The sequence below is a fragment of the Manihot esculenta genome, chromosome 2, assembly GCF_001659605.2.
Source record: "Manihot esculenta cultivar AM560-2 chromosome 2, M.esculenta_v8, whole genome shotgun sequence".
NCBI classification, from domain to species: Eukaryota; Viridiplantae; Streptophyta; class Magnoliopsida; order Malpighiales; family Euphorbiaceae; genus Manihot; species Manihot esculenta.
Genome location: NC_035162.2, coordinates 12726784 through 12783495, shown reverse-complemented (window position 1 = coordinate 12783495; position 56712 = coordinate 12726784). Strand labels below are relative to the sequence as shown.

Genomic DNA, 56712 nt, shown 5'->3' with positions numbered 1-56712 from the left:
TGTGGCATAGTGGTAGCTTGATGTTTAAGACCCTTTAAGGATTTGTGTTCAATCTTTACATTTTTATTTCTTCTCTACCCTTTTTTTTTAAATTGTAAATTTAATGCAATTAAATTTCAGCCTTCTACTTTAGTTGAAAGAATCTAAGCCATTCAAAATAATACTATAAATCCATAACATAAAGTCTGAAATCCTAGCTTTCTTTTCTTCCTTGTCTTTTATTCAGCTCATTGCCCTTCCCCTTTCTTCTCCTTTGATATTTCTGATCCCATAGTGATTCCTTTTCTTTCCGCCTTTCGCTCTCGCCTTTGACTGCTCACTCTCACTCGTGCTTGTAATCGTTGTCGCTCTCTCACTCGCGCTCCTAGTTGCTCTTGCTCTCTCACTTGCAATCACCCTTGGCGTTGCTCTGCTCTCACTGGTCTCATCTTTTGTGGAGGTTTCACTGCTCTCTGTTTTATGGTCTCGCAAGTATGGTCATGGTCTGATGGTGCTTTGAGTTGATTCTCCATTTTATACTTGAAAGATTCAAATAATCAAAGTTCTTGAGTTGTGATTTGTAATTTATGAATAAGAGTTGTCAATGGGTTTGTAATTTCTTCATCTGTGAGTGTAATGTAATTTTGTGTGTGATTTGTAGTTGAGTTAATTTCTGAATTTTTATGAGATTGTAATAAAGATATTAGATTTGCGTTCTGTTTTGTAAGTTTTGCAATTCTTGATTTACTTCGTTGTTTGTTACTAATGATATGATATTTAAAATATTCTGGAATAATTTCTTGGTACCTGAAAGCATTTGTTCCTTTTTTTTGTCCGATTGGATATATCTGCTCAACAAGTGAAAATAACAAAATTAAATAATGAAACTGAATCAAATCGAAATTATATGCTTTCAATTTCATGGTTAAATTTGATTCGATTATCACTTAGAGTTTTATAATCTTAATAAATTCGATTTTTGATTTTAAATAGAATCGACATAATGTTTATCCTAAATCTGACTACTGTATGCCTTACTATAATTTGGTCCCTTTCCAATGGATTCAAGAGTCTCTTTGATTGCTTCAAAAGCCAAGAAGAAAAGAAACAAAGGATATCCATAAACATGTGATTTAGAAAACTATGATATCAAATAACTCAAATCCATTTGCAAATGTAGCTGGACTTTCACTACTCGAAGGGTGATACCTGCTGTACTTTGAGAATCTTTCACTTGGGTTGAGCTTGTCTAAGAATTCATCCGGATATTTACATCGATACTGTTACTGCCGCCGAACCCTGCAGAAAAGAATTCAAATCGCACGCAAACCAGATTTTACCAGCATTCTAATGGCTAATATTCTTTTTCTGCTTTTTCATCCCTAAATTAAAAAGGGTTTCAATTAACAGGAAAAAGAAAATTAGCAAGAATTGGTAGATTGCTCCTCAAATTAAAACAAAAAAAGGAATTCAATTAGAGCTTGGAGGCTCACAGTTGAACAGCCATTTTCTCCGTACTGATACAATCTTCGCAATGAAATTAGTAGCCAAATATAAAGCACAATAAGGCATAATCAGAGCTATTACACGAGGAAGTCTTTTTGGGGCGAGCGAGTCCGCGAAGTTCGAGTGCCGATTTCATGGACGAACTGCAATGAAGACTCGCTCCGTGGACTGAAAACCCTATGTGTGCGCTAGAGCGAGTTGCGAGAATAAGGGGTTTCTTGATTCTTGGTTATTGGCATTTCAAGGCAACACCAAACCTGTTTGTACAAGAGAAACAGAGGAGCATTAAGACACAAGAATGGATGATCTCCCGCCTTTGGCCCGCGATCCGCGCTTTTAAATCCCACCGGGTGATCGAATCCAAATGGCGGTGAGTTCTCTATTCTTGGCGAAATGGAGCGACATCGTTTTCTTTTGAGAGACGAGCAGCAGTAAGCATTTACTATATACATCAAAAGCTAAAAATTTTATATAAAAATCACACTATTGTATTCTCTAGAAAACTAATAATTATAAAGCTATATAATTATTAATCAATAAATATTAATTAGAAAATAGTCGATTATTATGTGAAAAAAAATTATCATAATACTCTATCGTTGATATCTTTCAGGTCGTTTTGAAGGAGATTGCAACCGTTTTCAAGTGGCGAAATATCTTGCACAACAAGGTGGCTGTAGTGCCGTAGTATATTTTCTTCCTAAGGTTTTTTGGTTTCTAGGCCTCGGACTCTGGTATTAGATTATTCCTTGAATAGTCTAAATTTAACCTATATAATCATTGTAATATAGGACTAGAGCCCTTTTATATGCATTTTGCTCCAATTAGAGCTTAAATTCAAAACCTCACATAATTTGAAACCACTCAATGTCAATATTCTAGAATTCACAGGTATTATCAATAAATTTTTATCATTGTATTCTATATAATATAATCAATTGGTATAAATAGTAGAATACTCTTAATAATTTAATTGAAGTGGTTTTTGAGCGGAAATACTTGTTAGATAAGTTTTGGTTTAAGGTAGATATGGCAATTAGAGCTTGTTTTGGCATTAAGAATGAAAATAAAAGAAAAAAAATCACTCTCAGAAAATGATATTTTAGATATTCTTGAAAAAAGCATTTTAAAGTAAGTTGTTAGGTGATGATATGAGGTTTGGTAGATTCAATAAGAGGTGTACGTATGGATGGAAAAATAAATAGATCTGGATGGGTAGTTGGAAGTTAATAAGTTTGATTTGCAGTTCGTGAAAATTAAGATTTGGAGAGGGATCTATATATAATGTCTCAATGAAACTGAAAATCTATCTTTTAATGTGATTGGTTTAAAGGTATTTATACTCCGATTATCCTTGTATGCTTTGATTCACGTCTCCTCAATTTAGATAATAATATATTGTAACAGATGTATCATACGATTTATTAATGATGTACAATGGCTAATAAATATTGAGTCAGTTAGTCTATACCTTATTTATAAGGTATATCATGTCTGTCGGGTAATCATAATAATAACAAGGTCCCGCATATTTTGAACAGGTTTACTCGTTGATTCCAAACTATGAAATGATTGTCTCGTAAATTGATAAGGTCAATGATGCTAGAGGTTCGATCTCCATATCTTGTAGGTCAGACTTTTTCACTGGTTGAAGCGATTATCATAATTTATAGAATCTTTCTATATCAAGTATGCACTTATCATGATCTCAATTAGTCTTGTTATTTTTATCATTATGTTATTTATTTTTATAATTAAATTATGTCAAAATTTTTAAATTAATTTAATATTTTTTAATCTAATATATATTTTTTTTAAAAAAATTATCAATCCTAACTCCAATGGTAATATCAAATATACTCTTACTATTTTCTTCCGCTAAAATTTTCAAAATTCATTGTGTGATATGAAGAACATTTTAAAGGTTACATTTAAGTGTGGTGTTTTAATTTGTAAAAGAATAAGGTATTCAAAATTATATCATTATTAGACATAATTAAAATTAATTTAATATAATTGTATTGAAATTAAATTTATTAAATATATATTTTGCTTTTATTAATTATGAATATTGTATTAATGAATACTTTAACTTTACAAATATAAATGTTTCAGACACGTTAATAAAAAAAAACATCAACCATGTCTAAATCTTATATCCATAAAGTTAGTACGAACTATCAAACAAACAATAGAAGGCCAATGAAAGCTTTGTTTCATCTTCCCATCAGAAGTTGTCTTCACATTATTACAGCTCAAGGAATTACTTTCTACTTTTGCCATTATTTTCTTTGTTTCTTGGACTGTCACCTAACAATGTATGGAAACTGGTTTTCTTTATATAGAGAGATAGAGATAGAGATAATAGTGCAAATAAGAATCATTTGTATATGATAATAGAGTTCGATCGAAAGAAAGGCTCTTCTCTCAGTTACGATACAGGTTGGATTATAAATTAAATTAAAAATGATTCGAATAAATTTAAAATTTTATTGATTAAATGATTGTATTTAATAAATTAGACCGTAATGGTTTAGTATAAAACAATAATTTCTGATTTCAAGAGTAAAATTTGATTAAATCGATAATCTCTATTCGAAACTAAATTGGAAATGGATTCTAAAATTATTGTATGTGATATTTTAGAATATTAAACAAAGAATAATTTAAAATCAATGGTGTCTTTTAAAAAAAAATGGAGTAAGTGAAGAAAAGGTAGGGACTTTGCTTATTTAAGAAAAGTCTTAAGTTAATCTTTAAGTATTGTTTAAATTTCACCGAAGTGCCTTGGTTTATGGCTTTTAAACGTTGCCTTGTTCTTCAAAACTCTAATATCAGTCATGATCATGAAACAAAGACAGAACTGACCACAGAAAATGAACCATATTGTCTTCTTTATTGATTTCTAGAATTTTGGTTATATTCCACTTCTTAATTATTTTATTTTTTTATTAAATCAATAATGAAAGGCTTACTTTATAATTACATCCATAAATTTAAATATTTGAAATTACATCCTCTCTAAAAAAATTCATACTTATGATTTAATTTCTTAACTCTCATGAAGATACCTTATTAACAATACATCACCTATTTTCCAACTGCTGAAATGAATACCCTACCTCTTCTTACCTTGCACAATTGATGATAAATTCTCCAAATTTAGCATTTTAGCCTTATGAAAATGAAGATTTGCCATGAACTTAATTGGCAATTCATAGGAAGTTAGGTACACTTGTATTTTTCAATGGCCTAAAGATATGAAAGCCATGTGATGTATTTGTCCCAAGTTGGCTGATAATGGCTTCTTCACTACTTTTCCACCAATATTGCATGTTCACCGAAAAGGAAGAAAGAAAAAAAGTTCCCATTTGTTTTTGCTTCAATTTCCAAGCTACCCACTTTGTACTAGAAAATATTTTCCTATACTTTTTTTATTAATGAAAATTGTATTTATTGTAATATTAAACCATATTATGTAAGTTAATGTTAAATCCAAATAATGTTTTAAATTTAATATAAGTATATTAAATTAATTTTAATTTTTTTAAATTTAAAAGAGTTAAAATTTTAAGCAACAGTAACCCCTGCCAGTCTATTAGATCCGCCACTGGGCATCGTACATTTTCCTTGGAAGTCTCCTAAACTGCAAATTGTAAATTTGTAGGGGCCATTCAATCAAAATCTTATAACGTTTAGGGGTTTGTTTAGAAAAAGGAAAGAAAAGAAGGATTAAATGAGAAATGAAAAGGGCAAAAATTAGAAAAAAAATTGGATTAATTAGCATTGGATTTAGAAATGAAATCCCCATGGCAGCATCCATAAGTAAGAGAAATAGGGAGAGAGACGTTTCAAATTGAATACAAAAACAGTAGAAACAGGAAGACAGGGGCAAATCACATGGAAGAAGAGCTGCCTGCTCCGTTACGCCCTCCCTCACATTGTTTTTCTTATTAGGGATTCCCTAATTTTATTTGTTTTCCTTTCTTTTTTATTTATGTTTTGCTTCCCTCTTTCTCCGTCTCTCTTTGTAGACCCAGTTGGCTTCAACTCTCTTTATCTACTTGCCTTGTTTTGAATTGGGTGCTTAAAAGAGAGTCAATTTAAGGTGAATTGCAGGGTTTTGGATCTGTTCCTTTTTATTTTTGGGGTGAATTTGAGAGGAAGAGTTAGAGAACTGTAGAGAGATGGAGGAGAGTATGCTGTTTCAGTGGACCGCGTTCAGATCTCTGCTCGCTATTCTTCAGTGGTGGGGATTCAATGTTACAGTTATTATCATGAACAAGTGGATCTTCCAGGTCTATTTTCTGTTTCTTTGATTGTTGAAAAAGCTCCTTTTTCTTTCATTTCTATAACTTTGCATGAGGACTTGGTTGTCTTTTTGTGCTTCTATTGATTTTTCTTTTTGATTTTGTTAAAGGGTTAGCTTAATTTCGTTATAGCTATGAATATTTGTCGATTTCGTTTTATGGGTATGCTGAATTATGCAATAATGCTAATCTTGTAGGTCTCTTGTTTTGTGGGTATCTTAATTTTGATGTTCATTTTCCTGGTGTGCGTTAATGCTTGAATCTGGAATAACTTTTTTCTATGATTTGGTTATTCTTAATTTTGAAATTTTAGTTAATCGATGTTATTGATTTCTGGAGAAAATTACTTCCTTCTCTTTTATTTTCAGTTGAGACGTTTCATTTTTTGGCTATACTTTGATTCAAAGAAGTTCATTTTAACTTTTTAAGGCTTTTATATTTTCAGCTATTTGTATATTTTAAGGATTCCAATTGCCATGTGCATATCAGCTGAGCTAAATAATTTATAGAAAACTTGATGTAGATGGACATAAATATTTGCCATACAGCCTTGACATTTTTTAGTATTATAAGCAGACAAAATGCCAGATGTGGTGGTTGTGGTTGAGCTGGTCATGAGGTTTTCAATCTTTTTACTTTAAATTGTTTTGGAGCCCCTTAGCTTTTTTGCATCTTTGTCAAGCGGTTCTTATTGCAGAAGAATTTTGCATTCATTATATCTAGAATGACTAACAGCAAGGCTGTCATTTTCGTATGCACCTTGTCATGATTGGTTTCAATGTTCCTATCTATTTAGCCAACTAAAAAATAGATCTAGAAACATGTACATCACTTGGTTAATACTGATAAATGGAAACTTGTAACTTTTGCTGCCAATTTATATGAAATGAATTCATTTGGGTGGTATATGTTGACACGAGGAGGAAAGAGTGGATCCACATCTGTTCTTTTCTTATTGGCTTTATTTTCCCTTTGGGGTAGCCAGCGAGTTGGTGGGAGAGGGGTATATGGCGAAATTAGAGCAGAAAATATTTTAGATGTCTATATCCTTGATCCAGATCCCCTGTTTGCTTCCATTGCTTTTTGTTGATTTATTACATCAGGAAGTTGCCCATTAAAAATTTTTGATACTTTGCAATCTTGTCTTCTTTATATTTGCTTGAGATTCTGCACTGCCAAACTAGTTGTAAGGTCTAATTTTGAAGGGCTTTTAAGCTAGATGTGGTTTGGGTTGGCAGGATTATGGGTTTTAAAATATTTATAGTGGAGTTGGGAACTGACATCAATCTTAGTTTTGTGCTGCTGTTTATATCATAATTGATGCTTCATTGTCTATTATTTTTATTTTTGTTTTGATTTATTTTATTTTATTTTTGTGAATCCAACTGTTCTGCTATTTGGGCTTTGGCTAATTCCATATTCCTACCTGGAAAAGCATCTGGTTAACCTATGATCAATCACTTTGTTTTTTTGTTTTTTCCTTTAAGTCAGAAAGTGACTGTTGACAAGGATATGGGCAAAAAATATTACAGCCTACTGTTTTTAACTTCTTGTCTAGTTTGCCTGAAAGTTTGTATATTCTTGAGGACTAGCTTGGTTGATGTTTATAGGCATTATTGGAGTTATATAAATTTGATATGGCTTATTTCTACAGAAATTGGATTTCAAGTTTCCACTCTCAGTATCTTGTGTTCACTTCATATGCTCATCTATTGGAGCATATATAGTAATCAAGGTGCTGAAGCTCAAACCGCTAATAGTGGTTGACCCTGAAGATCGCTGGCGAAGGATATTTCCTATGTCATTTGTCTTCTGCATCAACATAGTTTTGGGGAATATAAGCTTACGTTACATTCCTGTTTCATTTATGCAAACGATCAAGTCATTTACTCCTGCAACCACAGGTCAGCCTCATAAATCATCAGCAAAAGCTATTACATTTGTTTCCTGCTTTGTACTATTCATGTTGTCATATCAACCTCTATGGATTGGGACAGTTGTTTTGCAGTGGTTGGTTTGGAGAAAATACTTTGATTGGAGAATTTGGGCGTCTTTAGTACCTATTGTTGGAGGAATACTCCTCACTTCTGTTACTGAGCTTAGCTTCAACATGTTTGGATTTTTTGCTGCCTTATTTGGATGTTTGGCCACTTCAACAAAGACAATCCTTGCAGAATCTCTGCTGCATGGATATAAATTTGACAGGTAGAGCGGCAGTTGAGATATATATATATGTATATAGTCTTTTGAATCTTTGATATGTACCTCAAGCAATATGTGGTGTCAAAATCTTATTAGAGTAACATTCTTGGATCTATACTACTAGAAGTTAACTGTGTATTTGAATATAATTTGTAGTATTAAAATCATAACATGCTACTCTGATACTGAGAATGGATATATGAATGTCACCATGCATAGCAAACACTCTGTAAATGCAATGGCTATGACCAGAAATAGTACAGGTTGTGATCACTTGTTAAACTATTCAAAATCATTACAGAAACCTTTCTTTTTGTGGAGTTGCTTTGGAGGTGCAACATGCCATTAAAACAGCTTTTGTGAATGAATACAGGAATTAATTATATGAATTAGCAGAGAAGTCAGGAATTGGAAAATAGAATTGAAGTCTCTGAAACCTACTGGATTAGATTTGGGTGCTTCAAGAGCAATCTTAGGAAAACATTCTGGGATTTTTCTTTTGACAATGAGGTGTGTTAATGATAATGCTGATAGGCCTCTCATTTGGCTTGTTAAATTGAATCATATAAAGTCAATGAAGTAAAGATGAAAATTTTGAAAAGCTCTCATTTACTAGTGTATGAGTTTGTACTTCTGCTGCTTTTTTTTCTTTTCCGTTTTTTGGGTTGAGTGAGATACTAGAATTTGCAGTTTGAACTCTTTGGCCAGATTTTAGTGCCACACTATTCAATATGATTTCTTTTTCTTTTCATGATTTTTTGGTTGTACTTTTTAGCATAAACACAGTGTACTACATGGCACCGTTCGCAACCATGATCCTGGGAGTACCGGCAATGCTACTTGAAGGTAATGGGGTTGTAGACTGGTTTTACACTCACCAATCTGTCTGGTCTGCCCTTATCATCATTTTCAGCTCTGGAGTGCTCGCCTTCTGTCTTAACTTCTCCATCTTTTATGTGATTCATTCCACAACTGCAGTCACATTCAATGTTGCTGGAAACCTTAAGGTAAGACCAATTAAGAAAAGTTGATATCTATTGGCAATTCTAGATTACATGAACAGTTTCAAGATTTAAAATTACTGCATTAAATTTGTTTTCATTTTTATTGTGGTCCTGCAAATAATCCTCACATGCTTGTCATATCTTTATTTTGTATGTTCTTTTAAACATCCTCTCTGAGATGTTGCATGTATTTCTGAGTTATCTGCAATTTCTTTTGCTTTGTGTGCTATCATCAATTGTCTTGCTTTCATACTGCTGCTGTTTTTATTTTTCCAATAAACCATGTTTCTGAATATTTATAAGGGTAAATTACTATCAAGTCCCTGATTTTTTATGAAATTAACCAGTTCATCCTTATTTTAAAATTACTCAATTAAAACGTCTTTAAATTTTGTAAAATACAACTTTTTAGTCCTTCTATTAAAAAATCTATTAGTTGCCTTAAATTATTTATGCTATTTGGTCCCCTTTAATTTTAATTACATATATTATTTAGTTTCTACAATTTTAAATATTCATATTATTTAGCCCCTCTGACCAAAACTAGAATAGGTTGATTAACGGTGTATTTGACAAAATGACTAAAGAGTTTAATTTCACAATAAGAGCGTTTTAGTTGAGTGATTTTGAAATAGTGAAAAACTAGTGAATTTTCGAAAAATCCAGGGATCTCATAGTAATTCTCCCATATTATAATGCAGAAACCAATTAGTTCTATGACACAGGAACTGATTATGTCACTGTCCCTACGCTTCATAGTTCTGCATTGATTCTTTACAGGTTGCAGTTGCTGTCATGGTTTCATGGCTTATTTTCCGGAATCCAATTTCAGCTTTAAATGCCGTTGGATGTGGTATTACACTAGTGGGATGTACATTCTACGGGTATGTGAGGCACATGCTTTCCCAGCAGCCACCACCACCAGGAACTCCAAGAACTCCCCGGACTCCGAGGAATCGGATGGAATTGCTTCCCCTTGTAACTGATAAACTAGATGATAAAGTCTGATAACGAGATCATGTATGAGGTTCTTAGCTGTTGGCATAGGGGTAATACAAATATTAAAGAGGGGAAATTGGAAAACAGAAGTTCACTTTGTTGTGTGCACATCCATCATAAATTTTTAATATATTATTTTCTTTTCTTGGTTAGAAATAGAAACACTATTTCAATTATTTTTCTCAGTTATCTTCATAATTTTAGAAGTCATTTAACGTGCAAGGCTTTCATCATTCAAGTTTGCACGCTTGTGACCAAAACTCTGAAAAAGTTGCACATTACAGCAGCTTCCTACCAAAAGATGCATATGCTTTATGACCCATATTTCCTCTTCCCAAAATAATCATTCTCCTAATCAAAATTTTGCTAATTGATTTCAATTACTTATTTGTATTGAGCTCTTCTAATCGCATGTAGGGTTCTCTTTCACAGCCCAGAAGGAAAATCCCATGAAACATTCTCAAGATTAAATAGTAATTTTCTCAAAAACTAACTCAGAGAATGTATCTGCCATCACCTGATGCTCAGTGACTATTGGCTACAAAACTTAAAAAGAGAGAAATTGCCATGATATTTAATTGGTACGAAGGACGATATAGTTAGCATTAAGTAAGCTCACATTTTACAGAGACTGAGATTAGAATCTAATAATTATAATAACTCTTTTTATCTAAGTAAACGTGATGTTCGAACTAAGCCAAGAGCCAGAAGTTCTTCTTCCATCTGGTGCTGATAAGATAACCACCCACATTTTTGCTTTGCTTGCTCACTCCAATAGTCAGGCACTCTGCATTGTTAATACACTGCTCCACAAAATCCTCACTGCTGCTGCTTCCACAGAGGCTGCAGAAAAAATTCACCATTTATCCATTATCAATATCAGAGCAGTGAGAGATCAAAAGATTGGCAATAATTTATGTGGGATGCCTTGATTTGGAGTATTGGACTCACCAACTGGTAAGGGGAGAGGGTCTTTTGTGGCCTACTACTAGAACAGAAACATCTAGCTTCTTCACTTGGTTCATCACTGTGGCCAGCCTTGGCCCATGGATTACTAGTGCTTCCACTTCCACCTGAATTGTAAACCCATTAGATTCATGAATGCAAGTGACAAAGCTTTGACATGTTTCTTAGATATAATGATAATAACGGTAAACAGAGATGTATTTGGAAACAAGAAGTGAAAAATGAAAGACAAACTGATGAGTGCTGAAAATTGTTCCCCCTTCCCCTCATTGCAGAACAGAAATGATTTAAAAGTACAAAGGTAACAAAGAAAAAGCGGAACCAAGGATGACTGAAAATAACCTTGCATAAAAACAAATTAAAATTCCCTCTCAAAGCAAGCACTAACAGGGAAAGAAGAAAACTGAGGAAGACCAAGAAGGATCCAGCAAATAATACTACGAGAAAATACAGAGTCAAGAGACATGGGATCCATAACATATATTAAGAAAAATCACTGCTAATGCAGAAGGGGTGGCTCAGGATCCATCAATGGACTGTGGTAGCTCTCTGTTTCTTGATCTATAGAACCCAAGACTAGAAATGGCAAAGAAAGTGTATATATATACATATACCTGAGGTTTACAAGCTTTGCAAAGAGAGCCAAGAGAATTAGCAAGATGAGGAGAAGAAGAATCAGCACCAGAAGGGATAATGTGAAGCAGAGTGAGCAAATCACCCTTGTTAGCTGCATGAGTGAGTGCCCATATCATTGCATGCCTGGAGTGAGACGTGTAATCCACCACCACCATCACTCTCTTTCTCATACCCAACCCACCATTGTTAAGCTCCTCCATTTGCTGAAAACTCGTCTCGCAACCCCAGTTGAAACCAGTTTCAGCAGTGCTGTGCTTGGATTGGTTATTGCAACCCCACCTCTTAGATGTTGATATCCAATCTTCCCTGCCACTTAGCTGCCTGGAGAATGAGCCTGAGCTTGCCATTTTCTTTCACTAATGTGTCTTTATAGAGAGAAAGCTGCCAGTATAATAACAATACAATAGCAGAAATGGACAAGCATAGCAAGAATTACTCTATATATATCTTAACAAAAATAATTATTTTGTCCTTAATTTGTCAAATAAATTTATATATTTATATATTTTTCTCTTTCCGTATAAAAAAGTTAATCACTTGTTTTAGTTTTGAATTTTTATCTGTAATTTTAATTATTTATATTATTTAATATCTCTAAACAACATTAAAACAAATTAATTAACTTTTTTTTAATTAAAAGAGTAAAGCATTTTATTTTATAAAAATATAAAAAATATTTTAAATATATTTTGAAAGATAAATATTAAATAATATTAATCAAAACATTCGAAATTACTTGTTAAAGAAAAAATATTTTAAATATAAAATAGAAAGAAAATTACTAGTTAATCTTATACTTTAATGAAACTAATTATTTTGATTCTCTATTGTCAAGAATATATTAATCAGTTAGTTTCTATCTTTTTAAAATTTTAATTAATCGTCATTCCTATGAACTGAATAAAATAAAATTATAATTTTAAAATTATAAGATCTAAAAAGTTATGATTAGTTTTTGAAGAAATATATTTTGAAGAAAAAATAAAATTATTAAATCTGGCTATAAAATAATATATTTTATTGTATTTTTTTTAGTTTTAAAGTAATATATTTTGAAAAAATATTTTGAAGAAAAAATAAAATTATTAGTTTTAATGACATGAAAAAATATTAAATCTGGCTATAAAATAAGAAAGGGTGATGATGTAATTTTTTTAATGTTTTGGGCAGGTTAAAGTCACGGGTTTCCCTGGTTAAGTGTGGGAGTGGCTTCATATGGCACAGTGAGTGAGAGAGAGCTATTTCCTAGTCAGTTTCTGAATGAATTATGATGATGAAACAAAGGATTCTTTGTACTACAAATTGTCAGATTCTTATGTACAATTTTTTTCTTAAAAAAAAAAAAAATCATCATCCATAGAGATAATGTATCATGTGTTTCGTGGGTTGTCGGTTATGAATAAAAAAAAATTATTATTAATTTTTCAATTTTAAAAATATTTTTTATATTTTAAAAATTCAATATCTGCAATAATTTGGAGGTACAACCTCATGACACAGTTAACCAGAAAATTACCAATATACCCATTCTTTATATTAAATTAACAATTTAATAATGTGCTTAGTGCTAAATAAATCTTAATTTGATATAGAATGGTGATAGTCATATGGTCATCATAATTTTTTAAAAACTGTGTTGTTGTCCTTTTGGTGATGATTACTATGCAACTGTATTCACCATCCCCATAGAAAATAAATTGGAAGAGTTCCTTGTGCAACAACTGAAGATGGTAAACTAAGAGATGAGATGACATATAATAGAGACGAATTAGCATTCAGCACCTGCTTTCTTTCATCTCGTGGACACAGGAATTTTCTACTTTTTTCACATAATTTTGGTATATTATATTTGTGCCAAATCTTTCTTAAATGTATACTTTATTCCCAAAATTCTTATTTAAGTTCATGTTGATAGAGAGGACAGTGAGTCTCTCTTGCCCATAATAGCGCCTTTCCATTTGTAGTTTCTCTATGAGGTAATCCGCTTAGATGGAAGGTGGCTTCATCTGTTGAGGATCAAAAGTGAAATAATTTAAAATTCAGTTCAGTTTAATTTTAATTTTTATATCATATCAGTTTGATTTAGAATAAAATATTTAGTAAAACCTACTCAAATTGTATTAATATAATATCAAGGAATATAATAACACATATCCTATTTAGGTCAGTGGTAATTATTGTTTAAGAGAAAAATTGAGTTCTGAATTGAACTTTACATTTCTTATTTTATTATTTTTTAACTTTAATCTTATGAATCTCAGCCGTCAATTTTCAAACTATATATTCATTTTTTCTAATTATAAACTCTAACTCGTGCTTTACTCATTCAGTTGTCCTCTCTTCTTCCCTCTTCTCTTCATCACGACTTGCACAGCAACAACAATAAATATGCACCGCCGCACCATCGCACAGCAACATCATCCCACCATCTCGCATCAACAATTCCCTCCCATCCCGCAGCATCATATTTTATGTTACTTTGTTATTTAAAATTGAATTTTTTTTTTCAATTTATAATATAAATTTAGATTGAAATTATATATATTGAAGAAAAAAAAAACTAAAATAAAACAATTTATTTCGATGCTGTTGAATTTAACTGCATATCAAAGTCCAGTTCGGTTTTTATCATTAATTAAAATTCAATTTTCAATTTTTCCAAAACCGGACAGTGAAGCATCCCCAGGTTGAAAAGAGCTACTAGCTTCTTTACTTAAAAATCTCCCCTGGCCTGGTTTATTCTCTTGAATGAACACCTACTTTTTTTTCTTTTTGAAAATTAAAAGTATTCATTTACATTGATTTGAAAGAAATGCATCATATTGGCTCTAAAAATAGAATATGAGAATCCATCATCCTTGGAGAGCCATCATGAAATGACATGTAGAAAGCATTTCCAGTAACCTTCTTCACTATATAATTTGTAATTACATGCCCCTTATTTAAATAATACCAAGCAATCAATATCTACTATACAATGACTACAGGGATGAAATCATGAATTCCAGATACCTACCACTATGATCTGTGTTTTGCTTCAAGCTTTCGTTTTGGCATGACCAAAGGTTGGGCCATGTCCAGCAACGCAAATGAAAATTACTAGAAACTATGCTTCCTTTCCTACAAGCCTATGACTAAAATCTAGTTAGCTAAAATGTTAATATGTTTACCCTGTCAGTTATCTTTCATGGAAAGTTCATATCCTTCTATCTAATATTTGGTTTCTAATGACTGGGGCGAAATCTTCCCATGCATGCTAGATTGGCCCAACAATGAAATTTCTTCAGGTGATAGCATTAGTGAGCCAGTACTCAAGTAATTCCGAGCAGCTCGTCCCCTGCAAAAGGAATGCCACATCTCGATTAACTGGGAGCATTTGCCAAGATTAAATCTAGAAGGTTCCACGTTACAGTAATTATAGCACTAGCATACATCACCTACTACTTACCTCCGTCTTCTAGTTTTACTGTCGCCTTCAGATAAACGAGAAGATTCTGATCTTGAAATGCAGGCCAGAGAAGAACGATATTCGTACAGTGCATCACCTTTCATTGTCATATATGCTCGGGAAGGAACTACTGACTGGATTATGTTGATAGACTGCGACTTCTGCTCACTACATGCATATAACCAAAAAAGAGCTTAGAATGGTAGTCAATTTAGATGTGCCTCAAAAAATAGGAAGGTCAATGGCCAATTTGGAACTGCCTTTAAAACTGTTCTCCAAAAATGCACCCTTCTGGATCCTTTTCAAGGAGCAGTTAGAAATGGCTTTTAATTTGTTTGAGTTTATGTGCAAAACTTCAAATTGCATATGATACAAATAGTTACTCCCCCATCCCATAATTTTTCAACACTTTGTTTTTTCACACATACTAAGAAAAACAATCCTTTTTTTATTAATTTTCCAATTATACCCATTTTAAATATTAACTTTTATTAAATACTAAGAGATATTTTGAATATTCAATTGGAAAAATAAATAACATTTAATGAGATGTTTGGAAATAGTATAAAATTAAATAGGGTTATAATAATTAATTTATACGTTACTATAATGTAAGAAAGAAAAGTAAACAATGATTTTGAAACAATAAAAAAAAATGAAAAATAGACAAAAATTATGAGACGGAGAGAGTAATGTGTTTCTCAACAACAACAACTCCAGAAAGAAAGTTGATTTTCCATTTAAAACTGAAAAGTTTCTGCTTCAGAATGTCGCATTGTCCACGTAATTACCTCATGAACCCCCATCAATAAACACACTCCGGCTGTTTGAAATCAAAGATTTTGCAAGAATTCAACCTTATTGATTTCATTTTTACTAATTCTCTTGTTTAGAATGGAAAAGAATTCAACTTTTTTTAATTTAAAAAAATTAAAAGGAATTAAAAATCACACATAATTTCGTAAGAATTCATTTGAATTATTTTTCTTAAAAATGAATAGTTCCAAATGAAGTGAATAAGAAATACTTTGTGATGTAGATTTATGCAAGTAGAAACTAACTTTGCATGCTGCAATATCAGTATAAAGATGATGTCAAGTGTGAGCATGACCAGAAGCAAGAGGATAATCCTTGTACCTATTTGATGAACCATTCTCAAGCAAGGTCATCTCCGCACCCAGCCCAACATGTAAGTTCTTAGCATTAACATTTTGTCCAAGTGAGTTGCTGACTTTCATCTTTGTAGTGGCAGACAGCACCTCCCATGTCAAACCTCCATTGTTTCTGTAGCCCATATTTAACCCTGCAGCAACAATGTCTTTGGCATATGTACAAAATCCATGCTGCACAATTGTTGATGCCATCTGCAACTGCTCATTGCCCCAGCTAAATGCTTCTGATTCCTCGGAAAAAACCATTGGCAATCCCAAGGAGTCCTGCAAAAATTGATTGATATGTACTAAACATGTAGAAAAGAATAAACAGTTCAATAGTCAAGCTAATACTTACAAGTGATTGGCACTTAGTCTGCAATACTTCGGCTTCTGAAATTAGATTGCTCATCCCACAAGCAAGTTTCATGATTCCAGAACAATATTTGTGTTCTGCAGCTGCTAAATGTCTCAGGTCTGCACGACGATCACGAAGTTTTCTCCATGACTCTTGTACTGTATCAATCACATCAGAGGACCCACGTTTCTGGTGCTGATTGAATTTCCTACTGAAGTCCATACAGCTACACTCGTCCATCAGCTGATGTTCTCTTGTGATGGATTCCGTGAGATCATTTTGAGAATCTTCCACCTCTTCATGTGATGATACTGCAGTCATATCACAAGTACCTCCTAACACGTCAGAATCTTTACACAATTTGGGCATAGGTTCATCAAAATTCTTGGCATCCACTGACAATATGTTTTGTCTGAATTCGTTGCTTACTGAAGTTTCTTCTATAATTTCTGCCTGGCCCATTTGTCCACAAGACACCCTACCAAATATTCTTGTTCCATCATCAATTTCAGTTTCAGGAACATAAGATGATTCCGGCACACAAGATACATCAACCGATATGCATGTGTCTTTTACATCTAAGTGAACTGCTGTTTCTGAACATAGATAAAGGTTTTCTTCCAGCTTTTCTGACTCAGAATAAAATTGCAGGTCAGTTGATGGGCTGAAGCCTATTTGGAAGTTTGGATGATGAGGGGCAAATCCACCATTTTCAAGGAAAAACCCATTACTAATATCCTTTTCAAGACTTGTTGGCACTCTATCATCTTCAGAGTCAGAAGACATCGCCACAAGTTTTCTTTTACTGTTTTTCCGAGAGGATGGAAATGGGCTGTTTGAGGAATCCAAAAAATCACATGCAAGATTGAAAGGAGGGATGAAGTCAATGGGATCATGATCAAAGCTATTATTGCTTAACATTACTTTCTTCTTGGCCTTGATACTATCTGTTTCACAAATATGCTTCTCCATATGGTTATGCATATCTTTATCATCTGTAATAACTACTGTGGAGACACCATTTTCTTCCATCATGCATAATGACATTGTGATCTCCTTCTCAACTAGCTCAGACAACTGAGAAGGGAAATCCCAGGGGATCATCTTTGGCAATATTTGATAGACATCTTCAAGATCAAATGGCAGTCGACTGAAAAGTCTCCTCACTTCATTACCTGTGCAGAAAAAGAAAAGATTTTGGGAATTCTTTCTCTTGCTTTGATACAAGGTACAGTGTTGAATGGGACTAGAGGCACAAATCAATCAAAGCTTCAGAATAAAAGAATGCATGTCACAGAGATTCTGAATCTATACATAAGAAACAGTCAATTCTCGGAAATTTACATAAACCACCAAATGCTGCATCATGGTATGGAAATAGTGTCCTTTCTCCATGGTTTCTACAATTTTCTAGGCAGAAATTTAATAACAGATTCCTTCAAGTAAAGTTTCAGATTTAAATAACCTTACTCTGCTGAAAACAACCAACTCCCTTTAACTGTTTCTTCAACCATATTCCGCATATTAGATCATCTTTTGACCATCAGTGATAGGATGAGTGAATTTGGCAACCAAAGTGCATTCATAATGTAGTCCTTATCATGATTTTCAACTGCCCAACCAAGTAAAAACAATTGGCTTTTGCTCAAAATTATTTGCACAACTGTAAATTGGCTTGTAAAAATTCCAAGAGAAATGGTAATGCCATTAGGTTTTCTTCCCTTCTAAACTTTATACAAGTTTTAGACCGCCACAGTAAGAGAACAATTTAGAGGACATCAAAAGATCCACATATCCAAACAACAAGCACTTATATAGCGCATGTAAGTTAGCAGGATTAACCTTTAATGAATTGTTCACCCTGACACCAGAACTGTAGATGCATAATGATTTTCCTGATATCTCGCTGACAAAATTTAATTAATTGCTCTACTTGGTGAGGTTGAACATCAGCATTCTCTGCAGAACAAACCTTGCCAAAAATAAAAGAATAAATTTAAGGCAATACAACATCTAATTATGAATAGCAGAATGAACTGGAAGCACATACCATGCACAGATGCTGAAAAAGCTCCTTCTCTAATGGCATTTTAAAACACAATTCTAGCCTATCCAAACTGTCAGGGAGAACAGTTTTGTCACCTGCTAGTTAGCAAACAGTTAGCAACAAGAAATGAGATAAGTCAGTGCATACAAAATGTCAAGTGGCAATGAAACAATTCAACCAGTAAACCCTCTTACTATTTGTGGTCAGTATCACAGGCCACTTTACTTTATCAGAAATTTGTTGTATTGCAGTAAGAAAACCACGATCTTCAGCAAAGATAACATCCACATCCTCAAACAGAATCAAGAGTTTAAGTGGACCTTGACTACAGGGAACTGAACTGTCCTTGTAAACAAACTGCTCAGATGTTTCAGTAGCTTCATGAGAAATATCCTCATCTGCTATTGGTATCACTTCAATCACTTTGCCATCAATCTCTTGCACTACTGCAGGGGGCTTTATAGTGTCCATGGTCTGAAATTCTAAAGGACTTTCCTGTGACCTGGAAGAAATGCTCCCTGTATATTAGATAGATGAATATACTCGAAATGATTGTTCATTTTATAAGCTTTACTGGTTACATAACCGTGAGCTAAAAAAAAAGAGAGAAAATTCCATGCATTGCGGCTGAAAAAGTGAATTTAAATTAACAAACCATTGAAGGAGTTGAGAGTCTAAAGTGGATTGCGAATCTAACACACCAAATCTTTCCTTCACAGCAGCTCCATTTCGACACTCTGAGGTATTGAACTGGGGTAGGACAAAAATGGTGAAACATTTAGCTTTTCATAGGCCATTGTGACAGTATTATAATCTATAACTCCAAAATGAAAATTTAAATGCATAAACATAACAGTCAAAAGATGATATTTACTGGGAACCAATCCAGTAGCATACAGAAAAAACAAAACGATGATATACTGGAAAACTGTAAAATATAATTGAGCTACAGTATTATAATTTTAAGTAGCACCTCCAGAACTCTGAACCCTTGTTCCTTAGCGCAAGCATAGATAGCTGCTGACTTCCCACTCTGCAGTAAGAGAAATAAATTTTCGCTACTATTAATTTATAACCCAGATATGCAGAACTAAAAATAAACAATTTCTGCAAAACTAGAAAAAGTATGATAAATACCAATAACAATGGATCTTGATGAGAATTCACAGAAAAAAAAAAACAAGAAGCAAACACATAATGCAGTAAACAAGTATAGCTATTGTTACCCCGACTGGTCCGGTAATTAAGAGAACATTCTTAAAGTTGGCATCTTCACCAGCGTTTCCAGAATCAGAATCACTTTGGGAACAGTTATAATCAGGATCTTGCATATAACATTCATCAGCAACAGAGGATGCTTTGCTAGCTTCATAACCTCTTTGATGCCAAGTGCAAAGCCATTCGTTCAAAAATTTTACTGAATCATGATTACCACATATCTGCAGGAAAATTTTGGAACATAGGGTTTCAGGAAGGAAAAGATAATATCAAAGACAAACGATAACATGCTAAAGAGGTGTGTATGAAAATCCTCTGACCTCCATGGCCTTCTTGGGCTGGTACTTAAATGTCCACAATCTGTTATCAAGCTGATTAGCACAACCAGGGTGAGATGATACCCTATAACAAAGCAATGCTTTTATTTTAGATGCATCACACACTTTCAACAGAAAGTACCAATAGTTCTAGCAAAAGAAAGAGATAAGCTGCAATAAAATAATGAGCAAGAGGTCATGCATAAAAGATAAAATCTAGGCAATATGCTGGGCGCTGGTTTGTGGTGATATGAAACAGATATTTAACAATTCACATTAGCAAGAAGATTACTTAACAGAACAAAGCTACCATATTTTATTTAAACCTGAAGTACGGCTGGAGATTCATGTCTCTTTATAGAACTTAGGTTCTCATGCTGATACAGTCCAAGTTGATGCAGTATAAGGTAACAAGTGTGTGAGTTCAAATCCTTTGAGTAACCTTGAAAAGTTCAAGAATATGAATTTTCATTTACAGCAAAAAAGCACTGTTTCATCAATTACGATGAAGTGATAAAAGGATTATATTATAAAAGCAGTATACTTGTTGATATGATATGACAAACCCTAAGCATTAGTTATGTAGTTATACATTCACATACAGAACACTCATGTAAAATGAAATTGGAGTACAAGAACATGTATGGTTGCCAAAAGAAATTCAATACAAAACCCCACCTTTCTTCCAGATTTTTGGTTTGGTGCTCAGCATCTGATTTTCTTGCACAACCAGAAAGCAGACCAACTTCATTGACCTGATGGTTCTGCCAAAAAATACATTTATAATCTAAAAAATCAGCATGTGCAGTGTTGTGTTGCACAACAGCAATCCAAAAGGCAGTATAATTGTTAAGAGTTACAATCGAAGTTGAAAGGAAAAAGAACCAATCATCAGGACTAAGCATTGCATACATACTATTTCAGTATCCTTAATCTGCTGATAGCATTCCACCCATGCACCACATGACATGGCTGTTGCTGATGCTTCATACAAAACTTCTTGCTGAGGAAGACATTCATCCGGAGGTTTATTATCTTGAAAATGTGAACCAGTGAGATGCAACACACTTGGAAACTCATCAAATGATAATGACTTGACAGTACATTCAAAAATTGAAGAGAATGAGCCTTCGGGAGTAAAACTGCTATTGGTAAAGAATTTCTCACAAAATTTCCAATCTCTCCAATCAAGAGACACAGCATCATCCTACATAGCAGGAGTTAATTTCACCATATGAGAGTTAAAAGAGAACATAAACGGCAATATCTAACATAACCGATTTGGGAGTGACTGCATTAATCTTTCACCAACGCAGGGGCAGGCATATAATCATTGCTGGAACACTGAATTTTTTTTTTAAATTGAACTGATGATGCATACCTGTTCTCTTTCAAATACATGAATAGGACCAACAGTAATGCTTTTAGATTTTATCTGGATATCTGTCTTCTGGCCTATCTTACTCGTGTTCCGAGACAAGAAAAAAGGGTGTATTTGTTTTCCACCAAACACTCTTGAATTTTCCTAATAAAAATATTAAAATAAAGATGAATGCTGCGACAGAACAAATCTTATTAAATGTTATGGAAGCATAATAACTTAAAGGCTTAATGGCTCCACAGCAACTTTCATGCAATTGAAATTCCAAAAATATCAAATGCCCCAATATGAAGGGGAGATAAGTTAGTGGTGAAATGAGTGAGAATAGAAAGTAGGAGACCTAAACTGACATGGAGGAAAGCAGTATCAAAATATCTACAATTTTTTGACATTGATGCAAATTTTTTTCTAACAAGATTTGATAGGCAAAAATTAATTCATAAGCCTACCCCCAGCTAGTTTGAGATTAAGGCTTAGTTATTATTGAAATTCCAAAAGCAAAGAAGCTTCATGTAGTGGATCATTTTCACCACCACTCAGCATAGAGTACTGCTACATGCTTATTCATTGGACAAATATTCAGGAAAGAATAATTAAAAATAACAACAATGCAAAAATGAGAGCAGCATATTGTTAAAAAGAAATATACAAAAGCAAATTCACTAACCTCAGCCACCATTTTTGCCTCTAATCTCAGATTAGGGATTTGTAGCAATGCGTCACTGTTCTCTGTCAAATAATCTGCAATTTTCCCAACACTTGTCCCATTCTTTTTAGGTGTGGCACTCTTTCTACCTGCAGCATTTATGGATGAACGCTTTGACTTTTTAGGTGTAGCATCCTTTTCTGGCGTTGCTTCTGCAGATGACACCGCCTTTGCCTGTTCCATAAAGCGCAGATAAACAATGCAACCAACATTGACCGAAAAACCAAGATTGAGACCAGTGGGCTATTTTTCTAAATTTAGCAAAAAACAAATTAAAAAAATTACAGGAGACTTTTCTTCACTGCATCGCGAATTGTGTTATGCACCGTGCATTTAAATCAAAACGAATTGAGTCATGCTAATTGAGATAAGTTATGGTAATAATTCTCCCTAGCTTCCCAAAATTTTAAACTTTCTCAATTTACAAAGAGAATACTCGGTCAAAAACAAACAAAAGTTCTACTACACTACAACATGCCACATGCATTGCAATTATTCTCGCGCTGATCAATCAAAAATCAACAATTTGAGTATCTTCAGGGAATAAGCCAAAGCAATTTTACCTTCCTTGAAACTTTAGGAGTTTTAGTTTTGGGACTCTCTTTTCGCTTCCGCGTTCTTTTCTTCTTGCCTCGACTCCCACTGCACTCCTCGTCATCACCATCCTTAACCTCGTCATTGCATTCTTTATCGTCCTTTTGGTCACCTGGAGTTTCCACTGCTGGAGATTTATGCCGTAACAGAGTGGACTGAACCAGACGGCGGCGAACTCTACTGCTCTCCTGCTGCTGAATCTCTTCCGCAGCAGTGGCTACCGCCGTCGGCGCTTCTCCGTCAGCCGATTTATCCATAAAATTATGTTAATTTAGTAAATTAGGGTAGAAAATTAGGGTGCTGATGAATTGGGGATTTTTAAAGTGAGAGAGCTAGGGTGCAAAAGGAACGTGGACAGGAGATAGAATGTTGGAGGGAATGGAATTCTTTTCCCGCCTTAAAAGAGGACGTCCCTAGATCCGCGATCGTTACTAAGCTGTTTCTTTTTCAAATTTACTTTTTCAAGTTGATAAAATTAATTAATGAATTTTAATTAATATATCATTTATACAATAAAAAATATTTTTTTTAAATTTCTTTCTATTGTAAAATAAGTAAAAATCTTTACTCTTTTTTTTTTTCAACAAAACTTGTATACAAACAACTACTAACATATATTGAGAATGAGTAATTTCTGTGGGCAATAAGTTTCTTTTATTTAATTAATTTTATAATATATGGGACTCCATTAATTTTTTATATAAAAATACAAAAAAAATATAATTTTTTTATCCAAATTGATCACAACCCACAAAAAAATTTGAATTCAAAACTATAATTATTTGAGATATGATTTAAATATCTTAAATTAAATCTCATTTAATTGAAATTTTTTTAATCATGTTTAATTGGTAATTTAAATTTATGATTTTTAATAATTTTTTTAGGTATTGATGTTGTTTTTGTGTTTACAAGTTGTTGGAGTGCCTAGAGCTCATAGTTGGGTCTAGGTTGATTACTATTTGATTTTGATTAAAAAAATATGGATTGAATCAATTTAATTTAGTAATTAAATTTATTATGAAATTAAGTTAATTTGGTTTTATTTGTTAACAAATTTCAATATAATCAATTTGGTATAATCTTGAAAGAAAAATTTTAACTGAAATTAAACTGAATTAAATGGCAGTTTTTTAATGATTATCTTAATTAACAATTATTTTACAGGTCTCATGAAAAATATATACAATTTTAAAAATATTTAATATATTTAAAGTAATAAATTTACTTAATTTTATTTTTTTATTTTTTGAATAAAAACGTAAATTTCATTAAGATTCAATAACGATAAATTTATAAATACAATTAGGATATGAGAAAAAAATCTCAATTAAGTCCGAAATATCATGGTTAGCTCGAACAAGCGCATGAGATACACCATTAGCAGACCTACAAACAAAGTTAATAAAAATATAAATCATCTCCGAAATAATAGAGTTACAATAAAAAATAAGACTATCAAATAATGACAAATCCTGATAATTAGGATCAGCTATAACTCAAATAAAAAGTTGAGCTTCTAACTCTACAATAACTGTGAACCAACCACTATCCTTGAATCCGTTTAAAACTTCCCTAAAAGTCATGCTCTCAGCCATAAAAGTATCAAAATTACCAAAAATTCATTGTTGACGTGCTGCAATAAACTCATCATTTCATCCCCTTAAAACACAATCCATTCCCATAGCCTAATGTAGAAATAATGCATTATCAACATTTAGCTTAAAACTTTCAATAGGTGGCTTTTTCCATTGGACACAAACCGAAGTATTAACAACCAACTCCCTGTAACTTCTAGCCGCTTCCCAATCTTAAATAAGAGACTTTGCACGCCTAATCACAATATGAAGTGGACACCTTTTATGCTTCCATACCACAACATTTATGTTCTCCCATAAAATCCAAACTACCATAACCACCATGTGTAAAGTAGAAACATAAACTGAATTGCATACCCGAACAAACCAATCACTAAACGACTGCATGTGGGGGAAAAGCCAATCAGATTCAGTCATCATCCAACAATTACGAGTAAAAAGACAAGTAACTAGAGTATATATTATCGTCTCACTTTGACTAGAGCAAACAGGATAAGACTCATTGACTTTAACATTCCTACGAATTAAATTAACTAAGCATGGAATAACATTAAGGCAAGCTCGCCATACTAGATTCAAAACCTTCGGTGGAGCCCGAATACGCCTGAGTTTTTTTCACATTAATCTAACTGCAACTGAGCAACTCAAGTGAATAGTCTATTTCAAGAATCTATAAGTGTAACGACCCGGAAATCCGACCCGTTACCGGCGCTAGGATCCAGATCGGCTTAAGGCCGCCGGGACCCGTAGCAAGCCTACATACCTCCTGCAAACCTGTGGAATCCCATACATAACAACATATACATGATCTGTAAAAAATTTTCTTTTCTCTTATCCAAGCAAAACCTGTGCATGCACAAAATCATACATAAACCCCACACTGGAGTCCTCATCAAATACTCCAATGGGGTATCATCATCATACATATCAGCTTGGATAATCATGGTCATTAACATCATTACTCATTAAACACTCTGTACATAATGGGGATTCACACACCTCTAGGTCAAGCACTACTATAATCCTCAATACATCATCAAATCATTCATTACATTACATGGTCATAAATACTTATTACATCATGTTCATGTCCACTACTATCTATTACAACATACATGACTGAACTTCACTCTAGCCGACTTCCTGATCTATCCTGTACCTGCAACTCTGGGGATAAAGGGAGTGGGGTGAGCTACTAGAGCCCAGTGAGCAGAATAATAAAACATCAATTTAAATCATGCTTTCATGTATGCGCCATAACACAAACATTTCACAACAAGGATGAACTTGTCACCATTTAGCCCCTATCTTTCTTACTTCAACATGCCGGGGGCGTAGAGCCGTAGCAGGCACACCCGGACTTCCATAATCTGTCATAGTGCCAGGGGCGTAGAGCCGTAGCAGGCACACCTGGACTCACATAGGCTATCATGACATACAAGGGCTAATGGATCATTCAACATTCATCCACATCAACAACAAAGTATGCAATGCAACATATTCGTGAATTCTAATGCAAACAACCTAATATATCTCATGGCATTCATGATGCGTGAATCATGCTAAAACATTTCATTAATTTGCTTTAAACTTAAAGTTTATTCCACTCACCTCTGGCTAGCTCTGAAGAGACTCTGAAGCAGCTGGCTCACTGCTGGGGGTCTCGGTTCCTCGGGTCCGAACCTACACAGGTGGACTCAAATGAGGGACCAAACATACATGAACATGACTCCAAAATACTCCCCAAAAACCCCCTAAAACATCCTGAAAACATCACATGAAAACATGCAAGAAATGGCTGAACAGGGCACTTTCGGCGGCAGGTTCGGCGGCCGAAAGTCCCTCCAGAGACGAAAGTCAGGCAGGTTCGGCGGCACCTTCGGCGGCCGAAAGTGCCAGACAGAGACGAAAGTCTCTTTTCGGGGGCACCTTCGGCAGCCGAATGCTGCCTCCACAAGAGGGGTTCGGCGGCCGAAACTTCCTTCGGCTGCCGAACCTGGTTTCTGCCAAACGGGCAGAAACTTGGTTCAAATGAACCTCCTGCCTCCCAAAACCATAAATCATGCATAAACTTGATCTACAACATGCATACCTCACATACATCACACCTAGGGGTCTCAAACTATCAAATACCCCATCTACAACACTTCCAACAACACATAAACAAGCTACATTGTTCATCAAAGCATCAAAACACATAAACTCAACATATACCCTAACATGCACTTCTACCCATAGATCTTGCATAAAACTTAGTTAAAACACATAAGGAGCTTAAGATCGGCTCTTACCTCTTGAAGATCGAGAGAGAGACGACCCAAACTTGGAGATTCACGAAAATGAGCTCCTGAGTTTCCAAAGCTCCAAAACTTGGTTTAAATGTTCAAAACTTGCAAGGTGAGTTTAAAACTCAAGAAAAATGGAAGAGATTTGGAGGAAGAACACAAGATTTGCTAAGGGAAGGTCGGAAGCTTGCTGTGGCCGAAAATGGGAGAAAACCTCGCCCATTTCGGCTAAGGGTCCCTTTTATAGTGGCTGGCCAGGCCACGTTCGGGGGCCGAAAGTGCCTCCGCATGCATGCAAGGTTCGGCGGCCGAACTTGACTTTCGGCGGCCGAACCTGGACTTCCCTCACTCATGCTTTCGGGGGCCTAACGTGCCTCCAAAACGCATGCATGTTCGGCGGCCGAACTTGACTTTCGGCGGCCGAACCTGGGTTTCCCTCCAAAGACTTTTCATGCAAAAACTCATTTAATTTCTTACTTAAAAACATGAAATACATGAAAACATTTCATAAAATCATAGTTTTACCCTTCTAGAGGTTTCCGACATCCGAGGTCCCACCGGACGGTAGGGATTCCGACACCGGAGTCTAGCCGGGTATTACATTCTCCCCCCCTTAAGAACATTCGTCCCCGAATGTTCCTCAACAACATACAAAGCATGGCATCAATCATAACATACAACATAGCATATAATATATCATACATGCAACACATAGAACAACTAACACTCACCTCAAAACAGATGGGGGTATTGCTGGAGCATAGACTCCCGTGTCTCCCAGGTACATTCTTCAATATTGTGGTGGTTCCAAAAGACTTTCACCATCGGGATTTCCTTGTTCCTCAGCTTTCTGATCTGAGTGTCTAGGATCCGCACTGGCTGTTCTACATAGGTGAGATCCTCTTGGATCTCTACATCAGGCTCACTGAGAACCTTGCTCGGATCTGACACGTACTTCCGTAACAGAGAAACATGGAAAACCGGATGGATTCTCTCCATCGAAGCGGGCAAATCTAGCTTGTACGACACATTACCGACCCTCTGAAGCACCTCAAAAGGACCGATGTACCGTGGAGCTAACTTACCCTTCTTCCCGAACCGAACCACTCCTTTCATAGGAGACACCTTGAGCAAAACCAAATCCCCCTCCTGGAACTCTAGCTGTCTTCTGCGGACATCTGCATAACTCTTCTGCCGACTAGCAGCAGTCTTGATCCTCTCTCTGATTATGGGTACCACCCTGCTGGTAAGCTCTACTAACTCCGGACCCGCAAGAGTCCTCTCTCCTACTTCCTCCCAGCAGATAGGTGATCTGCACTTCCTCCCATATAAAGCTTCATATGGAGCCATCCCTATGCTAGCATGATAGCTGTTATTGTAGGCAAACTCCACCAAAGGTAGATGCTGCCTCCAAGAACCGCTAAAATCTAGCACACACATTCTGAGCATATCCTCTATTGTCTGGATGGTCCTCTCAGACTGTCCATCTGTCTGTGGGTGGAAGGCAGTACTGAAGTCTAATCTGGTACCCATAGCGTTCTGCAGACTCCGCCAAAACCTGGAGGTGAACTGGGGCCCTCTATCTGACACTATAGATACCGGGACCCCATGCAGTCTGACAATCTCATCTACGTACACCTGCGCCAACTTGTCCACAGAGTAACCACTCCTGACAGGGATGAAGTGAGCAGATTTGGTTAGTCTGTCCACAATCACCCATATGGAGTCCAATCTGTTGGACGTCGCCGGTAACCCCACTACGAAGTCCATAGCTATATTCTCCCATTTCCACTCTGGAATCGGTAGTGGATTCAACATTCCAGCCGGCTTCTGATGCTCTAGTTTCACCCTCTGACACACATCGCAGGCTGACACGAACAGTGCCACGTCCTTCTTCATAGCTGGCCACCAATACACTCTCTTCAGATCCTGATACATCTTGGTGGCTCCAGGGTGAACACTATATCTGGTATTATGGGCTTCCCCCATAATATCTCCCTTCAGACCAATGTCATCTGGCACACATAATCTGTTCCCGTAGCGGAGGATCCCCTTATCATCAAACTTGAACTCATTACTCTGGCCTGACTGAACCGTTCTGGCTATCCTGACCAACTCTGGGTCCTCATGCTGTTTCTGAGCTACCTGCTCCAGAAACACGGGTGTCACTCTCATCTGAGCCACTAAGGCACCTGTGCCAGACAACTCCAACTGTAATCCCTCACTCATAAGTCTGTGGAACTCCTTCACCACCGGCCTCCTCTCTGCTGAAATGTGGGATAGACTGCCGAGTGATTTCCGGCTTAGGGCGTCTGCCACAACATTCGCCTTACCCGGATGGTACTGAATCTTGCAATCATAGTCACTCAACAGCTCTACCCATCTCCTCTGCCTCAAATTCAAATCGCTCTGACTCAAGATGTGCTGCAGGCTCTTATGATCTGTGAAGATCTCACATTTTACCCCATAGAGGTAATGCCTCCACATCTTGAGTGCAAAGATGACTGCTGCCATCTCAAGATCGTGTGTGGGGTAATTCAGCTCATGCTTCTTCAGCTGCCTAGAAGCATAAGCGATCACCCTCTCATTCTGCATTAGCACACAACCCAGTCCCACACGGGACGCATCACAATATACTGAGAAGTCATCATCACTTCTTGGCAGAGCTAACACCGGTGCCGAAGTCAACCTCCTCTTAAGCTCCTCAAAGCTTTCCTCACACTGATCGGTCCATATGAACTTCTGATTCTTCTTTGTCAATTTGGTCATAGGAGCAGCAATCTTTGAGAAGTCCTGAACGAACCTCCTGTAGTAACCTGCTAAACCCAGAAAACTCTTGATCTCGGTCACTGTGGTGGGTCTAGGCCAGTTAGCTACAGCCTCTACCTTCTTGGGGTCTACTTCAATACCCTGTTCTGACACAATGTGCCCCAAGAATGAAATGCTCCTAAGCCAAAACTCACACTTGGAGAACTTGGCATACAAGCCATGCTCTCTCAAGGTCTGCAAAACTGTCCTCAGGTGATGGGCATGCTCCTCTGCATCTCTGGAATACACTAAGATATCATCTATGAAGACAATAACGAAGTGATCCAGATACTGACTGAATACTCTGTTCATGAGGTCCATGAATGCTGCAGGGGCGTTGGTCAACCCAAACGGCATCACAAGGAACTCATAGTGCCCATACCTGGTCCTGAAAGCTGTCTTCGGTACATCTTCATTCCTTATCCTCAACTGATGGTACCCTGATCTCAGATCTATTTTGGAGAAACAACCTGCTCCTGCTAGCTGGTCGAATAGATCGTCGATCCTCGGCAAAGGGTACTTGTTCTTGGTAGTGACCTTGTTCAACTGTCTGTAGTCGATACAAAGTCTGAGGGATCCATCCTTCTTCCTCACAAACAAAACCGGAGCACCCCAAGGTGAAGTACTCGGTCGGATGAAACCCTTATCTACCAACTCTTGCAACTGTTCCTTCAGTTCTTTCAATTCAGCTGGTGCCATCCTGTAGGGAGGGATAGAGATCGGTCTGGTACCAGGCATTAACTCAATCTCGAACTCTATCTCCCTAGCAGGTGGTAACCCTGGCAGCTCGTCTGGGAAAACATCTAAGAACTCACTCACCACAGGCACTGAGGCGGGCTCTCTGACATGACTATCTAACTCCCTCACATGAGCTAGAAACCCCTGACATCCCCTCCTAAGCAACCTACGAGCCTGAAGAGCTGAGATCAGGCCTCTAGGTGTACCCCTCTTGTCTCCTCTGAAGACGACCTCTGACCCATCCTGATCTCTGAATCTGACTACCTTGTCTCTACAGTCCAAGGTAGCACCATGGGTCGATAACCAATCCATCCCTAGAATGACGTCAAAATCTGTCAAATCTAGAACCACGAGGTCGGCGGAAAGGCATCTTCCCTCTATGAAAACTGGACTACATTGGCAGACTGCCTCTGCCACTGACGGGTCACACTTGGGTCCACTGACCCATAGGGGACACTCTAACCCAGAGACCATCAATCCTACCCTCTCCACGACTCTCGGAGCAACAAAAGAATGAGATGCACCCGGGTCCATTAAGGCATACACATCAGAACAACCAATGATGAGATTACCTGCCACCACAGTGTTGGATGTGTTGGCCTCCTGCTGAGTCATAGTGAAGATCCGTGCCGGAGCTGATGGACCTTCACCTCTGTATCCTGCTGATGAAGAGGCTGACCCTCTCCCTCTGCCTCTGCCACTGGCCTGTGTTGCGGCTGGAGCTACTGGCTGCACCACACTGCCGGAGGCTGTCTGCTGAGACGGTGCTGCAAAGACTGCTCTAGGACAATCTCGAGCCAAATGACCCGCCTGTCCGCACCTGAAACATGTGTTTGTCCCTGCCAGACATACTCCCTTGTGTGGTCTCCCACATCTCATACATGCTGTAACCTCTGCGCCAGAGCTTGAGCCACTGCCTAAACCCAGACCTGACTTGATCTTGTTCCAGAACTTATTCTTCTTAGATTTTCTGTGGCCTCTGTCCCACTTCTTACTGCCTGCAACTGCTGCACTCAGAGAAGAAGAGTCTAACCTTCCCCCACCTGGGGTCTTGGAACCAGAAGACTGTGCCACTGACTGTTTTACCTTCCCCTCAACGATGGCACAAGCCTCCATTCTCCTAGCCATATCCACTATGGCATGGAAACTCTCCCTCTCTGCTGATTGTATCAAAGAGGAATACCTGGAGTGTAGCCTCATAATATATCTACTTGACTTCTTTTGATCTGTGTCCAAATTCTGCCCAGCATATGGCAACAACTCCAGGAACCTGTCTGTGTACTCCTCCACACTCATCTGTTCAGTCTGCCTCAACTGTTCGAATTCTATTATCTTCTGCTCTCTAGAGCTCTCAGGGAAAGCCCATCCTGCAAACTCATTTGCGAACTCCTCCCAGGACATACTGTCCGCTCTCGGGTTCACATAGTTCTTAAACCAATATCGTGCCTTCTTGCATTCCAGTGTGAACCCAGCCATCTGAATGGCTCTACTGTCATCAGCCCCTATCTCATCTGTAATAGTCTTGACCCTGTTTAGATACTCAAATGGGTCATCGCCTGCTCTGTACTGAGGAGCACCCAACTTCATGTAATCGGTCATCTTGACCTTGCTCCCTCCAGATGAGGTAGGTTTGGGTACTTGTGTTTCCGGGACAGTAGGTACTGGTGGTGGTGGAGGTGCAACATCCCCTGGGGTAGGGTTTGCTGTACTGGTATAGGGAGGTGGAGGTGGGTACGTGGGGTACTGAGAGTATGGTAGTAAGGTGGGTATGGCATATGTGGAGGATAAGGGCTAAAACTGGGGTAATCCGATGTACCTCCCATCGAATACCCTGGATGGTGTGAATAGGGTGGGTAATGATGTGGCTGGACATAACTCGAGGCCTGAGTGCCTCCTTCTGATTCTCCCATGCCCTCTTCCGGCATGCTCACACCGAGACTGCCATCCCTCCTCTGATCTACTTCCATATCCTCAGACATTCCTCCCTGCACTGTCCCCCTTACTGATCTGCTTCTACCCAGATCCAAAGACCTTCTAGGGTCTCTAGCTACTCTGTCTCTGTTGGACCTACTGGACATTGCCCTAGGCAAAGCTGAAGGACGGGCATCAGTGCCCTCGTCCTGAGGTGGCACTCCAGTCAATCGTGCAGATCGACGAGTTCCTCTCATTCTATCTTCTGAAAAATAGCACACAGTATAAACAATCATTAGCATCATATGGTTCATGTGGAAACACATGAACCCTCATCACATACATAGCATCACATCATAGCATTTATGCACATGCATATCATCATGGCATATCATATCATCATATAGACAGGACTCTACATCCTATCCTAGTGGACATGATTTTCCTAGTGTGCTTGACCTTCTAGAACATCTATGAGCCCGACACACTAGGTCCGACCATATGAACCTAGGGCTCTGATACCACTCTGTAACGACCCGGAAATCCGACCCGTTACCGGCGCTAGGATCCAGATCGGCTTAAGGCCGCCGGGACCCGTAGCAAGCCTACATACCTCCTGCAAACCTGTGGAATCCCATACATAACAACATATACATGATCTGTAAAAATTTTTCTTTTCTCTTATCCAAGCAAAACCTGTGCATGCACAAAATCATACATAAACCCCACACTGGAGTCCTCATCAAATACTCCAATGGGGTATCATCATCATACATATCAGCTTGGATAATCATGGTCATTAACATCATTACTCATTAAACACTCTGTACATAATGGGGATTCACACACCTCTAGGTCAAGCACTACTATAATCCTCAATACATCATCAAATCATTCATTACATTACATGGTCATAAATACTTATTACATCATGTTCATGTCCACTACTATCTATTACAACATACATGACTGAACTTCACTCTAGCCGACTTCCTGATCTATCCTGTACCTGCAACTCTGGGGATAAAGGGAGTGGGGTGAGCTACTAGAGCCCAGTGAGCAGAATAATAAAACATCAATTTAAATCATGCTTTCATGTATGCGCCATAACACAAACATTTCACAACAAGGATGAACTTGTCACCATTTAGCCCCTATCTTTCTTACTTCAACATGCCGGGGGCGTAGAGCCGTAGCAGGCACACCCGGACTTTCATAATCTGTCATAGTGCCAGGGGCGTAGAGCCGTAGCAGGCACACCTGGACTCACATAGGCTATCATGACATACAAGGGCTAATGGATCATTCAACATTCATCCACATCAACAACAAAGTATGCAATGCAACATATTCGTGAATTCTAATGCAAACAACCTAATATATCTCATGGCATTCATGATGCGTGAATCATGCTAAAACATTTCATTAATTTGCTTTAAACTTAAAGTTTATTCCACTCACCTCTGGCTAGCTCTGAAGAGACTCTGAAGCAGCTGGCTCACTGCTGGGGGTCTCGGTTCCTCGGGTCCGAACCTACACAGGTGGACTCAAATGAGGGACCAAACATACATGAACATGACTCCAAAATACTCCCCAAAAACCCCCTAAAACATCCTGAAAACATCACATGAAAACATGCAAGAAATGGCTGAACAGGGCACTTTCGGCGGCAGGTTCGGCGGCCGAAAGTCCCTCCAGAGACGAAAGTCAGGCAGGTTCGGCGGCACCTTCGGCGGCCGAAAGTGCCAGACAGAGACGAAAGTCTCTTTTCGGGGGCACCTTCGGCAGCCGAATGCTGCCTCCACAAGAGGGGTTCGGCGGCCGAAACTTCCTTCGGCTGCCGAACCTGGTTTCTGCCAAACGGGCAGAAACTTGGTTCAAATGAACCTCCTGCCTCCCAAAACCATAAATCATGCATAAACTTGATCTACAACATGCATACCTCACATACATCACACCTAGGGGTCTCAAACTATCAAATACCCCATCTACAACACTTCCAACAACACATAAACAAGCTACATTGTTCATCAAAGCATCAAAACACATAAACTCAACATATACCCTAACATGCACTTCTACCCATAGATCTTGCATAAAACTTAGTTAAAACACATAAGGAGCTTAAGATCGGCTCTTACCTCTTGAAGATCGAGAGAGAGACGACCCAAACTTGGAGATTCACGAAAATGAGCTCCTGAGTTTCCAAAGCTCCAAAACTTGGTTTAAATGTTCAAAACTTGCAAGGTGAGTTTAAAACTCAAGAAAAATGGAAGAGATTTGGAGGAAGAACACAAGATTTGCTAAGGGAAGGTCGGAAGCTTGCTGTGGCCGAAAATGGGAGAAAACCTCGCCCATTTCGGCTAAGGGTCCCTTTTATAGTGGCTGGCCAGGCCACGTTCGGGGGCCGAAAGTGCCTCCGCATGCATGCAAGGTTCGGCGGCCGAACTTGACTTTCGGCGGCCGAACCTGGACTTCCCTCACTCATGCTTTCGGGGGCCTAACGTGCCTCCAAAACGCATGCATGTTCGGCGGCCGAACTTGACTTTCGGCGGCCGAACCTGGGTTTCCCTCCAAAGACTTTTCATGCAAAAACTCATTTAATTTCTTACTTAAAAACATGAAATACATGAAAACATTTCATAAAATCATAGTTTTACCCTTCTAGAGGTTTCCGACATCCGAGGTCCCACCGGACGGTAGGGATTCCGACACCGGAGTCTAGCCGGGTATTACATAGCACTTTGAACCGAATAGAATCCACGTTTCTCAAATTTCCATACCTAATTATCTGTTTGTCCAGTGATACTCATAAGGATAGACAATATATTATGAGCATTAACCTGATTAAATATAGATAGAATCAAATCCCTTTTCCAGCATCCCTGTTGAATGAGATCACGAACCAAAAACAAATCACAATCTGTCTGTTGAGGAGTAGAAACCTTATCATTCAAATTTAATGGCACCTATGGATCCTCCCAAATCGAAATGCTTCTACCATGTCCAACTATTTTGAGAGAACATGACGTAATCAACTTCTTACTCTCTCACAAACTTCTCCACAAGTATTTTGGATTACTCTCAATCTCCGAATCTAAAAAAGAGTCAAACGGAAAATATTTGGCCTTGAGAGTTATTGCCACCAATGAATTATCTACAGTGAAAATTGCCCGTGCATGCTTCCCTAACATAGATAAATTGAACTCATACAATTTCTTAAATTTCAACCCATCATCAAATTTCGATTTCGCCATCCGTTCTCAGCTTACCCAATACATACTTCATTCGTTAGAGCTCCGGATAACTCCACCAAAATCAAGCTATAAGTCGCTGCAATTCATAATAAATTATTTGCGGCACCAAAAATAAATTTATAGCATACGTTAGAAGTGTCTGGAGAACAATTTTTAATATCACTTCTTTTCCGCCCTAAATAAACATCTCCGCTTCCAAGAGTTAAATTTTTACCACATTCTATTATTTATAAATTGAAACAACTCACGCTTATTAATTCTTATTTGTATTGGCAAACCCAAATATGTCCCAAAGTCTTTTTGCTCCATCATATCAATATAGAACATACGTTCTATCGCACATCAAAAGGTGTGTTACATGAGAAGCACAAAGTTTTGTATACATAATTAATATATCAAAATGTGTATTACTTAATCTTATTTTAGTGAGAAAAGCTTTGAAAGTTTCAAATTCATATTAAATATTCATATACATATTAATATATTTATTTATACATAATTTAATTAATTATACATAAATTTTATATACATAATTAATATATTAGTCATTAAACTCACTATTATATGAAGTTGATTTTATATTAATCGTATTATTTCGTAATATTTTATGCACTATTTATTTCTTAATATTTTACGCACCGTAACGATTGACGTTAACTATATTCTATATGATCATTGCATTGAATGTATATAATTTCTTTGAGCAAGGCTGAAAATTGGAATTGGCTCAACAGACCTTGACCGCGTGCATGTCAGGCAACCCAAATTTTTCAAAACCAAGCGAGGGTGTGCACACCACGCGCAACGGTTCACGTGGGCAACATTACTAATATACTATGCCCAGAGAAGCAAAGTAAATACTAGAAATTCTTTCCGCCACGCTTAAAAAGAAACGGAAAGTTACAGTGTAAGTGGGCCTCACCAGGACGCCCCCAATCTAATAAGCTTAATCCTCAATTACAAAAACACCCTCCAAGGGGACGTCACTTTCGGCATTCAAGAAGTTTAGAAGTGGTAATTATGGTTCCTGATGAGAATAAATTAGTCCAATGAAAAAGTTTTGTCTGAAACTCAGGGATCGAGAGTCTGACCAGTGTCTGCTCACTGTGAGCAATACCTTTGTCTCCTCCCACAGCTCCCTTCTTTCAAATACACTTTCTTTTCATCTTCTTTACTCTCTCTCTTCTTTCAAATACACTTTCTTTTCATCTTCTTTACTCTCTCTCTCTCTCTCTCTCGCTGGAGAGCATTACTAGAGGAAGAAGCACAAACCCTAAAATCCCTCGGCATCTGTCACATTCTCTTCCATTACCAATTCAAAGCTAAAAAAATCTTTACCCCAAAACCCTGAAATTCTCATATCATCCCCTGCCTGAACAGCCTTTTCTTTGGCCGTAAAACATATTCCACGGAGCTCTTAAAGATGCAAAAACCCAAAACCATCATTCTCTTCTTGATTTTAGTCAATGTAGTGGGTTTTGTTAACTCCAAATCCACAATCGAACCATGCTCTAACAACGACTCCTGTAATGCTCTTCTTGGCTACACTCTATATACTGACCTCAAAGTGTCAGAAGTAGCCTCTCTCTTCCAAATTGATCCCGTAGCTCTCCTCACAGCTAATTCCATCGACATCTCTTACCCAGATGTCGAAAACCACATCCTTCCGTCTCAGCTTTTCCTCAAGATCCCAATAGTATGTTCCTGTGTAGATGGAATCCGCAAATCCGTTTCTACTCACTACAAGACTCGGCCTTCGGATACTTTGTCTTCCATTGCGGATTCGATTTATTCGGGTTTGGTGTCTGCGGACCAGTTAAAAGAGGCTAATTCTATACAGGATCCTTCAGCACTGGATGTGGGGCAGAGCCTCGTGGTGCCATTGCCCTGTACTTGTTTTAATGGGACGGATAATTCGTTGCCGGCAATTTATCTGTCTTACGTGGTGAAGGAGGTGGATACTTTGGCGGGGATTGCTTCGAGATATTCCACTACTATTACTGATTTGATGAATGTTAATGCTATGGGGAACCCAGCCATCAAGGCTGGTGATATACTTGCTGTGCCATTGCCAGGTAATTAGGGTTTAATTTAAAGAGTTACCTCAGTTTCACTTTCTCTGTTTGTTCTTGGAATCGTTTATTTCTTTTAATAAGTTAATGTTAATATTCTATATTTCTGCAGTTAGTATTGATCATTGGATTGCTGGTTTTAATTTATTATAGGTTTTGTTTTACGCTTGTTGTTTGTAAGATTTATGCAATATCTCCAGTAGTTACCAGATTTTTTATATTATCTGTCAATACATGTGAATTTCATTCATTCTTTTTGTAAGATCTAACTCATGTCAACACATGCTGAATGAAGTAAGCAATGACGTTGCTTGTTCCCAGTTTGATTTGGTTAATGTTGTCAACTAGAAGCCATATAACAAGCTTATGGAAAGCATGAAAACTGAGTTTTTTACTTTACAAATTGTGTTGCAGCATGTGCTTCTAGATTTCCAAGATACGCCCTTGATTATGGCCTGATTGTGCCAAATGGAAGCTATGCAATCTCTGCCAGTCACTGTGTGCAATGCAGCTGTGGGCCAGGAAATCTCGAGTAAGTGAATGCCTCTACTTGCCTTTATGTTTATGATCATGTCCTGTTTTACCTTTTTTTGAAAAAATATTATTGAAGGCAAAATGGGTCTTTTTCTGCATATACAGTAAGTTGTTAATCTGCTCTGTGGTGCATATCTTGCAGTTTGTACTGCATGCCTGCTTCGTTGGCAGTTTCTTGTTCAAGCATGCAGTGCAGAAATAGCAACCTCATGCTCGGGAATGTCACATGGAAGCAGAGTAGTGCTGGTTGTAATGTTACTTCATGTAGTTATGGTGGATATGTCAATGGCAGCATTGTGACCTTGTATGTTATGTCTTCAGTAGTTGATTTAATATAAAAACTTATGTACTATAGTTATTTACTTGTGGTTCAATCCTTTTACTTCTGTTTAATTGCTGTGCAGGTTGTCTACATCTCTTCAGCCTCGATGTCCAGGTAAAAATCCAATGAATGCTTTTCGTTTAAGCATACAACAAAAGAAATGAATGGGTGAATCCGAGGTGTTTGAGTCTTATTGAGTTTTACGCTGACAATTTTGTTATCATTTGCATGGTATTGCAATTGCCCAATACTGCCTATTAAACTTATCAAGTATCAACAAAGCTAGATTCTGAATGCGACTATTGTTCTGTTTTGCATTTTGCTAAATAAAAAAAATGATGCAGGGCCACAGCAATTTCCTCCCTTGCTAGCCCCTCCTACTTCAGTGACTAGAGATTCAGTGTTTGGTTCAGCTCCAGCACCTGCACCTCAGTCAGATGGTTCTGGTGCAACAATGCCCAGGAGTACAGTTGTACCGACAACTGGGACACTTCCTGGACTACCCCCTGTAGGTGGTCCTATTGGAGGTGCATCTGATGCTTGCCCCTTGGTGAATCCATTAGCCACGTCGGTAATTGCACTTATGCTATACAAGCTGGGCACCTTCATGATCTCCCTTCTATTGTAATATTGTCATGAATTGTCAGTATAGATGGTGGTGGGATTGTGGTTGGCTGGGTCACTTTATTTTTGACAGGTCCCACTTACCTGTTGTATGTAACCTTCTTGATATATTTCGACCTGTGAACTGATTTGTGGATGAGGGAATTAGAGGCTATCATTGTGCCTGCCAATATTTTGTTGTGCTTGCTGTAGTGTGTACTTAAAGGCATGGGCGGTTCTACTTTTGGCTGTTCATTCTTGTTTTCATTATCCAGAGTTCTAGGTAATTGCTTGGCTCATGCATTGCTTTGGCAGGGAGGGGCCTATTTCATTTTTGGTTGCAGCACTTTGGATTCAATTGACATAGTTGTTTCTGTTCATATGAGTTGAACTTTTTTTAAAGTTGTATTTAAAGGGGAGTGTTCTGGATTTGAAATCTTGACTCTCTTCAGCTATTTTTTTTCGGAGTTTCTCCAGACACGGCCTCGAAAAGCCTGATTTTGTAAATAGACGCCTGCTGTGGCCTTGTCATGTGCAACGAAGAAAATATGCTATGGACAATGTTTGAAGCGGATCATGGGTTCTGCCATTGCATTTCCATTGTTGCTGTCTGCATACGAATTATTTTCTGTTGGTTATGTGATTTGGTTAGTGTGAATGTGAATTACAGTATTATCAGAATTACATGGAACAGTTTCTTGTGCTTGTTAACATCTTAGCATTGTTAAATACTTTAGTTTATTGGCTAATTTTTCGCTTGCAGTTCCTCAATTTTAGGTGTGTCAACTTCAATTGCTTTCTTAAACTCAACTACAATTTGATAGTTGAAGTATCACGAAAGTCTTTACTACCTATAATTGCAGGTTTTTAGATAAATGGAATTTAAAGAAAATGACCTCTTTCTCCCTTTTTATGAGAATTATTATAATAATTATGTCGATGTAATCTACAATTATTATTTTGTTTCTAGAATAAAATAAATAGTTTATACATAAATTCTCATATTTAATTCTTATAATCTCTTGTGTTTACTTGTGAGTTTTCTATAGAACGTTGCCTGATGGATTCGTTATTCGCTCATATGACCTTAACTAATTAGGATATTTATCTTCAAAGGTATTGGATGATTTTTAAGATTGATTTATCTTGAAAGTATTCAAATTAAGGTGCGGGAAGGTTTTAAATGTGTATTTCTTAATTTTTTTGTAATTATTGTATATATTTTTTTATAAATTAAATATTATTTTGCTATGTTTTGTCATAATTATTTTAATATTAAAATAACATTTTTAATAAAATATAATCAAATAGTATTAATAATGATTTTAAAAAATAAATAATGAAATGAACTTGGATAACAAATGCTCTTTCTTATTTAAATTTGTAAACTTTGTATAAGAGAGAATGAAATTGAGTGCGATATGAGATAATTAATTTTATTTTAATTGTGTTAACATGTAAATTTGTCATATCAACTTTAATAATTATTTAATTGAAATTACCAGGGGTTTTAATAAATAAAGGAGTGATCAAAGTGAAATATATTTAAAATTAACTAAGTTTGGAGAAATAATTTATCAGAATAATAGTTGAAAGCCTGAAGAGTAGCAATCCCAGAAATTTTCGGGTGGAATGGAAACTTGTTTTGCCTAATCTACAATTATACAGATCAAATGAACTGCATTGCGCCTTTGCACTGCAATGTTGTCGCATATGCGATGAACAGATTACAACAGAAGGCAGAAGCTGCCAAGATCTTAATCTTCTGTTCATGATACAGGCAGACAGCAACTAGCTAGGAACTTTCTGAAAACAACCCAATCGTCCTCGAAACCATAATTGGTAAATTGCTGCTCTAGGAGGGTTCGATTCGATTTCTCCATTTGTTTCAGTCCTGTGGGCTTCGAATATGCAGGCCCAACAAACAAAGTATAAATAAAAAAACCACAACTTCAAAGTTCAATCTATCAGTCCTTGTGCAGCAACTGTCGTGAGTTCTCCTCTCTCTTTCCCTCCAATTTTTCCGTGACAAGTACTTCCAAAACTTTTGCCCATTAGAAGAGAAGGGGAAAAGAAATCCTTATGGCTTCGGTCCCTTCAAAACTCTACTCTGGTTGCTCTCCGTTACTCCCCCTCTCTTTACAATCTATATACTTGTATACAGTTGTTTGTGTGTATGCATTGTATGTTTATTAACCTCTGATCTAATCTGCTTGATTGATTTATTTATTGAAACGCAGATGATGTTAGCCTTGTGATGGTGTTGTTAGATACAAATCCATTCTTCTGGACCACTTCGTCCCTCCCATTTTCCCAATTTCTCGCTCAGGTATTCTCTTTTTCTGCCAATCCCTAACTCTCTGTTCATTTCATTGCTAAATCAAATAGTATATATATATTTTCTCCACTTTATAGAAGGAAAGTGAACTTTTTTTTTCTGGGTTGCAGGTGCTTGCGTTTTTGAACTCCATGTTGCTTCTCAATCAACTGAACCAAGTGGTAGTGATTGCTACTGGGTATAATTCTTGCGACTATATTTATGATTCGTCTTCGGCTCCAAATCACAGCTCTGAGGATGCCAGATTGCCTGCTTTGTACTCCAATTTGTTGCAGAAATTGGAGGAGTTTATGATCAGAGATGAAAAATTGGGGAAGGAGGAGCCTCGAGGAAAGCTTGCGTCGTCGTTGCTCTCTGGGTCATTGTCCATGGCGCTTTGTTGTATCCTTCATGAAAGTTAATTTTGTGTTTATTGGTACAAAGTTTACTCCCGGTATTACTGGCCATTTGAAGGGTTTATTACGTTGTCTATATGAGTTTGAATGTGGGAAAAAAGCAGCCATTTTAAGCAAATTGGACGTATTTACGGGGAAGATAAACACCAGGAGTTAATAAAGGTGCCTGCCCTTGCTTCCAAGGGCCGATATTCCTGATTCTAACATTACCCCTGATTTTATTCTGGATTGTTTGATTTTACTTGAAGAAAGATATACAACGGGTTTTTCGCTCGGGACCACTACATCCTCAGCCTCGAGTGAGTATTTACGTATTCATTTAACAGTTCATTTCTATTTGTCTGGAGTCTGCATAGTGTCCAGACTGAATTGATATTCTTTATATTTGATTGAGCATTTAATCAACCGTTAATGTTTTTTTTTTTAAATTTTTTATTTATTTATGTATAGTAACATCTGATTCTTAATTGATTGACTGTCTATTGTACCATTAGGGTTGCATTTCAAACGTGATAATGAACTTCATTGGTGCCTCAAAGATATTTTTGTTTAGTTTTCTCACAGTATCTTCTTTATCATTGTTGTGGCAGACAGACTACCCCTAAATGTTTTCCATGCAAAGTTACTAGTTGATATTCAACCAGTTCTATTTGTGTTTAAACAGGCTTTCATTACTTATTGTTTAGATTAACGAAATTGATTTATGTAGTTAATCTTGTGAAGTCGGTTGAGATGTTACGGAGTTGTATAATGACATGCATGCATTGCTTTTTGTTCCAAGAATTTAGCATAGCCCACTAGCCATTTACTACTTCATTATTCTTCTTACCACATTACTGACATAGAAGGGCAGATTTTGTGTTTGCAGGGATCTCCAGATGGACCTGAACAGTATGTCCTATGAGAATTTTGCTTTATTTATTTTTATTGCAGATTATTTTGACCTTTTCTCTTTTGGGGGGAATGTGATATCCCAGGTATGTTGCAGTAATGAATGCAATATTCTCTGCTCAACGCTCTATGGTAAGAGAAAATTTTTATTTTATTTTCTTGTGCTATATATTGGTGATCCTATTCCATATGCTGCAATATCGATTGGATGCTTATTGGTGCTTCCTCACTAGTTTGATATTCTGTGAAGTCATTAGGCAATCATTATGCGGTAACTGATCTGACATTAGCTAATTACTATAGTCTTAGGTGAACGCCTTTGAATGTAATTACAGAAATTTCATATGAAATTGTTTTTATTTTTATTTAATCACCAATTTCTAGAATATTTATTTGCAAATTGCAAACAGCACAAAGTCCTTATTTGACTCACAACAGGTAGAACGAACTTATGCTATTGAACAACTTATTGGTTTATCGACTTGTTTATTTACATTTCTTTTCCTTATTTGAAAGTTAGAAAATAAAATTTCCAAGTTTTATATGTTTTGATGATAATAATGATCACAGACTGTCATGTTCATTTAAGTATTTTGATATGTGAGAAAGGCTAACCCTTTCTACTATGTAAGAGGCATGTATTACCTTTGCTTTCTTTTGCAGTTAAGTTACCATCTACATATCACCTATGCATGGATTTATAACTTGTAGGAATATAACCTAAAAAAGATAGCTAAATTAGGCTGGTATTTGATATATTTCATTTGAAAGGGGAAAGAAAAGAATTAGAACACCTTACGTTGCCTTTTTCTCCTCCTGTGTACATTTGGTTGAGATTGCTTTTGGCTTCTATGGAACTTTTCAATCACTGCTAATTTTTTTTAATCATTGTCTTTTCAAAATTATGACATATTTGTTGATATGATCTGGCTGCAGGTGCCTATAGACTCTTGCTATGTTGGTGCTCATAATTCAGCCTTTCTGCAGCAGGTAGCATATTGTTATAGATGAGCGTTCTTTGCTTACTTTGTGCAGCCTGTTCGCTTTCCTGATTTCATGTGATGCTTATCTAACAGGCTTCTTATATAACTGGAGGTGTGTATGTAAAACCTCAACATTTGGATGGGCTGTTTCAATATCTAGTGGTAAGATTTATTTTGGCAGCAGTACATTTTGTTTTATGAGTAATCTACCATTAGGTTGCGGTTAAAATCTGAATAATCTTTTTGGTTTTAGTATTACAATCTCCATTATTGTGCATATATGAATATGTTCTATTTGTTGATGAATCTCTAGTTTTTGCTTATCCTTTGTTTGGCATCTTGAACTAATATGGCATTCTTGTTTCATGCAGACTGTGTTTGCGACTGACTTGCATTCTCGTAGCTTCTTACAACTTCCTAGGCCTGCGGGTGTGGATTTTCGAGCATCGTGAGTTAAAACCATCTTAAGTCAACCTTATGTGCACCTTTTTTTATAATGCTTTTAATGACCATGTTTCATGTTGCATTGAGCTTCTTTAACATGTTCGATTGTTTGTATATCTTTTTTTTTCATTTTTTTACCTTATCTGAATTCAAATGTTAAGCACTCAAGTGCATGTTAGCTTAGGAAGACCATTACTCGGTTATGGTTCCATCAAGGTGGGATCTTTCATTTTAAAATTGTGGATAGTTCTATGCTTCAACATTTTGGCACAAGGTAGAGTGGTTGCTATTAGGAAACATGCACTTATGGATTGCAAGCCTATGAAATTTTCCATTGTTCATAATTTGTTTGTTTTGGGTAATTTACCTATTAATTGGGTAAATTTTCTGTTGTGCATCAACTTTGGATATGTTTCACTTTTATGAAATACTTGTGTTTGAAAAAGAAGATGAGAAGAGAGAGTGAAGTGAGAAAGTGAGTATTTTAGATCGTACATGACCTTTTTAATTCTTTTTATTTATTTATGTTTTATAGTGTGGTATTGCCACTTAAGAAAGTCACCATAAAGCTGACTAAGTTTTGGAGCGAGAGATTTTGTTGTACCTTTTTAGACTTTTAGAGAATTTTCTATAAAAAAATAAAGATGAGGGACAAAAGTGAAACACCTTTCAAATTGAGGGATAGCTGGTAAAAATTCCTCATATTAATTAATTTATTTATTGCCGCATTTTCAGTATTTCAAATTGTTGGCAATTTCAATGTAATATTTTCACACTACTTCCATTCCAGTCAGCTATCTTTTCATGATACCATATGAGTGGTAGCCAGTGGTGGACCTAGCTATCTTTTCATGATACCATATGAGTGGTAGCCAGTGGGGCAAGATCCCTTTTATGGGGCAAACTTAAAACTCAGTGGAGATTATTTTGGAGATAACTTTAAAAATTCAGTGGGGACAAAATTTTCTTAATCTACTCCTGGTGCTAGCTGGTGCTCTATTTTTCTTTTTCCAACAATTTTATGATATATGAAACTGCTGATCATTTTGAGCAAAAGGAAACTTTATTTTCATTCGCATATTTGTGTGTTGTTTGCTTGTAATCCAGCTTCATTAGGTTTTTATGATACTATAAGACTGCTAGCATATGCTTTTAAGTGGATTTGTGCAATTTTATGATACTATACAATTGCTAGCTATAGTTCTGAGCAGAGAGGCAATGCTTTTACCATTGTCTGATTTTATATGATTTGCTTTATTGGTTTGCATTCTCATGTGAACAATAATCCACTTTGGAAAAAGCTCTTTGCTTGCGTGCTTCTACTATGGGAAGATTTTTCTGTACTTGTTCCAAATTAACATTAGTTTATTTCTTTTGTTTTTAATAATTTTGATTGCAATTTACCAAATTCTGCATTTTGCAGGTGTTTTTGCCATAAAATGACGATTGACATGGGCTACATATGTTCTGTATGTTTGTCCATATTTTGTAAACATCATAAAAAATGTTCAACCTGCGGGTGCGTATATATCTTTTTTTTCCAAGAATACAACAAAAATTTTACATTCTCTTACATCAGTGCCTGTATGATTTCCATGTTAAAAAATAAATTCAACTAAAATCTCAAGTTCAAATCTACCTTGAATTTCAAATTTCCCATCCAAATGCAACCTATTATTATTTTGCAATTTAGAAATTCTGTTCTTTCCCAAATAAAGACTGTGTACATTGTAAACTAGTTGCTTTCATGTACCCCAAGATTGATCAGAATGTGGAAACTGAATTCTGCAGCTAGATAAGCAACTCTCCATTATTGAAAATGCACTAGAGTGATTTGACTTCAACTTTTGTTTGGTACTCTTGCACTTGTGCAATACCTCCCCCTTCTGTATGTGCTTGGGGTTTGGGCTGAGGCGATGGGGCGTATGAACAAAATGAAGGGATTTAAGATAGTTGGCTGTTAAATACTTTTGGACCAGTATATTTGGAGAAATTGAAAATGAACACTCTAGGTACTAGTTTATGAGCAGTTCAAATCAGACAAGTATCTTTTGCTGTACTTTGTTTTATTTATTATCCCTAACATTGGACACAGCTCATTTTTACAAATAAAGAGTATTTTATTTATTTTACTTAAATGCTTCTTTGGTTCTTCCATATCTTGATCTCTCTTTTGAGTTTTGGTTGTGGCTTGGGGTATGATGCAGGTCCGTATTTGGTCAAGCCCAATCAGATAATACCTCAGCATCAGATCGCAAGAGAAAAGCGCCAGAAACATAACGTCTCTTCTAGAAGCATTATTTTAGGTATATCTTAGTCAAATGTCAATATGCAATTACATGGGAAGTTCGATTCTTATCTTTGGTAATTGCTTATTCAAGTATCACTTTTCATGCCATGCATTTGAAACTGAAAGTTCTGTCATGAAAACATTGTAAGTACCTCATAACAATTTTGTCATATGGTAGCTACAGCATTTAAGCAGTCTCAAGTTAGCATTTTTCTTGAGGGCATAAAGAACTGATACGCTTCCCATTAAGTTGAAGACAATGAGATTTTGATTGTTGGCCAGTTACTCTTTCTTGACCTCAGGATTTCTCTTTTACAGCTATGATGCTTGCTGCATGCAAGAAACTTGTTGAAATTGAAAGACATTGAGCTGAATGGAATCCTCTGATTTTGAATACAAGTTTTGGTAACATTTGGAGTGATTTTTACGGTCTGCCGCTCAGTGTTTAATCTCATTTCCAGTGACAGTACAATTTTTTTTTAAACGATGAAAGTTGTATATTTTTTTTAATCCAACAGAAACATGAGGATGTTAATATTATGTAGCATTTGGGATTCTAATAATTTATAGCACAGATTTATTTCATGTTCACTATAGATCATTGTTGGTAATCCTGTTTCATCGCTTTGTGGTGATTGTTTATGTCTATTGTTGCAAATATGCTCCTCATAGTTCTTATCCTATGTGACATTAGAATAATCTTTGGTGAAAGGGAGCGTTCAAATCAATTTCAATAATTTTAATTTTATCACATTCTCTAGGGAGAATAGTTAATAAACAAAGGAAAAGCAAAAAAAGTAATTACATCCTAATCAACGAGGAAGCGTAATTCAAATCAATCAATTCAATTGAGTAGCAGTTGAAACCAATACTATTTACATTGCCAGAGAAGTGGAGGAATTAAATGGAATTTGCACACAGGATGACACTAGAAGGTCCCACATAATACGCAGTACAATTACATATTTACAATTTATTTTGCTCATTGCAGTGGAGCGGCTTTCTTCAGAGTGCCTTTAAAATGACTTTGCCAGTTGCGTGAACACCCTTTGCAGCAACTCTTAGTACAGCTCGACTCCGATACAACCTGTGGCCAAAACATGGGTCACAATAATAATTCATTAACCTAAGTATGCTTCAATTTTGATCATAGCAAGTCATATAGGAAGCTGCCCATAATGCCACTTGGTATTGAGCTCCAAAAAGACATTTCAAGGTTCGAAAAATTTACTCACAAAATGTCCACAGTAAACTCACCTAAAAAATATCCTTATTTTACAATAGGGAAATACCAAAAGAACTTTGGAAATGCACAAATAGTTAACCAAACAAATTCTCTTTGAAGAAAAGCATTTCCATGATAACATTTGATACTCTTCGAAGAGAAAAGCATATACTCACCCCCACAGTGCAAGTCCCCAGGTAGCCAAGGTATAAAACAGCTGTCCCGCATGCCAAATATCTAATATCTTCTCAAATTTGCTCACACCCTCCAATGCTTTTGCCACAGCTGAAAATTGGCAATGTTATGGAAATGATGGCATTTGAATCATAGAGGCCACTGACATGGGTTTGTCAAAACTTAGATTAAAAAGAAAGACGTGTTGCAAGAAGATTTAAGGCGGGCATAACACTCAACATATAAGTAGTGTTAAATCAATCGGTACAGCTCCAACATTTCAAAACCAAATCTTTCAATAATAAAATGGTTCCAGTAGTATTGCCAAAAAAATTAAGCACGTCTCATTAATTACATAGGAAAACATTACCAATCCCTATGACTAAATACAGAGAATAGTTGTGAGAAAAATAGGTTAACATCCCCCCACCCCATCCCCACAACAAAAAAAAAAAACAAAAGAAGAGATCATTAACAGCAGGAAACTTACTTTTCTGCAGCTCCTCAGGTGTCATATTCTGCAATTTCAAGTAGAGGTCATGTAAGAAGCTGAAGCAGTATACCAAGTAAACCATTATGTACAATACATCTTACTAGTAACGTACCAAAGCCTTTGGATTTGACAAAATGCATTTAACCATAAAGTTGGCAACCCCATCCACCACATGTTCCTCAGTAACAACTACATAATTCTCGTCATCAATTCCACTCGGTTCTTCAACATGGTTGGGAACCATTTCTTCCGTGACCCAGACCCACCAACTAGGTTCTTCATGAGAGACATTGATCAGAATTTCAGCAGAATGAATATCATCCCCTGATCAAGGAACCAATACTAAGTAAATCAGGGAAAAAACAGCAAAATGGATTACGACATGAAAGGTTCGTAAATCGAAGCAACCCATGTAAAGGGGATAAAAACCTGTAGCCTCTTTGAAAGGGAATTCAATCATAGTTTTGTTAGCTGATGCTTGCTGAAGGGATTTAAGTCGAGCCAAGAAGTTCTCAGAATCCACAGTAGCAACTAGGCGGGTGTATAGCTGCAATTACAAAACAAAAAGCTTGTAAAGGTTTAATATTGATTCAAGACAAAGTTGAGATTCTAAATGCAAGGTTAGTCCTATTTTGACTTGTGGGGTTTTGCTTAGTGAACTTCGTCCCATCACATTTTTAAGGATTACAAGATTAATAACCATTAAATCTTAATAGTCAAGAGAACCAGTAAAACTCATTAGCTAACTTCCAGAATGAAAGTGCTACACTACAGAATCAAATGGGCTTTTCCATAAGATTCCACTGCTGTTTCTCTCAGAAGATGAGAAGTAGCAATAACAAGAAAAGCAATAAACTAAGCAATAACTGCCATTATATTAACAAGCATTGACCAACTATTGATTCAGAAGCTGTACTAGCTAAGCTGAGTAAATGTCAGATGAACACAGCACAGTCTATCAATTTTCCTGGCAACTCTCATTTGAGTTTCAGACCCTCTTTAGAATCAAGAAATTTGCAACAATTTAATTCAATTGAACTGTTCTATTAATTCTCAGAACAATTTTTGTTTGTTTTAAATTTATAAAGATTCTATTCTAAAAGAAATAGATTTAAAATCTATTAAATTCTGTTATTTTCTTTCATAAATGATTAGTAATAAAATTTCTCCAAAAGAAATTGACGAGCACTACATGAGTAATAAAGCCAACTGTTCCCCCAAAAGCAAAATAAATTATGCAGCACCGACTATCGCCGTTAAACCAGAATAAAGAAGTATAGGAAACAAAAACAATAATTATATTTAGAAGAGAAGAAAAATCATGCTTATGTGCACATGATGTGACGTACATCAGGGGGGCAATCATTTAACAAGCAAGGCGATTCGGATAAATTTCGGAGAAGTTGTAAATTTTTCTCTAGCTGGTTTCTGAGACGCTGATTTTCGGATCTTAAGGACTCCAATTCATCGTCTATTGTAGGATTCTTGGCGTCTTTTTCGTGATTTTCATGGTTCTGGCTGTGGAGTTGATGGTGCTGGGTAAATTCCATGGCTTTCCAGGCGACGTCGGCCACCTCGATGACCGTCTTCGCCGTCTCTATAGCGCCGTGGTGTCCCATCGGTTCGATTTCTCCGAGTCCTCTGTAAACCCTAGCCGAAGCTCGTCTTGTATTGATTTTGGTTTCGGACAGCCTGTGTGGATGAGGAATACAGACAAAGAAACCTGCTTTCAAGAGGAGAAAAGGGATCCTCCTCCCTAAGAACGATATGTCGTTTGTCTTTAAATGATAGACCCTCGCATGCGACGGGGATCCGAGCATTGCATGTCGTTTTGTTCTTAGCACCCGAAAACAAGTCGCATTGGCTTGACTGTAACGCCTCTTTAAATAACGACGACGTGTCGTGTTTTCTTTTACATAAGCTGACGGACATTCGAGCTGTCGTGGAGGGCCGCGGACAAACTGCACGACAGCCTTCTTCATTCCTTCTTATTTTTTTAAAATTTATAATTTACTTCATATTATTAATAAATCCGATCTTGCATTTTAAAAAATTTATTAAAATATCCTGCCTTTTTTCTATCATTTACAACAATTCTTTCCATCCACTTTCCAATAAATCTGCTGTTAATATTTTATGAAAAGACTAAAATGCCCATTCAAATCTTTTTTTTTCCCTCTTCATCCCTTTCTCCTGGCTCTCTCCAACTTGTACTGGTGTTATCATGAACATTATTTGACAAAACCATGAAACTAAAATTTTCTAGTTTCTGAAGTATCAAACAAACTAAAATCATCCAAGTGAAAATTTACAACACATTCAACAAGGTATCTCATCACATTGTTAATACAAGTAAAATGAAATTAAAAAGTAAAAATAAAAACCTTATTAAACCACAAAATTCTAATAACCCTTGTGATATCTCTCTGCAACCCATATATTAACCCCTTTTCTAAACAACCCCATATAAATTTCAGCAAACAACAAAATAATCATAAAATTTCACCTCTACCACGAGCAACTCCTCTAGAAAATTCATCTCTATCACATTTTAGATCATTAATGATGTTTCCTCCACAACGTTTCCTCTCTTTCTCTATCAAAAAGACCAAAAAAAAGAAGAACAAAAGGTAAATGAAAAATGCAGCAGCTCTATTAGGCATTTTATCGAACACTTATTATGCGCTTTCACCATGAACACACCAATTGAAGGCTTGAACCAAAAAAAAAAAAAAAAAAAAAACTAAATGGGTTTATAAGCAAGAATCCCAAGAAACAAACAAAAAAGAAAGAGTTGAGGTCCTGGATATTAAGTATTGCCAAGATTCAGTAGTTTTCTTTCATCTTTTGACTTATCATCTAATATGGAAATGAATTCATTTGAGTTGCGATTTTGAGTATTACTGTGAATTCTCCATTGGGCAAATGATGAAGAAACTTTTAATCCTTTTGTTTTAGAATAAAGGATGGTTGGGTATGAAGAATTAAAATATACCTTTTGATTTTGCTTATAGGAGAGAATGATAGAGTTCCCAACAAAAAAGATTGAATTTTAAAGCATATTGATTAAACTTATTGGAGAAATTTTTGCTGAAATTAAAGAAAATTGATGCCCTCTGAGGAAAGAGAAAGAGATGAACATGAAGGTTGTCAAAGAGAAAAATATGATAAATTAGTAATCAAAATCTCAGCGTACACTTATAAAAGATAGGGCTATATATGCGTATATATAGTCCCATACTCATCCTACAACATGATAAATTATTGTACAGTTGTCCACAATTATTTCAAGCTAGGAGCAGGGTGCTTTTCGCTGGAATCTTGGAAGTTTCATATTGGATGGAATCATCATCAAATTTAGTTGCTGGTTTAGCAGTAGTATCAGTGATTGGCAATTCCAGATTCCCAATTTTCTCATTTGTCAATGCTGGTGGTTGTGAGCTTGTTTGATCCTTGCTTTTGCCCCACACAACAGTGTAAAGTCCAAGAACTATGAGAACTGCTCCAATTACACTGATGAAACAGAACAAAAACAAACTTTTCAATGCAAGAAACATTACCATGTAGCTCTGAAAAATGAAAATAATGGCATTTAGAGATACCTTCCAAGATGAAGTTGCTCGGCTAGAATAATGGTTCCCAGAGCTGCAGTGATGATCATGCACAGAGGGCTAAAAGAGGTTACAAAAACAGGGCCTCTTTCCTTGATTACCATTCCTTGCACGTAATATGCAATTCCAGAGCAAACCACTCCCTAATTATACAATTTATTAATCAATCAATCAATGCTCCAGTTGCAATTTCAACGATATGAGACTCAAATTTACAGTGAACTTACAGTGTAAGCAGCAGCAAGTAGCTTGGAATCAAAGCCTATTCTCCAGGCACTCATGTCACGTTCCATGACGAGAGACACAGCTGCTCCTTCTACCGCACCCGTTAAGCATATCAAGGCTGTGAGAGAGAGCTCTGCTGGGTATAGCTTCAAAGTAAATGACTGAAACAAAATTGAAGGTTTTAGCAATTAGTTGGATTTTGTATGCTCAATTGTCTTCATTTTTACAGATATATTCCTATTATTATATATACTCACTTGCAATATGAAGAAACTTGCCCAGCCACAGCAACTGGCCAGGAGCATTAGTGTCCCTGTAACCCAATGCTGGCTACTGGCTTCACTGCTGCTACTTCCATGGTGGCTTCCAACTCCTTGTGACTTTATGAACTCGAGGATTGGACCTTTGTACAAAGTCATAACCATTGCTCCTGCAACTGTGATTCCTGTTCCGACAATCTTTGCTACATCATGCCTCTTCTTCACGTTCACCCTCTCCAATCTGTAATATATTTGCTCTTCATAAGTTTTCTTGAACTATGTATTGATTAAAAAATAGGTTTTAACTCAGTGATACCGAGTAATCTCTAGGCTGCAGGGTTTGGAACCTTTTCTTTCTTTTTCTTAAAGTAAATGGAGAGATTATTTAAATATCTTATTGGTTGATGTCATATTTAAAATATAGAAATGGTAAAAGGAAAAGGAAAAAAGTGATAATTATATACATGAAAGGAGATGTGATTGGATCAATGGGCTTTAACTAATTGGCAGTAAAGTCGTCTTTAAAGACGGAGAGATCTCGAGTTCGAATTTCAATCGGACACCATACTGCCAAACTGCAGTATTTTTTTTTTTTCGAAACTGCACTGAATGATCATAATTATTACCTGAAAATAATTGCCAAAATAAAGGTTATGGCAGGAAGAACATTGACTGAAGCAGATGCAAATGTTGCTGATGTGTATTTCATTCCCACATAGTACAAGTTCTGATCAAGCACTGGCCTGCAAGTTTTCATATATTAAAAAAAATATTGTATGGTTAATTAAGAAGCTTAAGCTCATGCAATTCGTTTAATTTATTAAAAAAAAATTAAAAACTTGATATATACTTCAAATGTTTCTCTATACATTACTCCACAGCAAGAATAAAAAATAATTGAATTCTTCTTCATTAAACGCAGAAAAGAGGGAGAGACTTAGAGCATTACTCTAGAAAACCAAGCAGCATTATTCTTAAGAAGATAGGGAGTGTCAACTTTGGCCTTATTTTCCTGCAAAAATGGAAAGCAATCAAGAAAAGAAAATTAAACAAATATATATATGCTTCATGATAAAATTAAAGAAAAAGAGAAAAGAACAAAGAGAACTAAACCTTTCAAGAACAAGAGCAAAAGGAGCAATGACAAGAGTTGCAACAACATGGCGATAGACAGCAAGTATATAATGGCTCATGCCATGCTTGAGAGAAACCATGGTGATAATATACATTCCTGAGTACCCAAATTGCAGAGACACCATTGCCAGGAAAGCTTTAGCTTTGACAAGCCCTTGGCACAGACTCCTACATGGGTTTCTGTCTGCCATTTTTTTTCTCTTTTGCTTTCCTTAGTTTCTTTGCTGAAGCTTTAGTTCTATTGCCTGCCAAGACTAGCACGACAACTGGCCTTTTTATAGACGAGAAAAAAAGCAGACAAATAAATAATAAATAAACTTTTTTTTTTAAAAGAAAAAAAGATAGAATGCAATTTTTGTACTCTACACCTACAGGATGCTTAACATATGGGACACTCTCTTCCATTAATTTTTAAGATTCCCTTTATCCAATAACAAAACCACTGTTTTCAATTTAAATTAAAATTTTCTCAAATTCACAAATGATTGTGAAAATTTCAAGATATTAATTTTAAAATTATTTAATATTAATATGTGAAAAAAAAAACATATTTCAGATAAATTATTATAAATTTTTTAAAAATTATTAATTTGTATAATAAATTTAATTTGTTTTAGTGTTTTTTGATCTAGCAATGCAAATAAAATTTAGGTTTAGTGCTCAAGGATAATACAATTGACGTTGATAAAGCAAGTGTGCTTTCACAACTTTAAAGAGTGGGCACCATTAATTTCTAAAAGATGATATTTTTTTTTAAATGTAGATTGGAAATCGAGAAGAGTGGAATCTGAGATCTTTCAGCATTTCTTATTTCAAACTTATTATTATTGGGTGATTACTGCGTTGGGATTAAAGTTTACCTTGTGACATTTATCGTTATAGTAAAATATGTATAGTGAAAACTCATGAAATTTTGTAGAAATTAATTAAATATATCCATATATCATCTCTCTGAAATTAAGAATAATGCAAAATTTTAATTTAATTAATTTTTTAAAATATTTTATTTAGTTACAATGAATAAATTTATTTTTTTAAATTAAAAAAAAATTCATTTCAAAATAAATTAAAATCATATATGACTTTGCATGATTTTTTTATAAATTGGATCATGTTAAATGAAGAAAAAGAAGTCATTACTATCATACTTAGATAGTAGACTGAGTCAATAATATTATTTAGAATTTAATATATTGAAATTTGATTTCAACTTCCATGTAAGCATAACTCTTTAATGTTCGTATGAATTTTAGTGGGTAATTTGAATTTTCTTTTAATTATATGTGGCTCAGTTTATTATCTCGACATGATTTACTTGGAGCACTCAATACTTTTTTTTGAATATGTTAGATAATGGTAGCTTCCACCTATAAACACAATGTATACATGTATGTCTCATACGGTAGCTTCCACCCATAAAGACATGATATTAGTAGACGAGTACTATTCGATTTAAATTAAAAAATCGATCGAATTGAATTTATTTAAAAATTCAGTTTGATTTTTTATTAAATTCGATTTGATGTAATTTTTAATTTTAAAACTTTCAATTATTTCAATTCGGTTTAATTTTGATTAAAAAAAATTAAAAAAATTAAACTAAATCGATTACTGATAATAGTATATTATTACTATTATCATTTTTAATAATATAGAGAGATTAGATCATATTAATATTAAAATATTCTAATTAAATTTTAAAATACTAAAAAGTGTAAAAAATAAAAAATTTATTAAAAATTTAAACCAATTAAATTGAATCGAATCAAAACGATTCGATTTGATTTGATTTATAACCAAAATTAATTCGATTCAATTTCTATAAATATTAAAATTTTAATTTTTAATTTTTTTAATTTAATTTAATTTTAAATTTAATCGACTGAATACTCGTCTTTATTCTAATGGTAAAAAATTTCCTCCAGAATCATACATTTATTAATAAAAATAAAATTACGTGTTTAACCGATGAAATTAATTATTTTTAAAAAATTAAAGTACTATTTGAAACAACAGACATAAATAAAAGTGTAATTTGAACTAAATTGCAAAAAAAGAAAAAAAACAAAGGAAATAACCTGTTGGCATTTATAGTAGTTTGCAAGAAATGCCAATAGAAACGTTGAACATCCAAACTCTTTTCCATTAATTAGCAAGCTTATCTAGTTATCTCAATTCTTAATTAGTTTTCAAACTTGCATAGTCGTAACTCATAAATTCATGTTTTTTTTTAATTATATCAACTTTTAAATTTAATTTAAAATATAGTTATCATCGAATTAAATTTATATTTAACTAAATTTATGTGTATTATAAAATTTTATATATTTTTTTATGATTTTCTCTTTCTGAATAATTAAAAAAAAATTCAAATAAAACCTTTCACTCATATATTACTATTTGAGGCAAGATTAAGTGGGTTTATCATTTAAATTTTTGAATGGATATGTGAAATTGTGAGGTGAATTAGCTTAATTATTGCTATAATATATTAATTATAATATTTTAAAATTCAGAAAATAAGGTTATAACGGGTGTTTAAATTTGACCGGAATATCACGTTCCTTTCTTTTTATTCCTTTTCATTTTGTCTGCCAGTGACGTTTAACCGCCTCTTTACTATAATACTATATGTCTCTGTCACTCAGATTCCGTCCATTCGTATGGACGGACACGTCATAGCATCCCTTCATGTCAGGCGGCCATTTAATTCCCCCGGCATGCATGCTGATAGGGCTGCGAAAGGACCAAACAAAATATTCTTCTTCACTTCATATCACCGAGCTAAATTACTTTCAATGAGACTTATGTTCATATTGATCCGGCCTGTCCTAAGTATCCGAACTAAGGTTTGAGATATTGGCCTAGTCTGTTTGAAAGTAGAAAGACGGGCCGTATTTTTCTTTAAAATCCGGACTCCTAAATGTACAAAATTCAACGGTCATCAAATTATGTGGCAGAATTTAAAAGAAAATAAAACTATTTCCACCAAAAATAAGAATTAATGAAGCATTTATAAATGGATATTAATTTCAGAAATCAAATATATAAGAAATAAAGTTGGTGGTTTCGTGTTTGGATTCCAATGAGAGGAAGATTGGTTAATTGGTGGAATCCTACAAAACTCAAGCGATCATGCATAAACTATATATTGAACAATCTTCATCTCCTTCGCATTAATGCAAAATATGTGGCTATCGATCATCAATCATCCCTGGAAATTCATTTAATTTTTTAAATACCCACTAAATAATTAATCTAATGATTAATTGATTGAAATAACAACCTTTTTTTTTAAA

The 56712-nt window shown here is 35.8% G+C and overlaps 7 protein-coding genes and 1 long non-coding RNA gene across 13 annotated transcripts; 3 read left to right on the top strand and 5 right to left on the bottom strand.

Moving 5' to 3' along the window:
- Positions 1 to 1042: 1042 nt before the first annotated feature.
- LOC110609982 lies at positions 1043 to 1948 on the bottom strand. Its single transcript, XR_002487124.2, has 2 exons — positions 1473 to 1948; positions 1043 to 1278 (listed from the first exon to the last, which is right to left on the bottom strand). It is a non-coding gene; the product is annotated as an uncharacterized LOC110609982 (long non-coding RNA).
- Positions 1949 to 5297: 3349 nt separating this feature from the next.
- Positions 5298 to 10176, top strand: LOC110609423 (UDP-galactose transporter 1). The gene is made up of 5 exons (XM_021748986.2): positions 5298 to 5783; positions 7450 to 7699; positions 7793 to 8000; positions 8773 to 9004; positions 9782 to 10176. The coding sequence occupies exons 1-5, from the start codon at positions 5673 to 5675 to the stop codon at positions 10007 to 10009; spliced, it is 1029 nt and encodes a 342-aa protein (XP_021604678.1). The 5' UTR covers positions 5298 to 5672; the 3' UTR covers positions 10010 to 10176.
- A 279-nt stretch (positions 10177 to 10455) lies between these two features.
- On the bottom strand, positions 10456 to 12019 carry LOC110609424. The gene is made up of 3 exons (XM_021748987.2): positions 11581 to 12019; positions 10952 to 11073; positions 10456 to 10843 (listed from the first exon to the last, which is right to left on the bottom strand). Exons 1-3 carry the CDS (start codon positions 11947 to 11949, stop codon positions 10693 to 10695), a joined length of 642 nt encoding a protein of 213 aa, XP_021604679.1. The 5' UTR covers positions 11950 to 12019; the 3' UTR covers positions 10456 to 10692.
- Positions 12020 to 14488: 2469 nt separating this feature from the next.
- Positions 14489 to 23216, bottom strand: LOC110609723. 2 transcript variants are annotated; one of them, XM_021749501.2, is made up of 16 exons: positions 22792 to 23215; positions 22190 to 22402; positions 21523 to 21666; positions 21058 to 21348; positions 20820 to 20905; positions 20145 to 20226; positions 19833 to 20045; positions 19580 to 19639; positions 19262 to 19356; positions 18801 to 19108; positions 18610 to 18701; positions 18402 to 18531; positions 16560 to 17734; positions 16188 to 16486; positions 15051 to 15218; positions 14489 to 14939 (listed from the first exon to the last, which is right to left on the bottom strand). In XM_021749501.2, exons 1-16 carry the CDS (start codon positions 23077 to 23079, stop codon positions 14813 to 14815), a joined length of 3771 nt encoding a protein of 1256 aa, XP_021605193.1. In that variant the 5' UTR covers positions 23080 to 23215; the 3' UTR covers positions 14489 to 14812. The 2 variants fall into 2 exon arrangements, with proteins under 2 accessions (XP_021605193.1, XP_043810204.1); XM_043954269.1 differs by lacking the exon at positions 21523 to 21666 and having other exon boundaries at positions 22792 to 23216.
- Positions 23217 to 36525: 13309 nt separating this feature from the next.
- Positions 36526 to 39330, top strand: LOC110610002 (lysM domain-containing GPI-anchored protein 1). Of its 2 annotated transcripts, XM_021749857.2 has the most exons (5): positions 36541 to 37494; positions 37906 to 38023; positions 38168 to 38329; positions 38430 to 38461; positions 38692 to 39330. In XM_021749857.2, the coding sequence occupies exons 1-5, from the start codon at positions 36843 to 36845 to the stop codon at positions 38973 to 38975; spliced, it is 1248 nt and encodes a 415-aa protein (XP_021605549.1). In that variant the 5' UTR covers positions 36541 to 36842; the 3' UTR covers positions 38976 to 39330. The 2 variants fall into 2 exon arrangements, with proteins under 2 accessions (XP_043810203.1, XP_021605549.1); XM_043954268.1 differs by lacking the exon at positions 38168 to 38329 and having other exon boundaries at positions 36526 to 37494.
- Positions 39331 to 40568: 1238 nt separating this feature from the next.
- Positions 40569 to 46882, top strand: LOC110610107 (general transcription and DNA repair factor IIH subunit TFB4). 3 transcript variants are annotated; one of them, XM_021749979.2, is made up of 12 exons: positions 40569 to 40940; positions 41191 to 41279; positions 41399 to 41669; positions 41936 to 41982; positions 42537 to 42574; positions 42661 to 42706; positions 43511 to 43564; positions 43651 to 43719; positions 43929 to 44005; positions 45425 to 45520; positions 46209 to 46307; positions 46610 to 46882. In XM_021749979.2, the coding sequence occupies exons 2-11, from the start codon at positions 41208 to 41210 to the stop codon at positions 46279 to 46281; spliced, it is 843 nt and encodes a 280-aa protein (XP_021605671.1). In that variant the 5' UTR covers positions 40569 to 40940; positions 41191 to 41207; the 3' UTR covers positions 46282 to 46307; positions 46610 to 46882. The 3 variants fall into 3 exon arrangements, with proteins under 3 accessions (XP_021605671.1, XP_021605670.1, XP_021605669.1); XM_021749978.2 differs by having other exon boundaries at positions 40576 to 41063; positions 42552 to 42574; XM_021749977.2 differs by having other exon boundaries at positions 40580 to 41063.
- A 235-nt stretch (positions 46883 to 47117) lies between these two features.
- LOC110603031 lies at positions 47118 to 50023 on the bottom strand. Of its 2 annotated transcripts, XM_021740682.2 has the most exons (6): positions 49533 to 50019; positions 48613 to 48730; positions 48296 to 48507; positions 48181 to 48208; positions 47693 to 47801; positions 47118 to 47378 (listed from the first exon to the last, which is right to left on the bottom strand). In XM_021740682.2, exons 1-6 carry the CDS (start codon positions 50001 to 50003, stop codon positions 47297 to 47299), a joined length of 1020 nt encoding a protein of 339 aa, XP_021596374.2. In that variant the 5' UTR covers positions 50004 to 50019; the 3' UTR covers positions 47118 to 47296. The 2 variants fall into 2 exon arrangements, with proteins under 2 accessions (XP_021596374.2, XP_043810201.1); XM_043954266.1 differs by lacking the exon at positions 47693 to 47801 and having other exon boundaries at positions 49533 to 50023.
- A 1307-nt stretch (positions 50024 to 51330) lies between these two features.
- Positions 51331 to 53663, bottom strand: LOC110605754 (WAT1-related protein At4g08300). The gene is made up of 7 exons (XM_021744380.2): positions 53393 to 53663; positions 53229 to 53291; positions 52906 to 53022; positions 52277 to 52520; positions 52022 to 52180; positions 51786 to 51937; positions 51331 to 51696 (listed from the first exon to the last, which is right to left on the bottom strand). Exons 1-7 carry the CDS (start codon positions 53602 to 53604, stop codon positions 51471 to 51473), a joined length of 1173 nt encoding a protein of 390 aa, XP_021600072.1. The 5' UTR covers positions 53605 to 53663; the 3' UTR covers positions 51331 to 51470.
- Between the last annotated feature and the right edge of the window lie 3049 nt (positions 53664 to 56712).

Bases quoted from the DNA above. Each gene is read 5' to 3' on its own strand.
- LOC110609423 (XM_021748986.2), top strand. From the start codon at position 5,673: ATGGAGGAGAGTATGCTGTTTCAGTGGACCGCGTTCAGATCTCTGCTC. The intron at 8,001-8,772 runs GTAGAGCGGCAG...TGTACTTTTTAG, and splicing joins CATGGATATAAATTTGACAG to CATAAACACAGTGTACTACA. The intron at 9,005-9,781 runs GTAAGACCAATT...GATTCTTTACAG, and splicing joins ATGTTGCTGGAAACCTTAAG to GTTGCAGTTGCTGTCATGGT.
- LOC110609424 (XM_021748987.2), bottom strand. From the start codon at position 11,949: ATGGCAAGCTCAGGCTCATTCTCCAGGCAGCTAAGTGGCAGGGAAGAT. The intron at 11,074-11,580 runs GTATATGTATAT...TTTACAATTCAG, and splicing joins GCAAAGCTTGTAAACCTCAG to GTGGAAGTGGAAGCACTAGT. The intron at 10,844-10,951 runs GTGAGTCCAATA...TTTTTTCTGCAG, and splicing joins CCCTCTCCCCTTACCAGTTG to CCTCTGTGGAAGCAGCAGCA.
- LOC110609723 (XM_021749501.2), bottom strand. From the start codon at position 23,079: ATGGATAAATCGGCTGACGGAGAAGCGCCGACGGCGGTAGCCACTGCT. The intron at 20,906-21,057 runs GTATGTATGCAA...ATTTTTTGGCAG, and splicing joins AGATTAAGGATACTGAAATA to AACCATCAGGTCAATGAAGT. The intron at 14,940-15,050 runs GTAAGTAGTAGG...TTCCTTTTGCAG, and splicing joins AGTAAAACTAGAAGACGGAG to GGGACGAGCTGCTCGGAATT.
- LOC110610002 (XM_021749857.2), top strand. From the start codon at position 36,843: ATGCAAAAACCCAAAACCATCATTCTCTTCTTGATTTTAGTCAATGTA. The intron at 38,024-38,167 runs GTAAGTGAATGC...CATATCTTGCAG, and splicing joins TGTGGGCCAGGAAATCTCGA to TTTGTACTGCATGCCTGCTT. The intron at 38,330-38,429 runs GTATGTTATGTC...ATTGCTGTGCAG, and splicing joins AATGGCAGCATTGTGACCTT to GTTGTCTACATCTCTTCAGC.
- LOC110610107 (XM_021749977.2), top strand. From the start codon at position 41,033: ATGGCTTCGGTCCCTTCAAAACTCTACTCTG. The intron at 41,670-41,935 runs GTATCCTTCATG...ACTTGAAGAAAG, and splicing joins ATTGTCCATGGCGCTTTGTT to ATATACAACGGGTTTTTCGC. The intron at 44,006-45,424 runs GTGAGTTAAAAC...TGCATTTTGCAG, and splicing joins GGTGTGGATTTTCGAGCATC to GTGTTTTTGCCATAAAATGA.
- LOC110603031 (XM_021740682.2), bottom strand. From the start codon at position 50,003: ATGCTCGGATCCCCGTCGCATGCGAGGGTCTATCATTTAAAGACAAAC. The intron at 48,731-49,532 runs GTACGTCACATC...TTGTAATTGCAG, and splicing joins TAAATGATTGCCCCCCTGAT to CTATACACCCGCCTAGTTGC. The intron at 47,379-47,692 runs GTGAGTATATGC...TTTTGGCCACAG, and splicing joins TGGGGACTTGCACTGTGGGG to GTTGTATCGGAGTCGAGCTG.
- LOC110605754 (XM_021744380.2), bottom strand. From the start codon at position 53,604: ATGGCAGACAGAAACCCATGTAGGAGTCTGTGCCAAGGGCTTGTCAAA. The intron at 53,292-53,392 runs GTTTAGTTCTCT...CCATTTTTGCAG, and splicing joins TTTGCTCTTGTTCTTGAAAG to GAAAATAAGGCCAAAGTTGA. The intron at 51,938-52,021 runs GTAAGTTCACTG...TTGTATAATTAG, and splicing joins TACTTGCTGCTGCTTACACT to GGAGTGGTTTGCTCTGGAAT.